At 38.8% G+C, this 64,665-nt stretch overlaps 2 long non-coding RNA genes and 2 pseudogenes across 6 annotated transcripts; 1 reads left to right on the top strand and 3 right to left on the bottom strand.

The window, feature by feature from the left end:
* Nucleotides 1-4,581: 4,581 nt before the first annotated feature.
* On the bottom strand, nucleotides 4,582-16,243 carry LOC107845134. Of its 3 annotated transcripts, XR_007045473.1 has the most exons (10): nucleotides 16,064-16,242; nucleotides 15,182-15,439; nucleotides 12,483-12,541; nucleotides 12,317-12,388; nucleotides 12,175-12,243; nucleotides 12,032-12,093; nucleotides 11,889-11,948; nucleotides 7,211-7,350; nucleotides 7,093-7,131; nucleotides 4,582-5,314 (listed from the first exon to the last, which is right to left on the bottom strand). It is a non-coding gene; the product is annotated as an uncharacterized LOC107845134 (long non-coding RNA). The 3 variants fall into 3 exon arrangements; XR_001666726.2 differs by having other exon boundaries at nucleotides 7,093-7,350; nucleotides 16,064-16,243; XR_001666725.2 differs by having other exon boundaries at nucleotides 7,093-7,350; nucleotides 15,182-15,471.
* A 5,777-nt stretch (nucleotides 16,244-22,020) lies between these two features.
* On the bottom strand, nucleotides 22,021-25,976 carry LOC107856259. 3 transcript variants are annotated; one of them, XR_007045472.1, is made up of 6 exons: nucleotides 25,739-25,976; nucleotides 25,362-25,487; nucleotides 25,162-25,262; nucleotides 24,836-25,018; nucleotides 22,598-22,674; nucleotides 22,021-22,227 (listed from the first exon to the last, which is right to left on the bottom strand). It is a non-coding gene; the product is annotated as an uncharacterized LOC107856259 (long non-coding RNA). The 3 variants fall into 3 exon arrangements; XR_007045471.1 differs by lacking the exon at nucleotides 25,739-25,976 and having other exon boundaries at nucleotides 25,362-25,718; XR_007045470.1 differs by lacking the exon at nucleotides 25,362-25,487 and having other exon boundaries at nucleotides 22,598-25,018.
* Nucleotides 25,977-29,205: 3,229 nt separating this feature from the next.
* LOC107844655 lies at nucleotides 29,206-35,446 on the top strand (annotated as a pseudogene).
* Nucleotides 35,447-36,863: 1,417 nt separating this feature from the next.
* On the bottom strand, nucleotides 36,864-38,310 carry LOC107844657 (annotated as a pseudogene).
* Nucleotides 38,311-64,665: the final 26,355 nt, after the last annotated feature.

Here is a 64,665-nt window from a genome sequence, read left to right as displayed (position 1 = left end):
ATATATATATATATATATATATATATATATATATATATATATTTATATGTATCCTATAAAACAATAACTTTATCAGTTGGTCTTGAGAATAAGGAGTGTCAATGTCAATAATACTAGTGCGAGAGAGTTAACAAATTCGCATATTGGACCAACGTATTTATTAAATAGGTCCCTATTTTAGCTCATCCAATATTATTTGGGTTAAACACGTAACTCAATGATTGAAGTGCGATAAGCAAAAAATGCATATTGAAACCTGTGTTGAGCAAAAGAATATTAGTAACAATTTGTATTTGATGTTTATAATCACAGTACGATAATTTTCTAAACTAAGTCTTGCCCATGAGGCAAGAGTTGCATATATGTTAATAATCTAATCAGTGCAATTAAAGAATAAACTTTTGCCTCTTGGGCAAAAGTTTTCAATTTAAACAGTATAGCATTTGTACAGTAATTTTTTAAACTAAGTCTTGCCCATGATGCAAGAGTTGCATCTATATTAATAATCTAATCAAATCAATTAAAGAATAAACTTTTGCCTCTCGGGCAAAGGTTTTCAATTTCAACAATTTTCTAAACTAAGTCTTGCCCATGAGGCAAGAGTTGCATATATGTTAATAATCTAATCAGTGTAATTAAAGAATAAAATTTTTCCTCTTGGCCAAAAGTTTTCAATTTCAATAATTTTCTAAACTAAGTCTTGCTCATGGGGCAATAGTTGCAAATATGATAATAATCTAATCAGTGCTATTAAAGAATAAATTGTTGCCTCTTGGACAAAAATTTTCAATTTCAATAATTTTCTAAACTAAGTTTTGCCGATAATGCTAGAGTTGCATTTATGTTAATAATCTAATCAGTGCAATTAAAGAATAAACCTTTGCCTCTTGGGCAAAAGTTTTCAACTTCAATAATTTTCTAAACTAACTCTTGCCTATGAGGCAATAGTTGCATATATGTTAATAATTTGATCAGTGCAATTAATGAATAAACAGTTTCCTCTTGGGCAAAAGTTTTTAATTTTAACAATTTTCTAAATTAAGTGTTGCCCATAAGGCAAGAGTTGCATATATGTTAATAATCTAATCAGTGCAATTAAAGAATAAAATTTTGCCTCTTGGAAAAAAAAATTCAATTTTAATAATTTTTTTAACTACGTCTTGCCCATGAGGCAAGAGTTTCATATATGTTAATAATCTAATCAGTGCAATTAAAAAATAAACTGTTGCCTGTTGGGCAAAAGTTTTCAATTTCAAATTTTTCTTAAGTCTTGCCCATAAGGCAAGAGTTGCAATATGTTAATAATCTAATCAGTGCAGTTAAAGAATAAACTGTTGCCTCTTGGGCAAAAGTTTTCAATTTCAACAATTTTCTAAAATCTTGCCTATGAGGCAAGAGTTGCATATATATTAATAATCTAATCAGTGCAATTAAAGAATAAACTTTTGCTTCTTGGACAAAAGCTTTCAATTTCAAGAAAAAAGAAAAGATCCTCATGATAGAATCTATGTCATAGAGAGGGATGTGATTGTTTTCATGTGGATTTGCAGGTATGAGAATATATTCAAGAATTGCCTGATCTAGCTGCAGACCAATGCGCCTCTCTAGATCAAACTTACAGGAAGTCGATGCTGATGCTGCTATTGTAGATTTTAACAAACTTGAAAGAAAAGCTATTGGCACTATGCTTTTCTTGGATTGTGTTGGTAGTAAGCCAACTATTGTTTCGATGATGATCCTTTGTCTTTTCTGCAAATACCAATCCAAGAAACTTCCTTTAACCAACCGAGGGTCCTTGATGAACAAGCCCTGAAGAGAATTTAAGGCATAATTTATCAAAATTCTGCTGATAATGTCTTGTTTAAGACCTTTTGTTTTTACTGCCGATAGAACTCTCTGAAAAAAATCCAGATTTAGCACCGTGAGTGATTTTCCCTACCAGTCTGATGGTGTCTCAGAATCAACGCACTGAATAGGTTTGGGTGGAAAATTATACTCTAGCTTTGATAAACCAGATGTTAGCTGCTCTTGACAGGCGTTGTTTGCAATCGTGTTAATTAACTGGCTAACAAGATTGACTTCTTCAGATACCGGTAGTAATATTTCATAGCGATAAAGAACAGATATCGAGTTGGATATGTTTGGAAATACCGCATCCTTAAGAATACCTCAGTAAAAATTTCCAGGTTTTTCTTGGAGATATCTTCTGTCATTTTCATGAACCTGGCTGCACATCTAAGTAACGCCACATTTGATATGGTAATCTCAACGTTCACTCCATAGCAGAAATTTGCAGCAAGTTCAAATGCATCAGATCTGCCAGGAAGACCAGTAAGATTGATTCTTGAAACCTTTGTATCCTTTGCCTCTAGCAGTAGCTTTCTAATTCTCCCACTTCATGAAATCAGAGGGAACTGCAAATAATGACAAATTAGCAATCACATTAGAAATGTATTCAAGATATTCTTCTTTCATTTTTCTTAATTTTAACACGAAGCACATAACTTAAGTTCTGTAGTTCTGTTTTTGGATCTGGCTATTGACTTTTCTTTTCTCCTCAACACAACTGTATTTATATCGGTAGCCTACTTATCGGTAAATATGTTACTACAATAATAGTATATCCCAAGTTCAGCTTACTTTCACCTCCCCAAAAATCAAATCAATATGTTAATTATATAATGAGCTAAAATTACTACAATGCATCAATAAGCTAAAATTACCACAATGACTTTTGATGATGAATTTCATACCTGAAGAACCCTTATAGCAAAAGTTGATTCTACGAATGTTTGAAAGTCGATTCTGGAATTTGGAAGAAAGAGAGGAAGAAAAAGATTTAACAGTTTGGACAACTTAGCCTCGGGCTTTAAAGAGCCATCACATGGGTTGATTCTGGAATTTGGAATAAAAAGACGAAGAAAGAGATTGAACAATGAATATTTTGGAGGAGGGTATTTTCGTCCAAAAAATATGACTTAACAAGTAAAGGCTATTTTAATAAAACCAGTTTATTTGGAGCTAAAATTTAAAAGCCACTCTAATTTGAGTCTATTTTTGAGAATAACCCAAAAACACTGCACATAAATATAATATCTATTGTGAGGCCCACTATGTACAAGTCAGTATTAAGTAACTCCAACAAATACTTCTTCTCTTTCTCCTTTAAGGGTATATTTGATAGGAAGGAGATTATTTCTCTTTTTGTAATGTATATAACTCCAATTTAAGAAAATCTGATTTTAGAATTACGTTTATAAAATAATAAAAGAAAGGAATGATAGTCCCCTTTTATTGAAAGTAGAGAGATGTTTTCCTTTTTCGTTATTAATTTCATGTTTTGATTTAAAAAAAAATAGAAAAGAAAACATATAAAGGAAAAACTATAAAACATACTATAATTAAAGTGAAAAAGAAGCTAGTGCTTTTACCCGTTAGCACTGCAAAGGTTTAGTATAGCTATATGAAAGAAAGTCTAATGTAAACAATCAAGAATTTCTTAAGTGAAAGTTTATTATTTAGCTTGTTGCTTATGGTCAAGTGGAATTTGAATGTTATTCTTGAGTAGGATTGTCAAAATGAGCTTATTTAAACTTAATTTTTTTTAGATTGGATACAGAGTAATTTAAACTTGGGTCAGTTTTGAGCCTATTTAAACTTAATCCGTTTAAAAAGTAATTTTCACTTCAATCCGCTTTAGCCCAATCAAAACATTTCTTGATAGCTAAATTAAACTTAAATTGCTTTTAAATCTGTGTGTCTTGTATCAATAGATTTTTCAGATATAATTCAAGGATTTGGTCTTCTTTCTCTCTTCATGTAGTATGAATTCAAGCCTTTCACTACAAATACTTTAATTCTTTTTCTTTTGAATTTCAACGTTTCATGATTTAATGAGTAATAGATTTTTAGCTGATTTTTTGTCACTTCTATGCTAATTAGAGATTTTTTAATGCTGGATTCTTATTATTTTTTGATAGGTATAAAGTTTGAAACTGAATTATTTCCAATTTAATACGAAAATGATTTGTGGCTTTGTGAGAAATAGGTTGTTTCTATTTTGTGTCTAAGTTGTGTCTTATCAATTTAGAGAAATCAATTTAATCAAAAGGTGTCTAGATTTAATTGATCTACTAAAAAATGCAACTTAATGATTCTACACAAACTAGATGGAGGAGCCCACGCCAGCGCCAGCCCAATAATTCAAGTGAAAAACACTTGTTTGTTCTGTTTTAAAATTTTAGATGTTCTTGCAATTTTGTTTGAAATAATTTGTATATTTTTTCAAATTCAATTTGAGGTAAAATTTGAAAAACATCACTCACCGGTATATGATTTTGAATGTACAGAGCTACGAGATTTTACCTAGGAACAAGAATTTTCCTTTGAGACAATACATTTTCCAAAATATGCATTCCTAGATTGTGTGTACAGCATAATATCTTCCATGAACGGCAATGCAAATGCAATTCAACAAATAACCACAAATTACTTAACAGTTTTGTCATGATTAACAAAACACAAAGAACAACAAATGTATCACCTAGCTAGATGTAGAAGCTTGTTCAACACAACCAAAATGAATAAAGATTTGAGTTTTTTTCCACAAAAACATAAAAGATTACATGTTTAACACTAAATTATCAAAAACCTCAAGCCTTTTGCCGTAACAGTGGCAGTTGATGAGGAAGAATTTCTCTGTTGGACCAGAAGTACAGCTTCAACTATCATGGACTTAAGATCATCGAGTTATTACATAAAAACAAATACTGAATATGGTTAATATGCAGAATACAAGAGAGTGGAGATGAAATTATTGTCATATAAAGTCAAGAATCCTTGAGGGGAAGTAGTACCTTAGCGGAGGTGACTGTGATAATGCATTGATCGAAATCAGCCTTGGCATCACAAACCATTTCCTCTTGTTTCTCTATCGCTAAATTTAAAATCTATACAAATTAAATCTTTCTTCCACAAAAGCTTACTTCCACACAATCAAAATCAATAAAGCTTGAATGTTTCTTCCACAAAAACGTAACCAAGATGACCAAAAACAAGAGAACTACCCCATTTCACGGGAAGTTGTTTGCACCTCTCTTGGAAGTTTATAGTTAACATAACACGAATTCATCGATGTCCAATATATTAAAAACCTCTCTTGGATCTTCCACGTATTTACACTTGTCATACATGTGAGTTAGTGCATCTCCGAGGAGCAAATCAGAGTGCTAACCGTATGTGATTGCATGTTGGTGAATGTTTTTTGCCTTAACAGTGTCAGCTGATGAAGAAGGACTTCTCTGTTGCAGCAGAACTGGGGATACAAAAACAGAAATTTGAATTAAATAAAAATATAATTTGTGTAATATTTTTTTACTGCATAATTAATTTAATGTAACTGCATGTTAATGATGTATTGCTGAAAAGTTTTTCTTAATTATTTAAGTTTCTTAGTACAGAAGTGTCATTAAATCTCTCTTCTAAAAAAAAAAGATAGCAAATATAGTCTTATCACAATTAGCAGAAAACTATAAGTACCAACTGCGTACGAATTTAGTTTTGAAGAGAGTAGTACTAACATTCAAATTGATATTGAAAAACTAGTTTCAGCATCCAATATACAATAATGCTGATAACAATCTAATTCCTCAAAGTTGAGATTCAAAAAACTAAGGGATCTATTATTTGAAGCTCAATCTTTAAAGTGAATGACTGCACCCATGAAGGGATAACTCTTTGCTTCACATAGCTTTAAGCTACAAGCGATGACACTTACTAACACTGACATAAATATATAAGACATTTTGTGCAGTCAACTTTAGCACATGTAGACAGGTCTAAAGTGAGAGTTGCTATTGAAGACATCCCATTCCCACTACAATCTTAAACTTATATAAGAAACTTTACCATAAACTGCCCTACACAAAGCTTGCCTTCACACTAAAAAGGTTTTAATCCATGAACGACATAGACGGTGCAGAATTTGTTACAATAATGGACCACACAAGGCATGTTGCAGAATACGAATATCTACTTTTATACATTGAACTCAAGAAAATAAGTCCCATTCCCTTGTCAATCCCAGCTCTATTTGGAATAGTATAAATAATCTGATTTCTATAATCCTACTCTGTGTCTATCAGAAACAACATCTCTACCCCACAAAGGTAGGATTAAGGTCTCCGTACATCTTACCCTTCCCAGACCCTACTTGCGGGATTACACTTGATATGTTGTTGTTGTATAATCCAACTCTATCCCAGTTGTACATTTTCATCATTTAAGCATAAGCATCCTCAGCTTTCTAACATTTTGAATAGTAGAAATGATCTAGATCTCTAACAAACTATCTCTAACCAATTTGTTAGTAGTTTTTTCAGAAAGTTCTAATACCAATGCCTCTAGTAATCCAAAAGTTCTACTTAATCATATGGAACATAGTTTCGGAAAAGTAAACTCAGCTCCAATTGAGTACAACAACATATTAAGTGTAGTTCCATACACAAACATATCACCTCGAAAATGGAATACAGAATTTGATAAAAGATGGTGGCTGTTGGGTTATAATGAAAAAATTTCTGTCAAAAATACTTGGAAATATGTGAGGCACAAGAAGAAGTAGCAGAGATACATAAGTTAATGAGTAGGAAACATTTGCCATTCAAATTTTCTTTCGTGGTATGGAGAGGATGGAAATGTAGATTAGTAGTGGATAGGGTCACAGGAAAAAGAAATGTAAGTATACCATCAAAATGCTGGCGTTTCTTATATCCACATCAACATAACAATATCACATTTATTTCAAACTTCTCCTACAGCCTAAAAACTGTGGAGAGTCTTTGCTAAGCTGACAAATGATTGCAAAGCCTTACTGAAACAAACTATTAATGTTATATCTGCAATATTGGTTTGGACTTTGTGGAAGAGGAGAAACACCATAAGATGACCGCTCAACTTAGCCGGCAAATATAGTATTATATGGTCACAACAGGGGTAACCGATGCAATAAACTTCCACAAAAGACGAACGACTTCTAAAAGCTGAAAATTTCAGCAACGTGGAAAGTAAAGAATTCTGGAGAGAAAGCAATACCTGTGGAAGAGATTGTGACAATGCACTCATCACAATCAGCTGTGGCATCACAAACCTTGATATGAGCACCTTTTAATCGAAGTTTCACTTTTCGCAATAATACAATGAATATTTTTACCATGACAGAGCAATCCAATAATGAAGTCCTCGGTTTTAGTGGCATCGCTATGACCAAGACCATGGGAAGGGCAGAAGAATAAATAGGGCATGTCTTTCCTGCATGCACATAACCTGGAAGCTCTAGAATGTCTGTGGTATCTAAATCACATAAATTTGAAATATTTTTGTTAGCAACTTTGAAAAGGAGAAAGTTGATGTAGCATATGTTCTGATGAGCTAATATAGCAACTCTTCAATTTTAATATCAAGTGGCAAAGAAGGTGTTATGTTGTGATAATTTTGTCCTATCGAAAGATCTTTGAGAATTAGGCATCAACTATTTTGATAATAATCTTTAGTTGGGAAAGTTGGGGGATATTTTAAGGTAACTCTTTTCAAAACGTAAAGATAATATCAATATATTTACAACAAAGCTTTTTGGATGATCTCATTGTAGACAACATTATAAGTTGATTGGTCATCATTATTATCTGCAGTAGGTGGCTGAATTAATATTTTTATACATTTGGAAGTTTTTTCTCTCGATAAAGCTACATATAATTAACCGTGGGAAAAAAACGGTTCTCATAAATATATACCAATATAATCTAATGTTTGTCCTTGTGCTTTATTTATTGTCATAGCAAAACACAATCGTATTGAAAATTGTGTTCTTTTAAACAGAATAGGTATTTTTTCATCTTCTGATGATAGTAATGGTATTCTCGAAATGAATACATGTTTATCTCTAAAATCACCACTTGCAATTTTACTAACATGTGTTTTGAAATCACAACATACTAATCGTGTGCTATTACATAAACCTTCAAAAGGATTTAGATTTCGTAATAATATAACAGGATAATTTTTCTTTAACATTAATTTGTGTGGAGGTAAGCCAGGAAGATTTATAATGTGTAAGAAATCCTCAAACTAAATTTGATCATTCGGTTCAATAGTTTCGTCAGTGGAGATGAATATCTTGGCATCTGTTTGAAATTGAGCTATGAGTTTATCATTTATCTCATCAACAAAGACATTTTTTGTAGTCAAGATAACTCTAGAGTCATAAAAGAAGAATCGCTAAAAAATACTTGTAAGTTTAGATATATTACCTTGAATAAGAGATCTCATGATTCTTTTTCAGTAGTGAAAGGAATAATGAATTGTTTTGGAATCTCTATTTTGTTGTCAATATTTGTTTTCTCTTTTCCATTTGCAATTCTCATTAGATATTCACAGAAATCAGGGTCATTTTTGGCACACATATTTTTGTAAGTCTCAATTTCTTAAGTTGGTTTCAAATTTTGGAGTTCAATATGCTTTGAGAGATAAAATCTTCTTTTTTTTTTTTCACTCCGAACGACAGGAAGCATTTGTCTAAAATCACCATCGAATACTATGACTTTTCCACCAAACAGTATATTTGTGTCTGTTAGATCTTTCATGATCAAATCAAAACCTTCAATCATATTTTTTTTTACATTGATACTTCATCCCATACGATTAGTTTTGCATCACGAATTAAAGATGTGAGAAAGTTTTGCTTACTAATATTACAAGAGAACTGCTCATCAATATTAATTGAAATTTTGAATCGTGAATGAGTTGTTCATCCTCCAGGAAGAATTGATGCCGCAACACCAGAAGTTGCTGTTGCCAAAGCTATAAATCCTTTGGATCATATGGTAGCTAATAAAGCACGATATAAAAAATTTTTACCACTCCCTCCAGGACCGTCAATAAAAAATGCTCCTGGTTTATTTGTGAAAACTCTTTGAAGAATTATATCGTATGCTCTTTTTTGTTCCACATTTAATTTCGTATGCAATAGTAGATCTTCTGTAGTGACAACAATGTTTCTTTCATAGCTAGTATCTTTTGCTTCTGATGCTATTCTTGAGTGCACGACATTTTCGGAAATAAGTTTATACTCATTAATATTGTGTCCCATACTTTGTAATATATCATTAATATGGTTCAGAACCAAGTATTGAATTTTTTTATATTTATATTAAGTAAATATTTAAATTCATCCGACATTGGATCTTCAAATTGTTCCCATAATTATTTTGCATTAGCAGGATTAGAATATACTAATATGATAGCAAATACACGACGTAAACTATAAGGCATCTAATAACATGTAGCCTCTAACATACATTCGACTAAGTTGTTATTATGATGTAACAATCCTTTTTTTTCAGCAGATTATTTAAAGGTTTCATAGTATTGTCCATTTACTTTTCGTAGATTCTCGTATAATTTTGGACATCTTACATTTATTAATAGAACTCTTAGGTAATATCTCTCTCCTTCTGTTGGATGACATGTGACAACACGATCAATATCTCTCTTAGGTAAGTCTTCGTGTCCACATTTTATACGTTGTCGAGCATACAAAATACTGGAGAAATTCTTTATATAATAAGTTGAGTTGTTTGGCATATTCATTTGTTTTATTCATTAGGAAAAATTTTGTTAACATTATTTTCTTAATCATAGGATTATTCATGATTTTTTCTAAGTTGTCAGCTGCTTTAAGAGAGATAAATTGTTGATGTGGAAGATGAAGTTGGAGATGGTAAACAAATGAATTCATTTCACTAATAGGAAAAGCAAATAAACGCCATGTGGCTTCTAGGGCTGATACCCATCTAGCAGATTGATATTCTTTTATTTCGTCTATTTCAACATTTATAGTATTTTGTACATTTTATCGTGTCCTTTGCATATATGCTTGTAAATATATTTGATGACTTTTATATCAGAACATATTTCAACATTGATATGACAATTAAATTTGCATAGCAGGTAAGGGTTATAAGGAACCACCCATGAGTTGTCAAGAAGTTGCTTTCTAATCTTAACATATTTATCAGTATTTTCTTTTGTTGTTTCCTCGACAAAGTTCTTTGGATATTTGAATTTGCAGAATTCTTTTTTCTTTATACATGAATTTGTAGGATTTAAATGGCCACAAGGACCATGCATCATATATTTTTTTAACAAGTATGATAAATAAGGATTTTCATCTGGACCAGGAAGTTCAGAAGAAACAATTTGGTCATACGATTCAGGAGTAAGTAACTTGAAATCATCACTAAGAATTAGAAGGAAATGAGCATGAGGAAGGCGCTTCTGAAACTCAATTGTGTACATAAATCCAACAACTTTATCAAATATGTTTCTTTTTAGTATACCCGTTTTTAGCTCTTCAACTTTTGTCTTGAATACTCGACTGATTAAGTTAGGTCTATTTTGAGCTTCATCACTTGTAAGAAGATGTTCTATTTCTACCCAAGAAGAATTACAAGTCATAGTTAAAAATATGTCAGGTTTTCCAAAATATTGAACTAATGCAATAGCGTCCATGTAACATTGACGCATATCTCTAGGACCGCCTGTAAAAATTGCTGGAAGGAACCTCTGTTTTCCTATCTTTGAAGCATCCTTGTCACCATGTCTTAGAAAATTAATAAGTCCTTGTAATGCATCACTTCTGAATAGATCTTGATTAGATGAGGAAAAATCTAATCGTTGAGTTTCAATTTTTATAAATTCATCAACACAATATTGTTGAAAAAGTCTTCCAGAATGTAATACTCCATTTGTCTCATTATCTCTCATTTGAAATTTATAACAATAGTATTCAGAAAAAGAAATATTATCTCTTTTTCGCTTTTCTTTTTGTAAAACTTTAGCTTCCATATCAAGTTATCTGTCAATAAGACACATATTTAATAAACTTGAAAGTTTTTTATTTTCACAGAGAGATTGGTTTCTTTTGTTACAAGTCTACACAACTCTTTTAATTCCACAATGCCAGCCATTTTGACCATAGAAAAATAATAATGGATATTGTAAAGGATCATAACAACCGTAGTAATAATTGACTAATTGACTTTTGTTGTTGGAAGGGTAGATTCGGATATGTGCTGCTGAAGTATTACTGTTAAGGTCTTGATCTAACCATATTGTGGCAACTTCTGAGACAGTTGGTAAATTATACACTTATTGATTTAACTTAGAGTCACACTTCAGTACTATATGAAAGTCCGGTAATCTAGGAACTTATATTAGAGATTTTAGGAAGATACAATATGGATTTATCTTCAGTATATTCATTAATTTTTGAATAAGTGATTGATTAGTATTTAGGAAGGAAGCCATACGATTTAACATTTCAGTGTCATCATCATAAATATAAAATTGTAGATTTTTTGGATTTTGATTTGAAGGTATTAAATCATCAATGAAATGGTACATTTGTCCTTGAACTCTGAAGGTGTAGATACCATGAAATCTATTTGCTAGCTCTTTGTCATATTTGACTCCAAGGGAAGTAAATGCAAACATGTTATTGTACATTCTAATGTAGGTACGAAAATGTGTAGATTCTTCAGTATCTTGTAGAAAGAGATTTAGTAATTCTATTGGCATTTCAATCGATGTCAATTTAACTGTACCATTACTGCAACAAAATCCTGGTGATTCATATTTAAATCTTTTTGCTTCACAATATTTACATGGAGGGACACTTTTTAAAATACTCACATTATTGGGACATTGTTTAATATTATAACAATGTATACTTCTTAACGTATTACCTGTGCAAATTGGTTGCAAGATACAAGATATAAGCTTGCAGAAGAATAAATCAATTAATGGAGTTTTAAATCTATAGCAAAGCTAACCTTTGTTTTTATTGAGTTTTCCTCGTGAAACACGCCGCTTATGGGGAGGCAGTAGTGCATCTAGTATAAATCGAACTTCAATTAATATAGAGAAAAAAATATACATAATTTTAGATTTTTGCATAGAAAATAAGCAGACGAACCTATGAAACCAGTAATTGTTGCCTCAGGTTATGTTGTTTAGTGGTTGTAGTTGACGTTGAGCCTGAAATAGGGAGAGTTCTAATTAACAAATAAATCATTTTTGGTAAAGAATAAAAATCAGTAGTATATACATATTGCATACCTACTTGGAAAGTTGAAAAGCAGCCAGCAAAATTGTTTGCTTTGATTGGCATAACTCGAGAGGTGTTGTCTGGTAGAATAAAAAACAAAGTGTCTTTAATATCATTAGACCAGGACTATGTGTATAGATTAATTCGACAAACCTGTTTCAGCCTGACGTGATATCTCAGTAATAGTAATTGTTGCCTCAAGGTCCTCGGGCTCAGTGCGTGTAGCTGATGTTGAGCGTAATATAAATAGAGCTAGAATTAGCACGGTATATCCTTTTTTGGAAAGAGTAAACATGAATAGTATGCACATGGTACATACCTATTTCAAAAGTCGAGAAGCAGCCAACTATTTACTTTCCTTTGCCTGGTACTTCGAAGCTGGTAGTTGTTACAACCAAAAACATAGGGTATTTAATATCAATACGTCAAGGCTACGTGTAACCAGCAACAAAGCAACACACATTTATTGTAACGACCTGATTTGTTGAACCGAAACGCTAAATGGTTCTCATAACCCCGAAGGACCACAAGCTAATCCATGACATAAGATAACATAATAATGCAAAAACATGAACTAAAAGGCCATAAGGTTCGATCATGAACATAACTGAATAACGTAACATCTATGTGGGGTAATAGAATACCCAAAACAAAACTGAAGTCTAAAACATGATAGTCCGTATCTAGTCTATATCTAGTCTGCATCTAGTCTGAAAGCCTCTACTGTCTGAAGAATCTAAATAAGGAGTTGATGGGACATATCCCCAACTAACTCCAACTAATAAGCTAATCAATGAGATATTAAAAATCATTATGTCCTCGAAGGATGAGGACTCACTTCTACTCTGACTGCTGAATCTAGAATCTACTACTGATCTGGAACTCGTGTCTCTGAACCTATGGTGTAACATAAAAAGAAAGAACCATAGCACAAATATGTCAGTAAAATGGAATGTACTGAGTATACATATGAGGTAGGCTATATGCAAGGGTTTGCATGCATGATCAATACCAACTGACTATCTAACATGAATATGAGAATGCACAGATAAATATGCAACTGTAACTAACAACGTGATAACATGATACCGATACCATGGTAGAATGACTACCGAGTTTGGATACTGATAACATGGTATAACTGATAACATGAATGACTGTATCTGAATATAACTGATAATATGGGTGACTGTAGCTGGCAGTTTTGAATCTGATGGAACTATCTGAGTTCTGTACTGTATCTGAGTTGACTGTATCTGACAGTCCTGAAATCTAAAGAACTATCTGAGTTCTATTACTGAGACTGATTGACTATATCTGACAGTCCTGATTCTGTAACATAAAACTGTGGGAAGTAGTATCTAACTGACATGCCCCAAAGGTGCTATGATAGCTGAGCTGAGGTCCAATCTATGCCCTAATTGGAAGGGTGTCAATACCGCTCCACTGGTAAGGAAATCATGTGAGTAACCCTCATATAATCGGTAACTCTAGCGAGAATGGTAGGAACCCTCACATAACAGGTTAAACCACCTCATCTACCCTTATATAGCAGGCTACAATGTCTCAACCTATGCTAGCTATATAGTTTTGGAACGCAAGGATTGCTTCTAGGAATCACACCCGCGTATAACAGGTGAGTCCCCATCCTTGGGTTCACTTGGTGCTAATTCCTACTCCCATCTGAATGGACATTGAACATGATTTATTGAACTGAACTAAGCATGGACTGAGTTACTGAATTTTTGTGGCTGACGGAATACTACTGATATCTGACAATTGATTGAGTCATGAGATCATGGAGATTTTTCCTGAGTCATAAGACTATCTGAAGTCTAAGAGTTCATAGCTTGACTGAAAGTATCGTCAAAACATGACATGGGTCTAGGAACACAGCTAATATTTCGGGTACAAGTACCCCAGGACTCGATGGAAGGAAACTAACATGACTTGATATTCTTGAATACATGATAATCACCACAATACGTTTATTAAAGCATTTCATCAAACGACTAATAGGCATAAGCTTGTACATTTATGGGGATTTTCATGATATCATGCTAGTTAGGAAAATTTCCTTCATCTAGGTATTTTATCAAACATATGGCAGGCATAGTACATGTAAACATCTTGGTATAACAATTAAACATCATGGTTCACTTCCAATTTCATCATACAAGGTTTTAGTCATGAGATTTCATAAATCTTTATCTATACTAATCAACCCACATGGAATTTATCATCAAATCATGGAATAGAAATCAATTCCTCATTTATCAACATGAAAGAGAACATACAAATCATGAACACATGAAGAAAATCCATAACTTGTAGTTGAAAAGGGATTCTTGGACTTCATGGACGAAAAGAGCCCATGAATAAACACTATGCATACCTTAGATCGTGATTTAGTGAAGATTGATGGTGAAAACTTCCTAAATTTGAATCCCCAATAGAAACCATAGTTTGTTCTTGAGATAAACTTTAGAGAAACTAATATGTTTTTGGTGAAAAGTGGCTGAATCACGAGTTAAAGGGATTATATAGGGGTAGAAAGTTGACCCTTTTAACCCTGGATACGTCATTAAATTTTTAGTAAAATTTCCCGAGTTGGGCCCTTGGCGCGACGCGGCGCTATACCGTTGTGTCACTGAAAATTGACAATTGAGAAACTGCATAGTGGCGCGACACGGAGCTATCGCGTTTCCACCTTGTATCATGGAGCAACACTGGAATTTGACAATTGTCATTTGAGCTATCTCCGCAAAGCGCTGAAGACTTAAGTCAAACACTGTCTCACTAAAAAGGCTCTAACTCTTCGTCTGGGTGTCGGATTTGGGCGAATTATATATCGATGGAAAGCTTATTCAATTTCCCACGTGATAGGAAGTGAAAATTATGGAAATACCATGCGTATAAGAATGAATTCTTATTTCAAAGAAAGTTCTAACATCCTTGAGATGATTTTCGAGCTAAGAAAAAGCACGAGTATTACATTTATACATTAAGTGAGAAAACCTGTTTCGCCGTGAGGAGATATCTCATTGATGGCCACACCTCTCTGTTCAGTTAATTGAGGTTGAGCATTAGGTAGTGGAATAGGAGAATCAGTCTGAAAATTCTGGTTGTTGGATTATAGGCGTCTTGTTCGTTGGTGCAACAGAAGAGCCTTTCTTTTTTCAGGTGGTAGTTGTCTGTATAGGTAACGCCGTCTTCTTTTTTATAGCGCAAGATTTCTCTGTTGAGTATTGTTGGCCTTTTTTCTGCGAAGAAAAGCTGTAGAGATGGTCTTTTAATGCGCAGGCATACTGCAAGACAATAAGAATTTCATATCGGATAATAAGCTAATGCTTATAGACAACATAACAGCAAGATACTAGATTAATATTAACTATCTGTAGCATCGCAGATAAATAAGACCAACAACTTGTGTAATTGGAGGGAATTACTATACTATATTTTTGGCGCTTTTCGGGAAGAGCTTACTCAGTTATATTTGTAACTGGGTATGTTAATGACCATCAAAATACTCCAATTAGCTGGAAAAAATGAGGAAACTACAACCTAAACTTGGAATCCAAACAACCAGCTTCAATGGAGAAATCTCACAAACAGATAGAGAGCAAAAGTTGCCTCAAATCAATAAACCAAAGAATAAAAGAATGAATCCAAAAAGATAACCTCACAATTTATTTCCCCCAAAGTATCTGGACATTCAAACAATAAAATCACAAATACAAGTAAAATAAAACCCATGATTTGAAAGACAAATAAAGAAAATAAAGAATGACCCACCAATTTTTCACCAACAATTCGCAAGAAAAACCAAGCATTCCATTGAATAAGCTCAAATTCAAATTAAAGGAATCATAATTAAGCACATAATGAGAAGAAACAAACCTGAACTGAAAAGTAATTCTTGAGAAAATGTCGATATGCTTGCTAAAGGAAAAGAACAACGGAGAGAATGAATGTTGAAGCAGCTGTTGATATACAGTGAAGACACGCATATTAGTACGAACAAGCCAGCAACAATAAGGCAATGAAATTACCCTAATGTCCCTCAGGTGAAGCATTGAAATGACCGAATAGCCTTATGAGGAAGCACAAATGACAAACGTCTCCTGTGTGCTTCACTCATTCTTATATATAGTAGGAATAAATGGTCATTATTCTACTGTTTTTCTTCTTTATTTTAATATTCCATAAATCTTGTATTTTCTTATTATTTTGTATCTTCTTTTGTAAATTTTTATCGCTTATTATAGATCATAAAGATAAAGCTTCTATTAGAGAGGCTCAAAGAGCTTTACAACCTCATCAAAGGAGACTCCATGTTCCTTTATCTCTTAATTCTGGTTATGCAATATTTGGACAGGTCTTTGAAGAATTTAATTAGGTATAGTTCAATTGATATGATTGATGTGTTGCAGAAGTAGCAAAATATGTATCTAATTAATGGTTAAGTTCTTATCATTTTTCACCAATATACAATCTATATATTTTGTACATGCATTCGCCGCCAATAATTTTTTGACATTGATGCGTAGAATATAGAATTTTCATACCTCAAAAGTTTTCTTTCTTTTTTTCCCCTCTCAATACCCCCAGGGAACTCCGTAACCACTACTCTCCAGGCGTGCATTGAATAAATCCTCCACATTAGACAAGTCCAATGTAACGAGTTTGACTGAAAGGCATTGACAAAGAATAAATTAATTCCTGACTTCTCTTGTGAGAATTCAAAAAATTTGAATTCAAAATGAGATTTTGAATTGTGACTTCAAATTATCAAATATCTAAAATTTGTAAAACTTATATTTAGGTTCCCCATTAACATTATCTCATTAGATTCACAAGCCATGTGCTTTCCTTTTTTCGTTCATTCATCTAATTATCACTCGACAGTTCAAAACTTATCAGTATAAAACTACGTTATTTGTCCTCATTTACGTATCTCGCTGACACTAACCTAATGTTCTGCTTACTTATCTTTAACAAACATATTTATATTCAACTACATGATAGAAGTTCCCTGCCAATCGTCACTCGACAACATAATTCTTGATTAAGTTGTTTCTACGTTTTTAGATGCTTAGTCTCGAAATGAGAGGTTTAAATGACACACATTGGCATACATTTGGTGTTCAAAAGGAACTAACTTGATTAAAATGAAATTTCACAATAAAAAATCATGTCTAGTTTAAAAATATGTCTGATATACTTCAGCTAACCTTTTTTCTTTAATTATACAACACTTAACTTGGATTGGTCTAAATTAATGCTTCACAAGTTAAAATCTGAAACATAGAGAAAATAGTGAAGAAATGATAGTAATAAATTTGTGTTAAATTTCGAAATTTATAATAACATATGTAGTGAAATATCATAAAATAAAGTTTGGAAAGAATAAAATACACGCAGATATTATTTCTATCTTTCATGTAAAGCAAATTAAAGCAATATTTAAAAAAGTATAGACAACATAAATCTCATTCTAAATGAAACTAATCACATAAGATTCCGAATTGATTTTCTCTCTCTCAGATTTGAGAAAATACATATACATGGCAATGTGCCTCATACGTAACTCCAATGTATGAGGAAACTGTTTCTCCTTAAATTATGGAAATAAAATCAGATTTAATTTTTCTCTTATCTTAATAACAGCGGTAATTAATATTCTGATTTTGTGGATGCTTAAAAATAGTAACTGTAATTCAAATTAAAAAAATATCCTGAAACATCTCTCTTCATCTCACTCAAAAAAATCAACATCTCCGCCGCTAGTTTACGGTTGTCACCATCGTTCGCCGCTACACTTCTCTTCCTCATGCCGTAGAACACACAAGGGTGACTAGACGCCAAGATTGACATTGTTTCTCGTTCCCCTTCCACTATCGCCACCACCGGTGCCATCATGAACAGTCAACGACACCTTCACCGCTCCACTACTCTTCCTCACACCGGTGAACACGCAAGGGCGACCAGCCGGCAAGATCAACGTTGTTTCTCATTCCTCTCCCACTAAAGCTGCCACCGGCGCCATCACGAATAGCCAATGGCGCCCCCGCCCCCTCTTAGTGTATTTATTTTTTAGTAAAAACTTGCACAGTATTGTATGAGAAATTATAATACATTACCCAGTTTGAATGATATTTTGACATTGTTTATGAAATTTACACATATGAGAATGTATTACACATTTTTTTTTCTATTTATGATGCTAGTGTTATATGTATGATTACACCCCCAACAACATGTCTATGTGTATGCGAATGTACTATATTTTACTTTCTATGAATGATTTATATTTAAATAAAAATATTTCACATTATATGTATGAGAACGTATTATACTTTACTTTATATATATGATGCCAGTGTTATATGAATAATTTACACTCCAACAACAGTATGTGTTACATGTATGAGAACGTATTATACTTTACTTTCTATGTATGATGCAAATGTATTCATTTTTATTATACTTTACTTTCTATGTATGACATTGCAAAAGCAGATAATTTGATAAAATCATACATCCAACCAAAAAGGAGAAATAATTTGGATATTATAGTTCAAATCAACTTTCAAGTTGTCGACTATAGAAATAATTGGATCTAATTTTACTTTCATAATAATTTGCAATGTATATTATAGTTCAAATTAAGGTATAGAAGAAATAGTGGATCTCTCTTCTATAATATAGAACAAATTTTAATGACTTAAAATAAAATGCATTATTTAATTTTATGAAAATTTATTATGAAATAAATTATTTTCATAATAATTTGAAATAATAGACCAACTAATTATTATGAAAATTTATTATGAAATAAATTATTTCCATAATAATTTGAAATAATAGACCTTATTTGAACAAATTTGAAACCCCCCAAATCACATAACTTGAAATTATGCGTAAAATAAGGAGTGCAATAATGGAGCAAACATCGGACTAAAAATAGCAAAAAAATCAGATATTTTGGGATATATGAGTTAGAAGAGAGAGAAAGTATAAAAGGAAGGGATTCTATGTAATTAATATGAGATTTTTGTAATTGCTTTTCAAATAAGGGATTTTATGTAATAAGTAATAGTTACCTTGTGTATATATGTAATTTTTTCTTTAAAAAACAAGAGTCACAGCCACACAAGTTAATAAATTTGTTTTATATACATAAATGTGTTCTTTAATTTGACTTCAACTTTCATCTATGTCCTTCAATTTTGGGTATGCACAACTGTATGAGTGGACGTTCGATACTTCACTTTGGGTTCAGTTTTTTATTTCATTTTTTTGGTTATCGGTTATAAAATTAGGAGTACCGAAAATCGAACCGAATTAGTTTAGTCACAACAAAAAATGGGTCAAATCACGGGGGTTAAATTTACGGTCCCCTCAAAATATAATTTCGGCAGTTCCTAAAACTCCCACAATATGAGCCGTCATAAACAGTTTGCGGCAGTTTTTTTTCGACCCCCATAATTAATTTGCGGCGGTTGCGACCCCCGTAATTAATTTACGCCGGTTATTGACCCTTGTTATTCTGAATTTATTTTTTTTATAATAAATTTTTATTTAAAAATTGCGGGGGTTAAAACCTCCGCAATTTTTTTTAAAATTTAGTAGGGCCCATCAATTTTGAATAACTAATTATAGATTCTACTTGAAAAAATTGCAGAATGTAGCATACTTAAGACTATAATTACAATAAATAACAACACTTTTGTAAAATTACAGTTTATAGCAAGAGTAGCATTATTTTACTCATTAACTAGGCAAGTGCATGTTTTACTCTTACTACTTTATATTTTTCTATTTTTACTCCACTATTTCACCTCCCCCAAATATAATCATATCTTTTACCTCTCTTTTTTCATCTTATTTTTCTTAATTATTTTATTTATTTTTATTTTTTTATTTTCACTTTGTTTTCTCTCTTCTATTTCTCTTCCTTTTTTTTCTTCTTTTTTTTCTTTTTCCATATTTGAAGATAAAATTATCTCCATGATCTTCAAGATTTCAAAATAAAACATCATTACTGTCTTTCACTCTTTTATATCTCTACCTTTTTTTTATTAATTTTTTTCATCTTATTTTTTTATTTTGATTTCTTTTTCTTTGTCATTTTTTCATTCCACTTTATTTTCTCTCTTCTATTCCTTTTTTTTCCTTTTATATTTTTTTTTCCTTTCTCATATCTTTTTTTTTTTTTTTTTATATTTTCTTTTTTTCTAAAAAAACATTTACACTTATATTTTTCTTTCTTCCATTTTTTTTCTTTTTCACTTCTTTTTTTTTGTTTTTTTTGTTTTTTTTCCCTTTGTTTACTCTTCTATCTCTAACTTTTATTTTGAAAAGATAAATATGTATATCACATACACATATTTAAAAAATATATAAAATATAAAGCCATACAGATCTAGATATGTATTTACAGTACAAAACATACATATGCATTTACGAAATACATATCATATTCATATTAAACAGTAACAGACATAACTATACTATATATCTTCATATGTATTTGTGGAATAAAATGGTGACTCATATAAAATAAGAATATACATATGGATCAGTTATGTATTCTGTAAATACATATGCAAAGCTAAATGTATTTTATACGGTGTTAAATTTGTCTTTGAACTGTACATTCTATGTCATTTTAGAGGGTAACATATGTACTTATTTATTTTATTTTACTGTTTAAGATATATATCACATATTTTTTTTTATTACCTATATGTATATGTATATAATTTTCATTTTTGTTATAGAGATTTTGTGTCCTATATGTTTATATATAAATGTGAGTCAGATATTTATTTTTATAAATACATATACAGATATATATGTATGTTTTTACCGTAAATACATATGCAGATCTATATGTCTATTTATTTTGTATATATTCTGAATATATATATATATATATATATATATATATATTTATATGTCTATTTATTTTGTATATATTCTGATATAGATATTTATCTTTTAAAAATAAAAGATAGAGATAGAAGAGTAAAAAAATAGAAAAAAATAAAAACAAAAAATAAAAATTAAAAAAAAAAGAAGTGAAAAAGGAAAAAAAGAAGAAAGAGAAATATAAACTAGAAATAGAAGTGTAAAAACAAAAGAGAAAAAAATTAAAAAAGAAGAAAAAAACAAAAAAAAAAAATGAGAAAAGGAAAAAAAAAAAAAAAATGAAAAAAGAAAAAAAAAAAAAAAATTAAAAAAAAAAAAAAGAAGAGAAGTAGAAGAGAGAAAATAAAGTGGAAAGAAAAAGAAATTAAAATAAAAAAAATGAAAAAACTAACAAGAAAAAATAGTTAGGGATATAAGAGAAAGATATTTTTGAAAATTTGAAGATCATGAAAATAATAATCTTTCATATTTGAGCTTGATTTGGAAAAGGAATCTGCTAATTTAAATAAAAGTAATTTATGAGAATTTAATTAGATGAGATAATTATTGCTTATTTAACTCAACTAATTTGAGTAAAACAAGGGCAATAAATCTTGTTGTATATGTATTTGTATAGCAACCGTTTACTTAAATACAAAATACAATTTGCAATTTTTCGTAATTATGAAACTGTTACTATAAAAGTTACAATTAAGGCTTTATAGTTGCTATTTTTGAAATTTTTTCATTTTAATTTTAGCTCAAATTTAATTGTTCTTTTAGGCATAATCTACAATCCAATATTTTTTCAATTCATATATCATTAATATAACATTAGTAATTAAACATTGTAATTGACAAGCTTATCAAAAATACATTGAACATTAAAATTTAACATATCAAAAAAATTTCGAATAAATTGAAAGTAATGAAGGCCAACATCAGTAAACGAAGCCGAGGAATCAAGATTGACTCATGGCATGATTAAAAAAAATCCTCACAAACCAAGTCGATTAATAGGTAAAAAGGAAAAATATTTAAATTAGTCTCAAAAATTGATGAGCTCCAATTAAGCAGTTGCAGCCTTGCCCTTTTTCTTCTATAGTTTCTTCATATAAAACTCAAGTTCTTTGCCTTCTAAGATATACCTGTAAATTGCAATCAAATATCATGATATACCTGCAATAATCATCAATTCAATTTATACAAATGCATATTATATTGTTAAATTATCTTAGTTAATCTAACAATTATTATATTGTTCTATTATTTTGCTAGACCAGAAGTTGTTAGTACTAAAATTTGCCTAGCATGTTCACTTATTTTCAATACCTCCTTTCCCTAGTCATCATAATTGTTTGTCACATAACATTCATTTGTGACATGCCTTTGACACGCTCTTCGAGTGAAATTCTTTTCTTCTGTTTTGTGATATGGCTATCCGACTGAAAGTCTCCCTCTTATCAAACAAATAGTCTGGACTCTTTACAAGAAGAAAGAAAGAATAAGAAGACATACCGTCAGAGGAGACTGAATGAGGTTTGGATGTTACTCGAAGTGAAGCCAACTTCTCAACTAAGGTGCGCTTTACATCACTGGCATAGAAGAATAGAACACACATTAATGAACATACACATATTAGTGAACTATTTTATATGAAAGCAACAAAGTAGTGAAGATGCTCAGTGAGAAACTATTTTATCCCTGCTCAAGAGAATTATCCAACTCGGACCTTACCCCTACCTTGTGTAACTAAGACTCAAAACTCTATGTTACTTCATAAAATAAGGTTGATCACATGAACCTGGTTCTCTAACTTTGCCCATAAAAAAAGAAGAACCTGGTTCTTTGATAGATTATCTTAATTACCACAATTCCCCTGTTCGACAAAAGTAACACTTGTATACAATAATCAGATTGTAGCGGGTATAGTTTAGTAGAATAAGTGTGATCCGTTCTATCATCCTTAAATGCTTAAAGTCAATTATATGCAGATTTTGTATCCTATCCAATTACTGTGTCACAAGTTAAGAGTAATTAAGCAAAACAGATGCACCAAATCTAAGAGTAGAGAGAAGTAACTTTGTCAGCCCCGACTATATAGTATATAAATGTTGAATTGAATGATTTTTGTTTTTCTTTTCAAGAAAATACAAGCAAGATATGAAGAGTTTTTCAGGTTGCTGGCCTATAAGAAATTTCAGATCACAAAGGGAAAAAATTATCACAACGACACAACCTAAGAACGTCCACATAATTCATAAGATGCTTGGGAAAGTGGCAACGCTTGACAGAAAATGAATTCATGATTTTGAAATAGGCAAGTCCATAAATTAGAACCTCTTTCATACCTTTTTGTTCAGATAAGATAGATCCTGATTGATAAGATTAAACAAATTTATTCAATGTAATCTCTACAGAAGAAGCTAAGGTATATATTTTGTCTCATATGCTGTGTACTTGGAAGCATCATATAATGTGCGAACTAAAGAGAACACTAAAGAGAACAAGATAGAGAAGGAAAACTAACTAGCGAGATGATCCTTTACCACAGATATGCAACAACCATATAATCAAGAAACCTAAACAATGAAGATCAATTGTAGTCATATGAAAGAAACAAAGGTTAATCAACATTACCACTCTAACATGGACAAAGTACAGTAACTATTGACGTCTCTCAAAGATTAGCGTAATTAGCAACACCACTCTTACTTCAAATCCTTTTGAGTAACTAGTTTGAACTCCTAACTTACCAAATATTCCCTTGATTAATCTATTCAGAGACATTCTCCTACGTTATTTCAAATCCCTCCAGGATCACCTAACGTGTTAGTATTGTTACATGCTTTCAGATCTTCCAACTTCCTATCACTTTGCTAAAGCTAATGAAAATCCCAACTTTTTAACCAAGCTACTGCAAAATATTCTGTGCTTATTCACTTTGACTAGGAAAAAAAAATAAAGATCCAGGAAAGGGATGATATGTGTTTACCTCCAAAATATAAGTGATCTCAAATCCAGTCAAATCATTGAGGAAAAAGAACATGTAATAGAATAGCCAAATAAACCATATTAAAGAAAAATAGGGTTGTTACTCTGTGAGCTGCAAACATAAATACGTACGGTGCCACCTTTTTGCCTTTCCATTACTGACACGACGTGTGAATACCATCAACATAAAAGTATGAAAGTTGTACGTATGAATTTATAAAATTGATGCAAACATTAGGTCAGGCAGAAAACAATTTAACAGAGAACTAGTTATCCTTCTTTTTCAAGTTAGATATCAGTATTTCTTCTTTTCTTTCTCTACCTTAAATTGTTATTCCACTCCCAATAAGAAAATGTCTATTTGATATATAAACATGTAAACAAGAACGAACCGACCTTTACACTCTCTAATACAAGATTTCTCTTAGTCTTATTTCTTAAAAGCTCAAAAGTAAACATCTTTGGTGAATACTTTAAATGCTACAATTAATTTTTGAAATGGACCAAACATTTTTTGTTGTTTGAAACTATGCAAACAATGCGATTTTGAAGCCAAAGTAATGAGAGAAAAAGAAATGCTACTAACAATCGAAACGCAACAAAAGTTGCCAGGACATTTAGCAAGAACATCTTTAGATAATCAACATAAAGGTCACTGTAAACCTGAAACAAGTAAATTTGATCAAAGCATACTACGATAATACACAATATAAATAATATAGCGTGTCCTCGTAGTGAAAATGGAAAAACTGTAGGACAAACCTTTCTACTACGGAGACTGTACCATGGACCCTCAACCACAATTTCACTGCCATCCATTGTTGGAGTCCCACATCGGTGGGTTAAAGGGTCTTTGGTCTCCGTATATGGTCTTGGGCAATCCTCCCTTCATGAGCTAGCTTTTGAGGTTGCGTTAGGCCCAAGATCCATTTCTTTATCATCCACCTAGAAATTAAGAGATACAAAGAAGAAAATTTTGACAATGTCATAAGAATGAGATATTTTAAAAAGAAAATGAATTAGAGAACAATGAGATATTTATATAGTAAACACTAATATAAGAATATGACTGAAAAATGAGCAAGCACCTTAAGTTTCAACTTAAGCTTGTCAAACTCTTCATCTGTCAAAATCGGATTCCCAGATACCTAAGCCATAAAAGCTTTCAAAAATATTTATTCATCGGCACCTACATTGAGAGGAACTTCTGTTATTTAAAGGTCCATATCGAAGACATAAAAGACCATACTGCAAAAGTTTAGACGATTAAATGAAATTGTTTCTATACTTAGCATGACAACGTTGCTCCCTTCCCACATAAGTTCTTCCTTGTGATTATTAAATTCCTCATTCGACATTATGACTTTTCCTTCATAATAGAATGACTGCGGTACACAGATAAGACAGACACATTCTGGAAGAAACAAAGGTTAATCAACAATGAAGATCAATCAAGACCCCCAACCAGTTCCTGTTCTACTCTCAATAAATATATCATAGTCTCTCAAATTGCTAGTCTCTCAATAAAACCAGATCTACTAGCAATTTTGTTAATTGAGTTTGAATTAATAAAATTGCTAGTAGATCTGATTTTATTGAGGAAATGACCGGTATTTCTTAAATTGGGGAAATTTCTTAAATTGAAAAAAAAGAAAGATAACTCACTCTAAACAATGGTCAAAGCGGGAAAGGAAATGGCTGGAGACCTCCCACTGCATATCTCCCAATGGCTGGAGCTGGATAATACTATGGCCGGCCGTACCTCCCACTGCGAGAAATGTTTTGTTCTATGAATATTAGAGAGACAAATGTTTTTTGGGGAAAAAAGGAAGAAATTTTGCGGTATTTTTTGGGATGTATAGTGGGGGTTAAAACCCCTGCAAATTATATAATTTGTAGCATTATTTTTGGGGATAGATAGCGGGGGTTAAAAGCCCCGCAAAGTATATAATTTTTTAGCGGTATTTTTTTTATGAATAGAGGAGGTTAAAACCCCCGCAAATTATATAATTTTTAGCGGCACTTTTTTAACCCCCATATTTAATATAATTTTGTAGGGGTTAAAATAACCTCCACAATTATACACGTTTTTTGTAGTGAGTTTGGTTCGATTTAGATAATTCAGTTCTATTTCGGTTTACTAATTGTGGGCCTGTTTAATAGGCTAAATTATATTTGTAAATCAAACTAGTTTAACTTTCTTACGTTAAAGAAAAACCAATATAAACTTAGAAAGTCTTCTAGGTGACAAATGGAAATAATCACCTCCAATGGAAAAATCAGATGGAGGACTATATATTAACTTTCGGTTGCAAAAATCAATGCAAAAAGTAACTCATGTAACTAAAGCCTAAATAACTAATGCGCCTAGATATTATAAATATTCAATAATAAATATATATTACATATATATATATATATATATATATATATATATATAATACTTAAAAAAAGAATATTAAAAATTTTGATTTTTTTCCATTTGAAGCGAAAATCGAATTACGTCAACCTAAAAATCAAAAACCAAATCGAAATACCAAATTTATAAAAAAATAAATCAAAATTGAACCGAAAAATCAAAAAATCGAAACCACAAAATCGAAAGAATTCGATTCGGCATTTTATTTTTTCACTATTTATGCCCACCCCTATGCACAAGTAGGCACTTAAACTTGTTTGAAGTTACAAGTAGACACATATGTCTTATGTGGCATCCTACGTAGCCAATTCATGTCCTACATGCGTCCTATATGTATTATGCAACATAAAATACATGTGTTTACTTGTTTAACTTTATAAAAGTTTAAGTGCCTACTTATACACATCCAAACTAGAAGGTCATAGATACAAATTAAGGCTACGAAAAAGAGCATGCTTATTCATTATTATATATATTATTGCCTTTCAGAAAAACTAGAAGAACTAATAACAAAGATCTCGAAATTAGAGGCTAAACTTATAAAAAAATCTGACAATAAAATATAAAATACATTCTAGAATCAGAAAATAATTTATGAAAATACATCCTTTTGCTAAAAGTATACAAGTGTTGGTACTTAAATAGAGAAATAAGAGAAAGAGGAGAATTACTAGTTACTAGAAATAGAAAAAGTCCGGAGTAATTATTTAGAAGTATTGAAAACAATAAAAAAACCTACAGAATCTAAGAGAATACATAAGTGTACTGAAGTGGGAATTATAAGGTGTCAAAAGTGATATAGAATAGTATAACAGACAAATAAAATACTACAGTGAACCCAATAAGATAACTATTTCGTTAGGATAAAATTACTTACAATAGATATGTTAAAAATTCTAGATTATTCAGATTTAAAGATACAAACAGAAAAGAAATAGACGTTTAAAAGATAATTCACTTATTAAGTGTAATTTAACAACGGAGAACATATATTATTTGGAGAAGATCCACAATTAAATACTATTATAGACTTTATAATAAATCTAGAAGAAGCTATTCATAAGGATAATACTAGAATATTAAAGATGTTAGAAATCCTTGAAGACCTGCAAAGTAAACAAAAGAAATTATAAGATAAAATAGAACAAATTTTGATTTCTTTAAAAACCAGCAATCAAAATTAGATAAGAAGATTCAAAATCTGACGAATAAAGATAAAAGTATGATAGACTATACAAATTTTGAAAAAGAGCTACAAGAAATAAGAAAAGATCTTAATCAAATAAATAATATAGCAATCTCATGAATGATCATCTAAATGATTAACTCCATAGAACAATCTTAAAAAGGACAGAATAAATTCAACCAAATCCCGAAGAATTATCAAGTCATCAACCGCAAGAAAAAACAGACTCTATCGTCATAAAACAAAATAATACCATAACACTATTACTATTGGAACTTAATAAAAAACTAGAAAAATTATCCCTACCATAAACATAATAGGCCGCCTGTTCGCACGACAGTTTCACCAAGTCATATTTTCTACAAGAACAAATTTTCTTCAAAAGATTGACCTTGGCAGTAACACCGCTACCGAACACGGCGAATTGGTCGAGATCCCCATTCGCATTAGTCATATACAAGGAATCATTTGCTCTCTTATTATCCCTTAAGATCTTTTCCGCATAAGGCACAAATTTGTTATTTGAACTACCGATAAATACATGCCTCTAAACTTTTCACCAAATTTTTTAGCAATCGAATTGAATAAATATGACATAGGGTACTCTCGTTCATCTGTCAACACAGGGTTGAGCGACTCGATGATGTTTGTGGTCATCATATCGTACCTATTATTCGGGAAGTGTGCTTTACTCTACTTCTCAATACCAAGCACATTTTCAAGGATATGTGCTGCCTCGGAGTATTTATCCTTGAATTCTACAAAATGCTCTCTAAAATCATTAAAACAAGAAGTCTTTGCCGCGGCATAGAATAGATAAAGATACTCTCCACCGTGTTGATTTACACGAAGATTTTCAGCAAAGTGCCTCATGCAAAGTCCATGATGTGCATGATTGTAAACATGGGAGAAGGCATTGATGATGCTGATGTACCCATCGGATATGTCACATAGATCATGATCATGATCTACTATAGACTTCAACTTCTCGAAGAAGAAGGTCCAAGAAGCATCGTTCTCTTCATCCACAATACAAAAGGCAATTAGATAAATATGATTTTTGGTGTCCAGTGCAACGGCGCTCAGCAACACCCCCCACCCTTACCCCCGTACTTGCTATATAAATGTGTGCCATCAACAACAACTATCTTTCTCATATGGGCATATCCTCGTATGCAAGCTCCGAAAGCTAAAAAATAGTACGCAAAGGATCCATCCATCTTGTTAACCATGATAGAATAAGAAGAACCGGGATTTAATGACTCGACCATGTAGGAAAAAACTGGCAAGCAAGAATATCCATACCATGAATAATATTCTTCGCAATTACAAAACACCTATCCCATTCAAAACGCCTAGACCAAAACACCTCTCATATTCAAAACGCGTAGACCAAAACGCCTATTATGATATTTCTGATTCATATTCATATTTGAACTAGTAAAGTTATTTTCATATGGTCTGGAGGTCACAGGTTTAAGCCGTAGAATCAACCTCTATATAGAGGGAGCTTTATCGGTCGTTAGAATGGGTGCTGAGCTTCTTGTGCGTAGCGGGAGATTTATGGGTGATTAGTTATAGGGTGAATAAGAATAGTGTTGAATAAGGTGTTAGCAATGTTGGCATTAGTAAAAATGCTATCATTTATGCTGACATTATTTTTATGTACTATTTGGTTTAAAGTATTAAAAATAACATGCTTGCAGAATTTCTAAAAAAAAACTATTTGTTTACAAAAATATTCTCTACAAAATCTCTACAAATACGGTGGAAAGGATATGAAAAAGATTTTGAGGGGCAAATGTATCTTTAATCATACGAATACATGCATTCAAAACCTCTTGTTTGCAGGATCTTCAGGGGTTGTTTGATAGGGCGTAATAGGGTGTATTAGTAATGTGCTTCTTGCGCATAGGGGAGCTTTAGGGATCGTTTGATAGGGTGTATTAAAAATGTCGATGTTAGTTATATTGAGATTAATTTTTATGTCGTATTTGCTTTGATGTATTAAAAATAACATGTATTTCATAATTTCTAAAAGAAACTATTGGTGTAAAAAAACCCTCTACAAATACAATGTAATGGATATGAAAAGAATTTGAGGGGCAATTTTATATTTAGCTACGCCTAATGCATGCATTAAAAATCCTTGCATTGCTAATACCATGGTTTGCTATGTATTAGCTACACATAGCATAATACCAAATAGAGTGTTAGTTATACATAATTTAGAAAAGAGTATCAAACAAGGTATTAGTAATGTACAATGGTAATGCATCCTACCAATCGACCCCTTATTGCACCGGGCTGCTTTGCTTTTACTTTTTTTGAGTTTACAAACAGCCTTACACAGGGCATAACGCTCGTCAAGGTGTGAACTTTAATATGTGACCCTCTTTGAATTTTCATTTCTTGTCAGTAGAATTTAGATTGCAACGCATAAGAGAATCTACAGCTGAGTGGAGCTGCAGTATATAGCTTGAAATCATATCCTCTAAAGTATTCAGTCGCAGATCTTCCCATTCGAGTTAATAGCTTTATACAATGGTGAACTCCAATGTAGAGGATTAGTAGAGACCTTTATTGTTCAGTGCCTAAAGGTGAACTTATACAAAGAAGTTCTACATGGATTTCTTGTTCACTCCAAGGAGAACTTATACAAAGAAGTTTCCTTTTTGCTGCAATATTGTGAAATCCATGCTGACTTAGTGAAAGATAGGACACAAATGGAAGAAAATAATCTATATAAGTAGAGACCTTTCTTGTTCAATGCCTAAAGCGCGCTATGCTCCACTTCAGAGAATGAGACTTTTCGGTGAAACCAGTGAACCACGAGCTGGTTAGATGTGTGGGGCAGATGGCTCGTAGTACTTGCTAGTGCAACTTCACAGTGGAAGGGAAGGAGTATAAACTATATATTATTGATTGACTCTATTGTGAACTCAAGCTTTGAATCTATTGAGCATCTCTTTTGCTTTGGTATTTTCGCTCAAGTGGTTTGGGAACATCAATTGTTGAATGCTGCCATTTAATTGGTGGTACGACAAGATCCTTAATCATGTGGCTTCATATATTAATAAGGTCATGTATCCTTTGGTTTTCTGGGAACTGTGGAGGTTCAGTGATACCAATTAGTTGGGTATAGGTTGTAGTTATAGTAGTATGTTACTTTAGATCGGATGCTATCTAGAAGTCTTCCAGCCTTTTAAAAAATTTATATGTTAGTAGAAGTATAGAGAACTTATTTGTATGATTTTGGCCGGAGATAAGTTTAAACAGAGAAACATAGTCATTGAGGATTTATATAGTAGATCCCAACTTGTTTGGACGACAGCGATAGTTGTTATTGTTGATTGTATGTATACATAGTTCCAACCAAAAGCAATAGGTTCACTTGAACCCACCGAAGTCGCATTTAGATCCCCTCTGGCTGTATACACATAACCGCTTTTCTTGCAAATGTGGAGCCTTCTTGGGGAGCGTCCATAGTGCTTTTATTCTTGTGCTGGAACATCCTTGAATACCTTGACTCTTTTCCAGTCCGATTCTGGTTAATGTTCTTTTCCTTCTAATACATGACTTTGCCTCCTCTTGTCCCACGCAGGCTAGGATACTACTGGCCCCCGGGTTTGTAGCTAGTGACAATCAACAGCCATACGTACAGAGCACCCCTTATCAGGCAACTGTGGCTGGTCCATCACATTTCAAACACATATCAGATGTGTCTTCTGAAGGAGGTCTATTTATTGAAGATCCAGTATCTCTGGTTCAAGCAGCACGTGTTGGAGAGTCAGATGAGCACAGGTTCAGGTCCTTGATGATACTGATAAAGATAGTAATATTCAAGATGGGGACACTTCTTGTCTAGCTACAGGAACCATGAGTAATGTTGAGGAAGACCTCTTACCGGGCACATATTCTTATGATGTTGACGATGGGGAGCATGATAATTTTCCTCCACTTACATCCTGTGTCGGAACTCGTTGGTACAGGGCGCCTGAGCTACTATATGGATCCACAAGTTATGGGCCAGAGATTGATTTGTGGTCACTAGGTTGTATTTTTGCAGAGCTTTACTTTTTCCTGGAAATGTTGACATTGATCAACAAGGCAGAATTTTAAGTGTTCTCAGGAACTATAACACCCCCGCAAAAAAAAACCGTCCATGCGTTAGCTCGTGGTAATATGCTCTTAGAGTTAAATGACTAGAATAGTGTCAAAGAGACTTAAGTCTCATTTTTGGCTGCCAAAATGAGTAAAGTTTAAACCATATATAATTTTCCTAGTTTCGACTTTTTATCATGTGAAAATTGAATGAGCTTTCCGTTGATATAAGATTCGCCCAAATCCGATATCCGGGCAAGAAGTTATGGCTAATTTAAGTCCTAATCATAAAACACCGTCATTTTGGTGCTTGGCGCGTCGCGGAGTGGGTCTATTTTGAAATTGTCAAATTCCAGTAGCCTAGCGCGATTGTGGTGCGTCGCGCTGAAGCTCCAACTAGTGGGACAATGCAATGGCTCCATGTCACGGTGACCCTAAGAATCCCATTTGTCAATTTCCAGTGAGCCACCACGTTTGTGGCGCGTCGCAGTGGCCCATAAAATCGGGCTCCCAGTTATATTTTATTCGGTCTTATTAAAGGAATATCAGGTAATTTTCCACCCCATTATCAGCTTAAACAAGGGATTATACTCTCAAGTGCGTACATTATTCATATTTTCTTCAGAAATTCACAAGAACACTCTCTAGGGTTTCAAACAAGAATCCCAAATAACTCAAGATTCAACCGCGGATTTTAGAAGATAATTAGAGAGTTGGAATCCCCACGCCGTAGTCTTCACGAATCATCTATTATTTTCTGAGATTGAGGTACGTGGGGTTTTCCTAAAGTCTCATGGGCATAGAAATCATGTTTTTAAGAAAAGGATTTCGGATTTATGAATATATTCATGTTTTAGAAGCGTTGATGATATTGTTTTGGCCTTTAGGCCTTCCCCCAAATTGATATGAAATTTTATATATATGTAAGCATGTGTTTTAAGGTTGATGATTGAATTGAGAGCATGATTCATGAAAAATCCCTCTCTTTTGATGATTTTCATTTAATTATGATACACTATGAAATCGTTTGAATGCATCTTGAAAAGCATGTTATGAAATGTCTTGAATAATGTTATATTTGGATTATAATTTTGATTCCAAAAGAGAGAGGTTGTTTATGTTGATGAATGTTGAACATAATCATATAATGAAAAGAGTTGCATGGTTTGTTCAAGATTTCATGACCACCACTTGCTTATTGAAAGGATGAGAACTTTGCATAGCTTTGACTTATGTTTTCGAAACATGAAATCTCTTATGCGAATTGCATGTTTGGGTGGTCTGAACTATGTGTTAATGAAAAGATCATGCTTATTGCATTATGGCTCAGAAAACATGACTTTCAAAGTCTTGGTATGATGATACCAAAATAGACAATGCCATAACAGACCCAGACAAACATAGAAACCAGATTTTCATGACTTAAGATTTCAGAATGATATATGTTTAGAAATGGATAAAATTGGGCATAAAGAGATGTTAGGTGGTCCCCAGAAGAAGGCACGATTACAGACAACTCATTGCCCAAAATCGTGATTTATCGATCTAGGTATATTATATTATGCTGGCTTAGTGCCCTGTGGCGTATTAGACTCAGACACTCCAACCCTTGAGGCACACTTGGGTTGGGGGCTCCCTCGCCGAGTCAATGGCAGACTCTATATAGCCTGTGGGATTTTAGACCGTAGGGGTGTACCACCTAACTCAGAAGTAACACGAAGATCAGAAATTGCACTGACAGAAAGATTTTTATGATTATCAAAATGCCCATCTTTTTTGGAATTTATATCGTAGGTGCTGTTTTATGACTAGCTCTCAACTATTTTATTTATATTAAAAGCTTTAGTTTGAATTGCTCTGTGTACCAGTACATTTGTATTGACTCCCCTTTACCTTCCAGGTGCTGAGGCACAGTCTAGGGGTCCTGATAAGCAGTAGATTTCTTCAGATAGAAGTGCAGGGTCTAGTCGATAAGCCTTCTATATTTCAGAAGGCCTAGTTATTTTCAAACATTTATTATGTTATAAAATGTCTTGAATAATGTTATAGTTGGATTATGATTTTGATTCCCAAAGAGAGAGGGTTGTTTATGTTGATGAATGTTGAACATAATCATATAATGAAAAAAGTTGCATGGTTTGTTAAAGATTTCATGACCACCACTTGTTTATTGAAACGATGAGAACTTTTGCATAGCTTTGACTTATGTTTTTGGAACATGAAATCTCTTATGCGAATTGCATATTTGGGTGGTCTAAACTATGTGTTAATGAAAAGATCATGCTTATTGAATTATGACTCAAAAAATATGACTTGCAAAGTCTTGGTACAACGATACCAAAATAGACAATGCCATAACAGACCCAGACAAACATAGAAACTAGATTTTTATGACTTAAGGTTTTAGAATGATACATGTTTAGAAATGGATAAATTGGGTATAAAGAGATGTTAGGTGGTCCCCCGAAGAAGGCACGAGTTCAGAAAACTCATTTCCCAAAATCGTGATTTGCCGATCCGAGTATATTATATTATGCTGGCTTAGTGCCCTGTGGCGTATTAGACTCAGACACTCCAACCCTTGCGGCACACTTGGGTTGGGGGCTCCCTCGCCGAGTTAATGACGGACTCCATATAGCCCATGGGGTTTTAGACCTGTAGGGGTGTACCACCTAACTCAGAAGTAATACGAAGATCAGAAATTACACTGACAAAAAAGTTTTTATGATTATCAAAATTCCCATGTTTTTTGGAATTTATATCATATGTGATGTTTTATGACTAGCTCTCAACTATTTTATTTATATTAAAAGCTTTATTTTTGGATTGCTCTGCTTACCGGTACATTTGTATTGATCCCCCTACCTTTCAGGTGCTGAGGCACAGTATAGGGTCCTCATAAGCAGTCGAGTTCTTCATACAGAAGTGCAGGGTCTAGTCGATAGGCCTTCTCTATTTCAGAAGGCCTAGTTATTTTCAGACATTTATTATCAGTTATGGTTTTGGTCTACGGGGGCCTTGTCCCAGCTTTTCAGACAGTTATCTTTAGATCATGCAGTAGAGATTTCGCAGACTGTTCCAGAAGTTGTTTAGTTGTTTTCGGATTTCATTCCGTATTGTTAAACTGAAATTCAGAGTATGACCATATTTCCGTATTAGATCATAATTCCACATTTTCTTTTATTATATGAATGTTGTGCATGATTTCCAGATCAGATAGAGTAGAACGTTCGAGCCTTCAAGGTTCGGGATGTCCATCACGGCCAGGCCCTAGTTCGGATCGTGACAGGAACTTAACAGAAGAAGTCTGACCTGGCTGCGCAGATCTTCCTGATTATAAGATAATCTCATTTGGCAAAGTAGATAAACTGAATGGCCTAGAAGCATGTCTACCCAACAGGTCAACTGACGAAATTCTTCTCATCAAAAAGTTGCTATGTTTTGACCCGGCTGGTAGAGCTACTGTAATGGACTTACTCCATGACAAGTATCTGAACGAAGATCCTTTGCCAGTCCCACCGTCTGAAGCAAGGATCCCCTCCATGAGGATTCACCTGATGAACTGAGTGGTCGTAGAGATCTATACTCCGACTCAGATGCTGATGATTTTGGCCCAAGGAAAGTTTCAACCACTGACCATGGTTTCTCAATTCAGTTTTCTTGAGCTGGGAAGTCCAGTATATTCATAATTTGTCCTCTTTTTATCCAAGGTTTTGTGATCTAAACTGTCACAGTTTAGAAACAATTCATTACTGAATGGTTGAGTTCCAGACTAGCGCACGATGATCAACCATCGCCTTTTGCTGCAGACGATTTAACTTTGCAGCACTTCCTGTATTTTGTTGGAGATATTCTCAAGGTTTTGCAAGTTGTAACAATTGTGGTTTCCAATATTGGAATACCAATGGAGAGACATATTTATACTTATGAATATACAAGTGAAATAAAACAAACAAACAAAAAAAAATCAAACAGTCAAACAAATGCTTTATTCGTTTAAAAAAGAATGACCTAATTTGACTTAGCACGGGCTTTAAGAAAATAATGAAGATTTTTTAATCTTGTGGTCCTAAATTAAAATTATGTAGATGTATTAAAATACTCTTTGATCTTGTGATCTTAAACATGTCATGTAGAAAGTTGAAATAAAAATATCGTCAAAAGAGGAAACGGATCTTTTTTTTTAAATAGGTTAAAGAAAACGTAGATCATTCTTTTTGAAATGAGAGAATAACATAAAATTCTAGAATTAGGAAAGTTCTCTTCATCTACTTCCTTGTTTCAGAGCCAAAGTGCTCTACTGTCGAATGAACTGCCGAAGAAGCTGGAGAAGGACCATAACTGTGTCATCACACCGAGTTTGTGTTTTATTTATATTTGAATACAAGTTAATTTTTGTGGTATTTGGTGCTATTTTATTTTTATTTTCGCTTTGACTATTATTATTGTTGTGTTTGAGAGTTGAGCCTACTATGGTTTGATCGGCTAGGTACAATCACTACTTTGAATTTTGGGTTTTGATAAAGTCGACCACTGCACGGTGCAAGGTGCAAGTCATTAAGCCTAAGATGTGATATCGGATTTCAAATCGCGAACTAAATTTTTATATAACTAAAACTTGCCCCATAAGTTTGTATACTAAAAGATATATCATTATAAATTAGGTAAATAAAAAAAAAGGCATGCTCAGCATGAAGGGACTATCTATATCATGTGAAAGAATTTTATTAAACAATAAATAGTTACTACTATTGTGGAAAGAATTATACTATTCTATTTGTTATGACAAATATTTATTTACAAAAGAAAATATGGAGATATGTGATTCATTAAATTTAGCATGTCTTGTTTATTAACTATGCTTTGATCAATTGGTAAGATTGTATAAGAATTAGTGAAATTTTAATAGTCTTCACAGTTTATGAGGTTTATTTTGTCATGAGAAAAGATAGAATTTAAGAAATTCAAATCTCATTTCAATTAAATCTTCAACTTCAAATCAATGTGACATGAAATTTTAAGTTTATATCATAATATCATATCTCGCATCCAAAAGGATCCTAAATAAAAGTGCAGACAAAACAACCACCAATAACCGAGTGGAACTGAAATGATATCAAAGATTTGCATCGCGTATAAATGTGAGAGCTTTGATGCCGTCGTCGCGTTCAAATAGCTGCATGTAACTTTCCTTCAAGTCCACTTGCTCCCCAACTTCAGAATCACAATCCATATCATGCAACCAAAACATTTGTGTATCCATCATACCAAAAAATAATAAGGCTGGTTTTCCCAAACCAAAATCAGTATCGTGCAAAGGGAACTTGCACATACTTGAGAATAAGACTGTCAACTTCATAATTACCTCCCCACTCGGGTGCTCGAACACTTTCATTATATATATTAACCAATGTTGATACTATTTCATCTGGTGAAGCTTTAGCACATGAAGCAACAACTCTACTCACAGTATCCCTGATTAATATTACGGAGTGGTGTAATTCCATGTTGGTCTTCTCTGGTATGAATTTTATTGGATCATCAATTCTGAAATTCCCCATAGATTTGTGCACTTTAGGTAAAGAGGTTTTAGAACGCAAATTCAGTGGAAAATCCATTAGACAAGGCCTGAGGTACCCATTTATAGCTGCTGAAGTCCGGATAAAAGCCATCCATAGGAGTGCGGCAATAATCTCGACCCTTGAAGATTGAAAACTCAAAAATCCTGAGTCGATGCATTTTTTTCTAAGCCTTGTGACATAGCAGTCTCACGGACAACAAATCTCTTGACAGCAATATCTTGCTCCCGCCTCCCTTATTAGATTGGGTGTTCACTTGAAAAGTCCCGATATATCTCTTGTCGGAAAAATATTACCCAAATCAAAACTTAGAAAATTAATCTTCTCGACAGGAGTCCCCAATTTACACACTTTTGCCCACTCAAAAAGAAAATTAAAATCTGTAAAACCATCCATTGCAGGGTGTGAACCACTCAATGATAAAGCTAGGCCACCACATTCAAACTTGGTTACTTGTGCAATGACAATTGGTGAAACCATCAAATTATTTTCATCAACATTCTTATTCTCGTGAGGCCAAAATAAAGCTGCAAGACTGAGGTCCTCCCATGTTTTCTCTAGGAAATAGTTCAGCTTGCAATTAACGTCGGCCTTAGTGTATGAAACACCTTGATCATGACAAAGAATCGAACATTCATCTTTGTCGTACCTTCCTGCTGCTGGATAAACATGAGTCAATACCTTTGAAAGGGATTGCTCAAGTCGCTCATCAATGGTGGTGGAGTTGTCGAAATTATTATTAGGATAGAAAAGAACAAACGGGACGTGTTCTCTCTCGGATAATTGATCAAAGAAAGAGAGCTTGTAACGCTGAAGGTGAGGGGGAGTAGGTAAAGATGGCTTTTTGAGTTTCGTCTATAAGATTTCAACTTTTATGCAATCCTTCTGGTTGACAAATCCTATTTTCATTATTTTGGTGAGACAACTCAAATAGAAAAGAAATCAAAGATAGAGAACCGAAGAAGGCTACAAGAGGTACAATTGTTCCTCTGTAAGCTCCAGACCATATATAGCAAAAGTAAGGTGTACGACAAAGCTGGTAAAGATTTCCTTAAAACAAACAAGGAAAAAAAAATTAATTATATTTTGACCATAAGTAAGAATTCATTCATCAGGAAAGGAAATATTTTGACTGTGAAGAGATTCTAATATTATCTTTGGAACAATATGATTTCAGTCAATAAAGTGATGATAAAAATATTTGACTGTGAAGAGATTCAAATAATATCTTTGGAACAATATGATTCGACACAATGAAGCCATAAAAATATTTTGACTGTGAAGAGATCCAAATAATATGAGATTCAAATAATATCTTTAGAACAATATGAGTGTGACAATGAAGTGATAAAAATATTGACTCTGAAGAGATTCAAATAAGATATTTAACATAATCTAGTTTGAGTCAATGAAATGACGAACATAGTTGAATGTGAATAGACCCGAATAATATCTTCCACATAATTTAGTTCGAGTCAATGAACTGGTAAAATATTTTGAATGTGAATGGAGAAAAATTTAATGAAGTGATAAAAATACATTATGTGAATGGATACCAATTTAACGAAGTGATAAAAATATTTTGAATGTGAATTGACAGAAATAATATCTTCAACACAATTTGGTTTGAATAAACAAAGTGACAAAATATTTTGAATGAAAATAGATATTAAATAATATCTCCAACCCAATTTAGTTTGAGTTAATGAAGGGATAAAAAACATTTTGAACGTGAATAGATCCACTAAAATTACGTCAAGTATTGATTTTTATTTTATTGATAAATTTAATTTTATTGTTAGGGTGGGTCGGGGTCCGGGCGTGGGGAGCGGGCTCACTTAAGGACAAAAATCAACCCGAGCGCTCCAGGAAGGCTGGGGAACGGCTTAGTGTGGGCCTTTGGGGGTAGGCGGGGCCATTTTGGTGGTCAAACGGACGAAACGGCATGAACGGGCAATTTTTGGACCAAATCAGTGTGCTATAATAACCCACGGTTCCGGGGTAGGCCCGAGGTTCGGGAGCGCTTTGGGCCGAAAATCGATCGGAAGGCCTCAGGCAAGCTGGGGAGCAGCCTAATGTGGGCCTTTGGGGTAGGCGAGGCCATTTGGGTGGTCAAACAGGCGAAACAATGCGAACGGGCCATTTTTGGGCCAAATTAGTGTGCTATAGCCACGGTTCCGGGGATGGGCCTGGGGTCTGGTGCACTTTGAGCCAAAAATCGAACAGGGCGCCCCAGGAAGGTTGGGGAGTGGCCTAGTGTGGACCATTGGTTTAGGTGTGGCCATTTGGGTGGTGAAACAGACGAAACGGCGTGAACGAGCTATTTTTAGGCTAAATCGGTATGCTATATCCCACGATTTTGGAGGTGGGCCCAGGGTCCGAGTGCGTTTTGGGCAAAAAATTGACTGGGGCACCCCAGGCAGGCTGGGGAGCGGCCTAGTGTGGGCCTTTGGGGTGGGCGGGGCTATTTGGGTGGTCAAACGGGCAAAATGACTCGAACGAGCCATTTTCGGGCTAAATTGGTATGTTATAGCTCACGGTGCAGGAGGTGGACCAAGGGTTCGAGCGCGCTTTGGGTCTAAAATCGACCAGGGCACTCTAGAAAGGCAAGAGAGTGGCCTAGTGTGGGCCTTTGCAGTAGGCGGGGCCATTTGGGTGGTCAAATGGTCGAAACGGCACAAACGGGCCACTTTTAGGCCAAATCGATATGCTATAGCCCACGGTTTCGGGGGTGGGACAGGAATTCGGGCGCGCTTAGGGTCTAAAATCAATCGGGGCACCCAAGAAGGCTAGGGAGTGGCCTAGTGTGGATCTTTGGGGTGGACGAGGCCATCTGGGTGGTCAACGGGCGAAACGGCTCGAACAGGCCGTTTTAGGGCTAAATTCGTGTGCTATAGCTCACAGTTCCGAGGGTAGGCTTGGATTTTGGGCACGCTTTAGGCTAAAAATCAATTGGCGCGCCCCAGGCAGGTTGGGAAGTGGCCTAGTATGGGACTTTGGGGTGGGCGGGACCATTTAGGTTGTCAAATGGGCGAAACAGTGTGAACGCGCCATTTTTTGGCCAAGTCAGTGTGTTATAGCCCATGGTTATGGGGGTGAACACGTCGTTCGGGCGCACTTTAGGCCGAAAATCAATCGGGACACCCCAGGAAGGCTGAAGAGCAACCTAGTGTAGGTCTTTAGGGTGGGCAGGGCCATTTGGGTGGTCAAACGAGTGAAACGGCAAGAGCGAGCCATTTTTAGGCTAAATTAATGTGTTATAGCCTATGATTTTGAGGGTGGGCTTGGGGTCCGGTGCACTTTAGCCAGAAAACTGATCGGGGCTGATACAAGATCAACAAGAAAGACACTAACACACACCAAAACAGTCCATGATTTGAAGAACCGATGACCCCTTTTGGTGACCCCTTTCGGATTCACTACACAATAACAATACAAGCACAATAACAACAAGATTCTAAGGCGTTCAACACCTATAATCAGCAAGCCACAAACTAAGATTACAACACAATAACAAGAACAAAAATGACACAACAAGGTCTCGGGTTTGGACACCCAAAACCGAGAATGAACACAACAACAATAATAAAATAGAATGATAGATAACTTGACACATAATGCACAAACAATATGAACCAAAGTGTATATTGAACACTAAAACCCAAGAATTCATACAAATAACATCAAGTTCTTACGGTGACCTCAAGGGAATGGAATCCCCAAGCAACAAACGTTTCAAAACAAGCAACCAACACAAGTGATTCCACACTTATCATAAGTGATATATACACTTGTATGAACACTCTCAAAGAGCTCTCAAAATATCATCTAAGTTATGAGAAAATGACCTAATATGTTCTACTTATAGCTTAGGTTACAACTTATTACAAAATGACTAAAATGCCTTTAATGAGCCAACACTCCAAAGCTTGTTCTATTAGTTGGCCAGTCACCCGAGCATGAGTTCTTTACGTATTAATCCACAATCACGATCGTACTCGTATTATCCTCCCCTTTTTGAAAAAGGATTCGACCTCAAATCTGAACTTTCAAAATAATAGAGGAGATAAAAGAACATATATTTCTCATGATATGAGGGTTAAAGTTAGCATAATCAACAACAAAATATCAAACCACGAGTGTACATTCTACACATGCCGTGGTAACTTATGGAATAAGATACCCTTATAAGCACCAAAAGAAATACTTATCTATCCACCAAGCGTGATAAGAAACAAAACAAAAAGAAAAGTGTAGTTCCTTGGAGCAAGGACCATAGTGTACTCTCGGGTTCTTCATCATCAAGATGTAAAAGTGGAATCAAGACCTCACCTTCTTCGGGCCAAGCATCATCATGAGGTGTTCTGCTCATCAATCCATAAGGTACATTAACTTTCCCTTCTTTCACCACCTTCTCGGGTTCACCATCATCTCCATCATCCTCTTGAGAGGTTCTTTCACTAACATTATTTTTGGTCACTTTATCCACAACAAAATAAGGATCACCCTCCACTAGTACAATGTTCCTTTGATTTGGGGACTCGCTAGCTTTTTGACCCCAACCTTGACATTTAAAACAAACGATAACCCTAATATTAGGAGTGAAAGAATTAGTACCTTCAAGCCGTGGATACCTTTGGATTGTTTTATCAAATGGCTTCTTCTCTAAGGGCTTGTAGGACTTGTCCCACCCGAAGGTCTTCTTAGCATGATTGTTCCTTTCAACTTCAATGGTCGCTTCTACAAGGTCCTCAATTTGGTCAAACTTATGGACAACTAATTGAGAAACAACTTCATAGCACAAACCACCCTTGAATCGAGCTAGGCAATGATTTGAAGGTCAGACTATGTCAAGATGTAGGATCAAGTTTTGAAACTCATCATAATACTCTTCCACACTTCTATCTCCTTGCCTCAAGTTGTAGAGCTTTGTTAGTTGCTCTTATTTGTACCTTTCAGTGACATATCTCTCCCTTATAAGAGCTTTCAATTCATCCCAATCTAGAAGGTCAAGATTTTCATTCCTTACCTGTTGCAACCGCTTTGTCTCCCACCAAGTAGATGCATAACCTTCAAATTGAGCAATGACATGTGCGGCTTTCTTTTGGGAAGTTAACTCGTTGAGTTGGAAAATCCGATTACATTGTAACTCCCAATCAAGATAGAGAGATAGATCATTAGTCCTTTTGAAAGAAGAAAGAGTGATCTTGATAGAATTTAGGCTTGTGTCTCTACCTACATTGCCTCCTTAGTCCACTAGACCTTCTTAAACATGAGGTCGGTGTCCCAAGTTGCCCCTACCATGAGGATCCGGTCCAACTCTTCCCTCTCGGCCTCTATGTCCCCCGCCATAAGCTCTTCTTATATTGTGCACAAAATCCACAAAGAGAGTTGCTTCATCTAACCCCTCACCTCCATAAAAACCCTTACCTTCCATATTATCAATTTGGATTAGTTGGTTTTGGTTTAGTGGTGCTCTAGGCATATCAAAGGGGTCTCGAATTTGGGAAGCTTATTGATTGACTTGACTTCATTTTTTTGGATAAGTAGGGACTTGGTGGATGGGCTCATGGGTTGGTCTAGGTGGATTGAGCAATTGGGGAAATGTATCCGGGGTGGTAGCATGTCCACTAGTCGAGGCATGGTAGTGTTTCGGACTTGAATGGTTGGAATCTAAATAAACTTCCAGTGTATCCATTCTCCTTGAAAAGGAACCCTCCATCCCGTTCATCTTTCCCTTCGACCACTAAGATCATGTTTCACGCTCATTATGGCTGCCAACAAAGCATTCATGGTTACCTCTCTCAAGGCTCTTGGACTACCTTCACTCAAAGTCATCGTACCTAATAAGAAATACTAAACAAAACACAAACAATAACAAGTTAAGGTTAGTAAAAATCACCCTCACTAACTCTCAAGCTCACATTTTTTCAAGTATCACTCAATTGGTCTCACAAGTGTTGGTACACCATTTTTACTCCAATGAAGTTACTTGGTCCCACTTGCGGCTTAAGGTTGGAATGGATTATTGTTTGCAATGACTCAAAATAAATTTGTATGTACTTGAATCAAAAGGCTACAATGAGTTTTTGAAAAGATAAAATCACACAAAGAAACGTAGACACGAATAAACGGACCCAAAACTAATTTACAACCTAGTAGACAATTACTAGTTTGTTAATTAGCAATAGAATCAACAAAATGAAACTAAGAAACAAATATTAGAAACTAAAAAATCAAAAAATTCAAGCTTACTTATGTTACGTGAACAGTAAAATGTTATGACGTGGCAGCCACGTAATTGGTCGCGGCCCCACATAATTTTTTTTAATCACCAATTTGAAGCTTTTGTCTTGATACAATTTGGAATGGATGAGTTTGTCTTTTGATGGAAAAATTCAAGTCTTAGAAACTTTTTCAAATTCCAACTCAAAAAATGATACTTGATTTACTATTCCCACAAAACAAGGTCCTTGAAATATGGAAAAGTGGATGATAAGTCTTTGAAGTGATGTGTTCAAGTCTCTTCACCAACAACTTTTTAACTTTATCTTACACCTTTTTTGGATCTATGCTATACTTTATATTGACTAAGAGATATCAAGATGTGAAGAATAATGAGATCTCAACAACAATTTCTCAAGAAGACCACCAACATTCACCTCTAAGTCCGCAACAATTGCAACACACGGCCAAGATCAACAATATCAACACACGACTAACTTCCAATTTACATCAACAAAGTCAAAAACATAAGCTCAAACCTTTAGATTTAGAGTTGGTGAGAAAGAAACCAAAACTAGAAACAATCTAAACAAACAAAAGATTACAAGATCTATCCACAAAGAAACATGTCTCGGCCAAGAACAAGAACAACTTCTATACTTTTCTTTTTTTTTTTTGTATTTTTAAGCTAGCTAGCCCAAGATTGATCTTGTGAAAAAAAATCAAGCCATCCTGTTATACCAAATGATACAAGATTCACAAGAAATACACTAACACACACTAAAATAGTCTATGATTTGAAGAATCGAGGACCCCTTTTGGTGACCCCTCTCGAATTCACTACACAATAACAATACAAGCTCGATAACAACAAGATTATAAGGTGTTCAACACCTATAATTAGTGATCCACAAACTAAGATTACAACACAATAACAAGAACAAAAATGACACAACAAGGTCTCGAGTTTGGACACCCAAAACTGAGAATGAACACAACAACAATAATAAGATAGAATGATAGATAACTTGACACACAATGCACAAACACTTTGAACCAAAGTGTATATTGAACACTAAGACCCAAGAATTCATACAAATAACATCAAGTTCTTACGGTGACCTCAAGGGAATGGAATCCCCAAGCAACCAACGTTTCAAAACAAGCAACCAACACAAGTGATTCCACACTTGTCACAAGTGATATCCACACTTGTATGAACACTCTCGAAGAGCTCTCAAAATATCATCTAAGTTATGAGAAGATGACCTAATATGTTCTATTTATAGCCTAGGTTACAACTTATTACAAAATGACTAAAATTACCTTAATGATCCACACTCCAAAGCTTGTTCCATTAGTTGTCCAGTCACCTGAGCATGAGTTCTTTATGTATTTATCCATAATCATGCTCGTACACATATTAGGGGCGCCCAGGCAGGCTGGGAAGCGGCCTAGTATTGTCCTTTGGGGTGGGAGAGGTCATGTGGGTGGTCAAACGAGCAAAATGACGTGAACGGGCCATTTTTGGGCCAAATTGGTGTGCTATAGCCCATGGTATTGGGAATGGGATCAAAATTTGGGTTCTATTAAGGTCAAAAATCAACCAGGGAGCAGCCTAATATTGGACTTTGAGTGGGCAGGGCCATTTGGTAGGCTAAACGGGGGAAACGACATAAACGGGGCCATTGACAGGACAACTTGGTGTGTTATAGCCCCCGGTTCTAGGGTTGGGATCGGGGTTAATTGTCGGGCCAAATTGGTGTGCTATTGCTATTTTCTTAGTCAAATGGTCAAAACGAGGATAATGGGCCATTTTTAGGCCAAATCGGTGTGCTATATAGCCCATAGTTTTAGAGATGGGCTCGGGGTCTGGTGCACTTTGGGCCAAAATTGATCAGGGCACCCCTGTCAAGATGAAGAACGGCCTAGTATGGTATTTTGGAGTGGGCAGGGCTATTTTAGTGGTTAAATAGGTGAAACAGTGTGAATGGGCTATTTTTGGACCAAATAGGTGTCCGTTATCCCTCAGTTTTGGGAGTGGGCTGAGGGTCCAGGTGATCTTTGGGACAAAAATTGATCGGGGTACCCCAGGCAGGATGAAGAGCAACTTAGTATGGGCCTTTGGGGTGGGCAAGGCTATTTTGGAGGCAAACGGGTGAAACAGACCATTTTTGGGCCAAATTGGTGTGTTATAGCCCAAAATTTTAGGTGTGAGTTGGGGTTCGGGAGCCTTTTGGGCTGAAAATTTACTGGGCCCATCCAAGCAGGCTGGGGATCAGCCTAGTGTTAGCCTTTGGGGTGGGCGGGTCCATTTGGGTGGTTAAACGGGTAAAATGATGCAAACTGGCCAATTTTAGGCCAAAATCGGTGTTCTATAGCCTACGATTTTAAAGGGGGGCTTGGGGTTTGGGTGCGTTTTGGGTCGAAAATCGATTGGGGAACCCCAGGAAGATGAACAATGGTCTAGTACAGGCCTTTAGGGTGGGTGGGGCCATTTAGGTGGTAAAACGGGCGAAATGAAATGAATGGTCCATTCTTTGGGGAAATTAATATGTAATAGACCACGGTTCCAGGGGTGGACCGGGAGTCCGGCGCGCTTTAGCTAAAACTCGAATGGGGAGACCTAGAAGGCTAGGGAGTGGCCTGGTGTAGGCCTTTGGGGTGGGCAGGGCCATTTGGGTTGTCAAATGGGCAAAACAGTGCGAATAAACCATTTATGAGTCAAATCGGTTTATGCTATAGCCCACAGTTTTGGTGATAGGTTCGGGGTCCAAGCGCGCTTAGGGTCAAAAATTAATTAGGGCACCCCAGGAAGGCTTAGAAGCGGCCTAGTGTAGGCCTTTGGGGTAGTGAGGCCATTCAGGGGGTAAAATAGGTGAAACAACATGAATGGGCCATTTTCGGGCCAAATTGGTGTGCAATAGCACACGGTTCTAAGGTCCAGGTACATTTTGGTTCTAAAATCGATTGAGGATCCCTAGGTAGGCTAGGGAGCAGCCTAGGGCAGGCCTTTGGGGTGGGCGGGGCCATTTGGGTTGTCAAACGGATGAAACGGCGTGAATGGACCTCTTTTGGGCAAAATCGAAGTATTATAGCCCACGGTTCTGGGAAATGGCTTTGGGTTTCAAGCGCGCTTTGGGACAAAAATCCACTGGGATTCCCCAAATAGTTTGGGAAGCATCCTAGTGTAGCCCTTTAGGGTAGGCAGGTCCATTTGAGTGTCTAAACGGGAAAAATAGCATGAATGAGCCATTTTTGGGCCTCATCAGTATGCTATGGCCCACGATTCTGAGGGTAGGCTCGGGGTTCGGATGCGCATTGGGCTGAAAATTGATCGAGCCACCCCAAGAAGGCTTTGGAGCGGCCTAGTATGGGACTTTGGGGTGGGCAGAACAATTTAGGTTGTTAAATAGGCGAAATAACGCGAACCAGCCATTTTCGGGCTAAATCGAAGTGCTATAGCCAACGGTACCTTGGTGGGCCCGGGGTCCAGGCGTAATTTGGGCAAAAAATAGATCGTTGCACCCTAGGAAAGCTAGAGAGAGACCTAGTAAGGACCTTTGGGGTGGATGGGGCCATTTTAGTGTTAAACGGGTGAAACAAAGCGTAAGGACCATTTTCAAGACAAATTGGTGTGCCATTTCCCACGCTTTTTAGGGTGGGACCGTATTCCAAGCATACTTTGGTCCTAAAATTAATTGGGGCACCCCAGGAAGATTGGGGTCGATGAGGCCATTTGTATGGTCAAATGGGCAAAATAGTGCGAACTGGCTATTTCTAGGCCAAATCGGTGTTCTATAGCCTGCAATTTTGGGAGTGGACCCAGGGTTCGGGCGTGCTTAAGGTTGAAAATCAATCGAGGTACCACAGTAAAGTTGGGGAGTGGCCTAGTATTGGCCTTTGGGGTGGGCAGGGCCATTTGGGTTGCCAAACGGGTAAAACGGTGTGAACGAGCCTTTTTGGGGCTAAATTGGTGTGATATATACCACAGTTTAGGGAGTGAACCCGGGGTCCAAGTGCGCTTTGGGCCAAAAATCGACCAGGGCATCCCAGGCAGGCTTAGGAGTGACCTAGTATGGGCCTTTGGAGTGGGTAGGGCTATTTGGGTGGTCAAATGGGCAAAACAGAATGAATGGCCTATTTTCAGGCTAAATCAATGTGTTATAGCCCACAGTTTTGGGGTTGTGCCAGGTGTCTGAGCGATGTTGTGCCAAAAATTAACCGAGTCACCTCAGGAAGGCTGGATAGCGGCCTAGTGTGAGCCTTTGGGCTGAGCGGGGACATTTGGGTGGTCAAACGGGCAAAACGGCACGAACGAGCCATTTTCTGGAAAAATCGGTATGCTATAGCCTACGGTTCCTATGGTGGTTCTGGGGTGTGGGCGCGCTTTGGGCTGAAAATTGACTCGAGCACCCCAGGCAGGCTGGAGAGCAACCAAGTGTAAGCCTTTGGGGTGCGTGGGGCCATTTCAGGGACAAATAGGAAAAACGATGCGAATAGGCCATTTACGGGCCAAATTGGCGTATGGTTCCGAGAGTGGGCTCGGGGATCTCACGCGCTTAGGGCCAAAAATCTATCGGGGTGCTCAGGAAGTCTGGAGAGTGGCATAGTGTGGGCCTTTGGGGTAGGATGTGCCATTTGGATGGTCAAACGGGTGAAACGATGAGAACAGACCTTTTTAAGGCCAAATCAGTGTGCGATATAGCCCACGAATTTGGGTTGGGCCCTGGGTCCGGTGCACTTTTAGTTGAAAATTGACCAGGCACCCCAGGCAGGATGAAGAACGGACTAGTATGGGCCTTTAGGTTGGGTGAGGCTATTTTGGTGATTAAACGAGTGAAACGGTGTGAATGGGCTATTTTTGGGCCAAATGGATATACTTTAGCCCTCGGTTCTAGGGATGGGCCAAGGGTTAGGGCACTCTATGGGCCAAAACTCGATTGAGGCACCCTAAGCACGTTGGGGAACAACCTACTATAGGCCTTTGGGGTGGGCGAGGCCATCTAAGAGACAAATGGGCAAAACAGCGCATACGAGCCATTTTTGGGCCAAATTAGTGTGTCATAGCCCACGATTTCAAGGGTAAGCTAAGGGTTTAGGCGCTATTTGGGTCGAAAATAGACCAGGGCGCTCTAGGAAGGATGGGGAGCAGCTAGTATTGGCCTTTTGGGTGGGTGAGTCCGTTTGGGTGGTCAAATAGGCAAAATGGTGCAAACTGGCCATTTTCTGGCTAAATTGGTATTCTATTGCATACAGTTCCGGGGGTGGGCTCAGGATCTGGTCATGTTTTGGGCTAAAAATCAATTGGGGCACCCTAGGAAGGATGGAGAGTAGTCTAGTATGGGCCTTTATGGTGGGTGAGTCCATTTTAGTGGTCAAACGGGCAAAATGGAATGAACAGGACATTTTTTAGGGAAATTGGTATGCAATAGACGACGTTTCAGGGTGCACTTTTCGCCAAAAATTGACTGGGGTACCCCAGAAGGCTAGGAAGTAGACTGGTGTAGGCCTTTGGGGTAGGCAGAGCCATTTGGGTTGTCAAACAAGCAAAACAGCGTGAACGGGCCATTTTCAAGCCAAATCGGTTTATGCTATAGCCCATGGTTTTGGGGGTAAGCTTGGGTTCCGAGTGCGCTTAGGTTCAAAAATTTATCAATGCGCCCCAGGAAGGTTGAAGAGTGGCCTAGTGTAGGCCTTTAGGGTGGGTGGGGCCATTCGGGTGGTCAAACAGGCAAAACGACGTGAATGGGCTATTTTCGAGCCAAATCGGTGTGCTATAGCCCATGGTTTTGGGGTCCATATGTATTTTAGGCTAAAAATTGATTGAGGCACCCTAGACAGGCTAGGGAGCAGCCTAGTGCAGACCTTTAGGGTGTGCTGGGGCCATTTCGGAGGTCAAACGGATGAAACAACGTGAACGGGCTGCTTTAAGGCAAAATCGAAGTGTTTTAGCCCATGGTTCTAGGGGTGGACTCGGGGTTTGGGTGCGTTGTTGGAATAAAAATCTACCGAGGTACCCCAGATAGGCTGAGGAGCGGCCTAGTATAGGACTTTAGGGTGGGCAGGGTTATTTGGGTGGTCAAACGAGCGAAACAACACGAACGGGCCATTTTCAGGCCTCATCGGTGTGCTATGGCCCACGGTTCCGGGGGTAGGACCAGGTTTCGAGTGCGCTTTGGGTTAAAAATTGATAGGGGCACCCCAAGAAGGCTGTAGAGCAGCCTAGTGTAAGCCTTTGGTGTTGGCAAGGCTATTTAGGTGGTTAAATAGGAGAAACAGTGCGAACCAACAAATTTTTGGTCTAAATCAAAGTGCTATAGCCAACAGTACCATGGTAGGCCCAAGGTTCGGGTGCACTTTGGAGAAAAAATTGATCAGGGCACCCCAAGCAAGCTGGGGAGTGTCCTAGTATGGGCCTTTTGGATGAGCGGGGCTATTTCAGTGTTAAACAAACAAAACGAAGTGAAAGGGCCAGTTTTAGGCCAAATTGGTGTGCTATTGCCCACGATTTTAGGGGTGGGATCAGAGTTTGGGTACACTTTGGGCTAAAAATCAACCAGGGCACCCTGGAAAGGCTGGAAAGTGACCTAGTATGGGACTTTAAGGTGGGCGAGGCCATTTAGGTGGTCAAACAAGCAAAACGACGTGAACGAGCCATTTTTTGGCTAAATAAGTGTGCTGTAGGCCACGGTTCAGTGAGTGGGCCCAGGTTTGGGAATGCTTTGGGCCAACAATCAATTGGGGCACCCTAGAAGGGCAGGGAAGTCACCTAGTGTGGCCTTTTCGGAGGTCAAACAGGCGAAATAGCACGATCGATCCATTTACAGGCTAATTTAGTGTGCTATAGCCCACGATTTTGGGGATGAGCCTGGGTCCAGGCGTGCTTTTAGCCAAAAATCAATTGAGGCACCCCAGGCAGGCTAGGGATTCGCCTAATGTGGGCCTTTGGGGTGGGTGATTCCATTTAGGTGGTTAAACGGGCAAAACGACACGAACAGGCCATTTTTGGGCCAAATCGATGTGCTATAGCCTATGTTTCAGGGGGTGGGCTCGGGGTTCGGACGTGCTTTAGGTTAAAAATCTACAAAGGCACCCTAGGAAGGCTTGGGAGTGGCCTAGTGTGGGCCTTTATGGTGGGAGGGGCCATTTGGGTTGTCAAACATGCAAAAAGGCATGAACGAGCCATTTTTGGGCCAAATCGGTATGCTATATAGCCCGCAATTTCGGGGGTGGGCCTAGGGTCCAAGCGCCCTTTGGGCTGAAATCGATTGAGGCGCCCTCGGAAGGTTGGGGAGTAGCCTAGTGTAGGCCTTTGGGGTGGGCGGGCAATTTGGGTGACAAACTGGCAAAGCGGTACAAATGGACCATTTTTGAGCTAAATTGGTGTGTTATAGCCCACGGTTTCGGGGGTAGGCTCGGAGTCTGGGCACTTTTGGGGCCAAAAATCAACTGGGCACCTCAAAAAGGCTGGGGAGAAACCTAGTGTGGGCCTTTGGGGTTGTCGGGGCTATTCGGGTGGTCAAATGGGCGAAACGGTGCAAACAGACCATTTTCAGGCCAAATCTGTGTTTTATGGGCCACAGTTTCGGGGATGGTACCAAGGTACAGGTGCTCTTAGGGCTAAAAATTGATTGAGGTACCCTAGGAAGGCTGGGGAATGGCATAGTATGGGACTTTAGGGTGGGTGAGGCCATTTGGGTTGTCAAATGGGTGAAACAATGCGTACGGGCCATTTTCAAGCTAAATTGGTGCTCTATAGCCCTCAGTTCCAGGGGTGGTCCCGGGGTTCGAGCGCACTTTGGGCTGAAAATCGATTAGGGCTCCCCAGAAATGTTAGAGAGCAGCCTAGTGTGGGCCTTTAAAGGTGGGTGAGGCCATTTGGGTTGTCAAATTGGCGAAACGACGTGAATGGGTCATTTTTGGGCAAATTTGTATGCTATATCCCATAGTTCCGAGGGTGAGTCCAGGGTACGAGCATGCTTTGGGCTTAAAATCAACCGTGGTGCCCAATGAAGGGTTGGGTGTGGCCTAGTGTGGGCCTTCGAGGTAGGCGGGGCCATTTGGGTGGTCAATCGGGCAAACTGGCGCAAACGGGCCTTTTTTGGGCTAAATCGGTGTGCTATAGCCCATTTTATCTGGGGTGGGCCTGAGTTTCAGGTGTATTTTGGGCCAAAAATTAATTGGGGTGCCCCTAGTAGGCTGGATAGCGGTGAGGCCATTTGGGTAGTCAAATAGGTGAAACGGAAAAGGAGATAAAAAAGAGAAAAACACAGATGAGGCAATAACACACGGATTCAAGACAAAAACAAACAGAGAACATAAAATAAAAGATAGATAGTGAGATAACCATCATAATACAATAGGAACCAAGGTTTGTATTAAACACCAAAACCCACTAAAGCTTACAATGGAAACACCACACTCTTATGTTGACATAAAAGGGACTCAAACCTTCCCAAAGCACCAATGTTTCTAAGATTATTTGTACCACAAGTGATTTCACACTCAAGGTTGCCCTAGTTTCAATGAATTTTCCAAGTCCTACACTATAAACACTTCTCAAAAGAGAGTTCACTCAATATTCATCAAAAGCTAATGAAAATAGGAGCCTAAAAGTCTATTTATATCTATTACATATAAAGACCAAGTTGACTTTAATGAAAGGAGCTCCTATGGAGTGTAAAATAAAGGCATCAAAAGACAATAATGCCCTTAATGAGCTTGAAGTAAAGGCACCCTTTGAGTGTATATTCGGAGTGTTTAAATTCCTCCTTGCCCTTAATGAAGGGTGGCCATAGAGTGCAAGACTCCCACTCATCTCCTCAACTTGTGCCAAAGTTTTGAAGTGGTTCAAAAAGATCTTCATATGCTTTGAAAACCCAAACTTGACTTCTTGAGAAAGGCTTGTACTCTTTGCACTCGTACCACCTTTAGGGTGGGAGGGGCTATTTGGATGGTCAAACGGGTAAAACAGCATGAACGAGCTATTTTTTAGTCAAATCGATGTACTATAGCCTACAATTTTAGGGGTAGGCTTGAGGTCTGGGTGCCCTTTGGGACAAAAATCTATCGGGGTACCCCAAGAAGGCTGGGGAGCATCCTAGTGTAGGTCTTTAGGGTGGGAGAGGCCATTTGGGTAGACAAATGGGTAAAATAGCATGAACGGGCTATTTTTAGGCCAAATCAATGTGCTATAGCCCACATTTCTCGGGGTGGGCCTCGGTCTAAGCTCACTTGGGAAAAAAATTGATTGAAATGCCCATGAAGGCTAGGGAGAGGTCTAATATGAGCCTTTGGGGTTGGAGGGGCCATTTGGGTGGTTAAACGGGTAAACTGGTGCGGACAGGCTATTTTTAGGCCAAATTGGTATGCTATAGCCCACGGTTCTGGGGTTGGACTCGGGTTTCGAGTACTCTTTGGGCTGAAAATCAATTGGGGTACCCCAGGCAGGATTGAGAGCGGCCTAGTATGGGCCTTTAGGGTAGGCATGGCCATTTGGGTGGTCAAATGGGTGAAACAGCGTGAACAGGCCATATTTGGGCCAAATTGGTGTGCTATACCCTACATTTCTAGGGGTGGGCTCAGGGTTCGGGTATACTTTAGGCTAAAAATCTATTGGGGTCCCCTAGGAAGGATGGGAAGTAGCCTAGTATGGGCCTTTGGGGAAAGCGGGGCTATTTGGGTGGTCAATTGATCAAAATGGCATGAACAGGCTATTTTTGGGCTAAATCGGTGTGCTATAGCCCACGGTTCCAGAGTTGAGCCCGAGGCCCAAGGGCGTTTTAGGCCAAAAATTGATCAAGGTACCACAAGAAGGCTGGGGAGGGACCTAGTATGGTCCTATGGGGTGGGCAGGGCCATTTGGATGACAAACGGGTGAAAAGACATAAATAGGCCATTTTCGAGGGGGTAAGCCCTAGGTCGGGCACGGTTTGGGCCAAAAAATTATAGGGGTGCTGTAGGAAGGCTGGGGAGCGGCCTAGTGTGGTCCTTTATGGTGGACGGGGCCATTTGGGTGGTCAAACAGGCGAAAAGGCACGAACGGTCTATTTTCAATCCAAATCGGTGTGGTATAGGTCATGGTTCCAGGGGTAGGCCTGGGGCTTGGGCGCACTTAGGGCCAAAATAGACAGGGGTGTCCCAGCCAGACAAGAGTGGCCTAGTGTGGGCCTTTGGGGTGGACAAGGTCATTTGGGTGGTCTAACGGGCAAAACAACTGGAATGGGCAGCTTTAAGTCTATATTAGAGTGCTATAGTCCACGATTCTAGGGGTGGGCTGGGGGTTCGGGTGTTAGTTAGGCCAAAAATCTACTGGGTACCCCAGAGAGGCTGGGGAGTGGCCTAGTGTGGGCCTTTACAGTAGGCGAGGCCATTTGGGTGGTCAAACGGGCAAAATAGTGTGAACGGGCAATTTTCGAGACAAATCAGTGTGCTATAGCCCATGGATTTGGGGGTGGGCTCGGGGTCTAGGCGTTTTTTGGTCTGAAAATTGATTAGGACACCCCAAAAAGGTTGGAGAGTGGCCTAATATGGGCCTTTGGGGTGAGCGGGGACATGTGGGTGTCAAATGCACGAAACAGAGCGAAAGGGTTGTTTTCAGGCCAAATTAGTGTGTTATAGCCCAAAGTTCCTAGGGTGGGATCGGGGTCTAGACGCGCTTTGGGCTAAAAATCAACTGGGCACCCAGAAAGGCTGGGGAGAGATCTAGTGTGGACCATTGGGGTGGACGGGGCAATTTGGGTGGTCAAAGGGGCGAAACGGCGGGAACGGGCCATTTTATGCCAAATAAGTGTGCTATAGCCCACAGTTCCGGGGGTGAGCTCGGGGTTGAGGCACAATTTGGGCCACAAATTGACCGAGGCTTTCCAAGAATTCTCGGGAGCGTCCTTGTGTTGAAATTTGGGGTAGGAGGGGCTATTCGGGTGATTAACAGGTAAAACGGCATGAAAGGGTTGTTTTCAAGCCAAATTAGTGAGCTATAGCCCAAGGTTCTGGGGGTGGGATCGGGGTCCGGATGCATTTTGGGCTAAAAATCAACTGGGCACCCAGGAAGGTTGGGGAGGAGCCTAGTGTGGACCATTGGGGTGGGCAGGGCAATTTGGGTGGTCAAAGGGCCAAAAACGAGAACGAGCCATTTTTAGGCCAAATAAGTGTGCTATAGCCCATGGTTCTAGGGGTGGGCTTAGGGTCGAGGTACGTTTTGGGCCAAAAATTGACTGAGGCTTCCCAAGAATTCTAGGGAGCATCCTTATATGGGCCTTTGGGGTGGGAGGGTCCATTCAGGTGACAAACAAGAATAACGGCACGAACAGTCTATTTTTGGGCTAAATGGGTGTGTTATAGCCCACGTTCCCGGGATGGTCCTGAGGTTTGGGCACACTTTGGGTCGAAAATTAGTTGGCGCCCCAGAAAGGCTGGTGAGTGGCCTAGTGTGGGACTTTAAGGTGGACGATGCCATTTAGGAGGTCAAACGGGCGAAATGGTGCAAATGGGCCATTTTTTATCCCAATCGGTGTCCTATAGCCCATGGTTTGGGGGTGGGTTTAGGTTTTGGGCATGCTTAGAGCTGAAAATTGATTAGGGTGCCTAGGAAGGATGGCGAGCGGCCTTGTGTAGGACTTTGAAGTGGGCGGGGCCATTTCAATGGTAAACGAGCAAAACGATGCGAACTACCCATTTTTGGGCCAAATTAGTGTGCTATAACCCACGATTCTGGGGATGAGCTCAGGATTTGGGCACGCTTAGGGCCAAAATTTGATTCGAGACACCCCAGGAAGGTTGGAGAGAAACTTGTATGGTACTTTGGGGTGGTCGGGGCCATTTAGGTGGTCAATCAGGCAAAACAAAATAAACGGGCCATTTTTGGGCCAAATCAGTGTGCTATAGCCTACGATTTTAAGGGTGGGATGAGGGTTCCAGTGCACTTTGGGCTGAAAATCAATTGGGGCACTCGAGGAAGGCTAGGTAGAGGCCTAATATGGGCCTTTGGGGTGTGCGGGGATATTTGGGAGGTAAAACGGGTGAAGCAGCGTGAATGAGCCACTTTTGAGCAAAATTAATGTGTTTAGCCCACAAATTTAGGGGTGGGCTTAGGGTTTGGGTGTGTTTAGGGTCCAAAATTGGTTGAGGCACCCCAAGAAGGCTGTAGAGCGACCTAGTATTGGCCTTTATGGTGGGTGGGGCCATTTGGGAGGTCAAACAGTCAAAACGGCATGAATAGGTCATTTTCAAGCCAAATTGGTGTGCTATAGCCCACGCTTCCAGTATCCGAGCGCGTTTTAGGTCAAAAATTGATTGGGGCACCCTAGGTAGGCTGGGGAGTAGCATAGTATGGGCTTTTGGGATGGGCGGGGCCATTTGGATGTTCAAACGAATGAAATGATGTGAACGGACTACTTTTAGGAAAAATTAGAGTGCTATTGTCCACAGTTTCGGGGGTGGGCCAGGGTCCGAGAGCGCTTTGGGCCAAATATCCACTAGGGCTCCCCAGGTAGGCTAGAAAATAGCCTAGTATAGGCCATAAGTGTGGGCAGGGCCATTTGGGTGGTCAAACAGGTGAAACGGCATGAATGGTCCATGTTCGATCCACATTAGTGTGCTATCATGGTTCCGGGGTAGGCCCGGGGTTTGAGCGCGCTTTGGGTAAAAAATTGACTGGGGCACCCCAGGAAGCCTAGGGAGCAGCCTAGAGTGGGCCTGTGTGATGGGAGGGGTCATTTGGGTGGTCAAATGGGAGAATCAATGCAAATGGGCTATTTTTAATCGATGTGCTATAGCCTACGGTTCCAGGGGTAGGCCTGGGGTTCGAGCGCACTTTGGGTTGAAAATTTGCCGAGGAGCCTTAGGCAAGCTGAGGAGCTACCTAGTATTGGTTTTTAGGGTGGGCGAGGCCATTTGGGTGTCAAACAGGTGAAACAAAGCCAAAGGGCAATTTTTAGGCTAAATTGGTGTGTTATAGCCCACGGTTCAGGTGGTGGGATCGGGGTCTGGGTGCGCTTTGGGCTAAAAATCAATCGAAGCCCCCCAGGAAGGCTGGGGACCGACTTAGTGTGAGCCTTTAAGATAGGCGGGGCCATTTGGGTGATAAAATAGTCGAAACAAAATGAATGACCTATTTTTGGTTAAATTGGTGTGCTGTAGCCCAAGTTTTTGTGGGTGGGCTCGGGGAGGCCCAAAAAGGTAGAATAGTGTCCTAGTGTGGGCCTTTGGGTGGTCAAATGAGTGAAACAACATGAATAAGCCATTTTCAGTCAAAATCGGTATACAATAGCCTACGATTCTGGGGTGGGCCTGGGTCCGAGCACGCTTTGGGTCAAAAATCGATCGAGGTGTCCCAAGAAGGCTGGAGAGTGTCCTATTATGGGCCATTAGGGTGGGCGGGGGGAATATTTTGGTGGTCAAATGGGCGATACGGCATCAATGATATTTTTCAAGCCAAATTGATGTATGCTCACAGTTCAAGGGGTGGGCCCGGGATCTAGGTGCTCTTTAGGTCGAAAATCTACCAGGGCACCCCAAGAAGGCTTGGGAGCTGCCAGTGTCGGCCTTTGGGATGGGCGGAGCCATTTGGGTGGTAAAATGGGTGAAGCTGCGCAAATGGGCTATTTTTGGGTCGTATCGATGTGCTATATCCGGGGGCTCCGGGGTCCGGGCACACTTTGGGCCAAAAATCAACTAAAGCATCCTTGGCAGGTTGGGGAGTGGCCTAGTGTGGGACTTTGGGGTAGGTAGGGACATTTGGGTGGTCAAATGAGCGAAACAACATGAACGAGCCATTTTCAGGTAAAATCGATGTGCTATAGCCCACATTCATGGGTGGGCCTCGGTTTCAGATACTATTTAGGCCAAAAATCTACTAGAGCACCTCAGGAAGGCTTAGGAGCGGCCCAATGTAGTCCTTTAGAGTGGGCAGGGCCATTAGGGTGGTCAAACAGGCAAAATGGAACAAACTGGCCATTTTCGAGCCAAATTGATGTGTTATAGCCTACGGTTCTGGGGGTTGGCTCAGGGTACGAGCTCCTTTGGGCCAAAAATTGATCGGGGTACCCTAGAAAGGCTATGGAGCGGTCTAGTATGGACCTTTAGGGTGTGCAGGGCCATTCGGGTGACAAACTGGTGAAATAGCACAAACAGGTCATTTTCAAGCTTAATTGGTGTGTTATAGCCCATGGTTCTGGGGATGGGCTCGGATTCCATGCACATTTTTGGCTAGAAATCAATTGGGGCACCCCATGAAGGCTGGAAAACGGCATAGTTTGGGCCTTGGAGTGGTCAAGCGGGTGAAACGACGCAAACGGGCCATTTTTAGGCTAAATCGCTGTGCCTATAGTCCACTGTTCCGTGGGTGGGCTGGGGTCAAAGCGCATTTTGGGCCAAATATCGACTGGAGTGCCCCAAAAAGGTAGGGCAGCGGCCTCGTGTAGGCCTTTCGGTGGTCAAATATTTGAAACGGCACGAACGGGCCATTTTTGGGCTAAATTGGTTTGCTATAGCACACAGTTCTGGGGGTGGGCCTAGGGTCTGGGCTCGCTATGGGTTGAAAATCGATCGAGCCACCCCGGCCAGGTTAGGGAATGACCTAGTGTGGGCCTTTGGGGTGGACGGGGCTATTTGGGTGGTCAAACAGGCAAAATGGCACAAACGGTCCATTTTCGGGCTAAATTGATATGCTATAGCCCACGGTTCAGAGGGTGGACTCGGGGTCCGGGCATGCTTTAGGGAAAAAATATACTAGGGCACTACAGAAAAGCTTGAGAAAGTCCCAGTGTAGGCCTTAGATGTGGGCGGGGCTATTTGGGTGGTCAAACGAGTGAAACAAAAAAAGGGGGCCATTTTTAGGCTAAATCGGTATGTTATAGCCTACGGTTCAGGGGGTGGGCTCAAGGTCCGGGAGAAATTTGTTCCAAAAATTGATTGGGGCACCCTGGGAAGGCTTAGGACTGGTATAGTAAGGTCTTTTGGGGTGGGTGGGACCATTAGGGTGACAAAGTAGCAAGACAGAGTGAACGGGCCATTTTCGAGCTAAATTGGTGTGTTATAGGCCACAGTTTTGGGGGTAGGCCTGGAGTCCGGAGGCGCTTTAGGCGAAAAATCAACTGGGGTGCCCTAGGAAGGTTGGGGAATAGCCAAGTGTGGTTCTTTGGGGTGGACGGGGTCATTTGGATAGTCAAACGAGTGAAATGGTACAAACGGGGTATTTTCGAACCAAATCTATTTGCTATAACCCATGGTTTTAGGGGTGGTCTTGGGGGCGTTCTTAGGTCCAAAAATTGATAGGGGTGGCTTAAGAAGGTTGGGGAGCAACCTAGTTTAGGAATTTAGGGTGGGCGGGGCTATTTGAGTGGTCAAACAGCCAAAACAGTGAGAAAGGGCTTATTTTCAGCCAAATCGGTATGCTATAGCCCACAATTTCGGGGGTGACCGGGGGTTGCTGTGCACTTTGGTTTGAAAATCGATCGGGGCACCCTAGGCAAGCTGGGGAGTGGCATAGTGTGGGCCTTAGGGGTGGGCGGTGCTATTTGGATGATCAAACGGGAAAATGGCATGTACGGGCTATGTTCGAGCAAAATCGATGTGCTATATCCCACAGTTTGGGGGTTGGGCCTGAGGTTTAGGAATGCTTTAGGATAAAAATTGACTGTGGTTCCCCAAGATGACTGGGGTACGGCCGAGTATAGGCCTTTGGGGTGGGCGGTGCCATTTCACTGGTCAAAGGGGAAAAATGATGCGAACGGGCCATTTTCGGGCCAAATTGGTGTTCTATAGCCCATAATTCTAGGGGCGGGCCAAGGATTCGGGCACGCTTTGGGTCAAAAATTTATTATGGCACCCTAAGAAGGCTGGAGAATAGTTTAACATGTGCTTTTGGAGTGGGCGGGACCATTTCGGTGGTAAACTATGTGAAACAACGCGAACATGCCATTTTTGGGGTCCAGGCGCTCTTTGGGATGAAAATCGATTGAGTCACCCCAGGTAGGTTGGGAAGTGGTCTAGTATAGGCCTTTGGGGTGGGCAGGGCCATTTGGGTAGTCAAACGGATGAAAAAGCTCGAACGAGCCATTTTTGGTCTAAATCAGTGTGCTATTGCCCATGGTTCTCGAGGTAGGCCCGGGGTCTGGGGGCGTTTTAGACCAAAAATTAACCAGGGCTCTCTAGGATGGCTGAGGAGCGGCCTAGTGAGGGCCTTTTGGGTGGGCGGGCCAATTTGGGTGGTTAAACGGTCAAAACAACGCAAACGGGCCATTTTCAGGCCAAATCAATGTGCTATAGCCCATAGTTCCAGGGTGGACCCAGGTTCAGGTCATTCTTTGGGCTAAAAATTTACTACAGACCCCCTGGAAGGTTGGGGAGTAGCCTAGTGTGGGGATTTAGGGTAGGCGGGGTCATTTGGGTGGTCAAATGGTTAAAATGACGTGAACAAGCTATTTTCTGGCCAAATGGGGTGTGCTATAGCCCACGATTCTTGGGGTGGGCACGGGGTCTCGGAGCACTTTGGGCCAAAAATTAACCGGCGCACCCCAGGTAGGTTGAAGAGTAGCTTATAGTGGGCCTTTGGGGTGGGCATGGCTATTTGGGTGGTCAAACGGGAGAGAGCGAGCTATTTTTATGGCCAAATCGATGTGATATAGCCCATGGTTCTAGGGTTGGAATCGGGGTCCGGGCTTTCTTTGGGTCAAAAATCGATCGGGGTGCTTTAGGAAGGTTGGAGAGCATCCTAGTATAGTCCTTTGGGGTAGGCAAGGCCATTTGCATGGTCAAACAGACTAAACATCGTGAATGGGCCATTTTTAGCCTAAATTAGTATGCTATAGCGGACGACTCCGGGGGTGGGCTTGGGGTCCGAGCGCGCTTTTGACAAAAATCAACTAGGGTGCCCTAGGAAGGCTGAGGAAAGGCCTAGTGTGGTCCTTTGGGGTGGGCGAGGACATTTGGGTGGTCAAATGGGCAAAATGGCATGAACGGCCCATTTTTGGGCCAAATAGATGTGCTATAGCCTATGGTTTAGAGGGTGGACCCGGGTCCGGGCATGCTTTAGGCCAAAAATCTACCAGGGCACCTCAGGAAAGATTGGGAACGTCCTAGTGTGGGTCTTAGGAGTGGGAGGGGCCATTTAGGTGGTCAAACGGGCAAAACAGAACAAATGGGTCAATTTTGGGCTAAATTGGTGTGTTATAGCCCACGGTTCAAGGGGTCGGCTTACGGTCCAGGCGCAATCTATGCCAAAAATCTACCAAGGCTCCCCAGGAAGGCTTGGGAGTGGCCTAGTGTGGGCTTTTAGAGTGGGTGGGTCCAATTAGGTGACAAAGTGGCAAGACGGAGTGAACAAGCCATTTTTGAGCTAAATTGGTGTGTTGTAGGCCACGGTTTTAGGGGTGGGCCTGGTGCCCGGAGGCGCTTAGGGCCAAAAATTGACCGAGGTTCCCTAGGAAGGTTGGGGAGCGGCCAAGTATAGGCCTTTGGGGTGGGCTGGGTCATTTGGGTGGTCAAACGAGCGAAATAGCATAAATGGGGTATTTTAAAACCAAATCTGTTTTCTATAACCCACAGTTTCGGGGGTGGTCATAGGGTACGGGCACTTTTAGGTCCAAAAATTGACAGAGGTGGCTTAAGAAGGTTGGGGAGCAACCTAGTTTGTGCATTCGGGGTAGGAAAGGCCATTTGGATAGTCAAACAAGCAAAACAACACGAACGGGATATTTGCGAGCCAAATCGGTGTACTATAGCCCACGGTTTCGGGGGTGATCGGGGGTACGGGTGCACTTTGGTTTGAAAATCGATCAAGCCACCTAGGCAAGCTGGGTAATGGCATAGTATGGGCCTTAGGGGTGGGCGGGGCTATTTGGGTGTTCAAATGGGAAAACGACGTGTACGGGCCATTTTTGAGCCAAATCGATATGCTATATCCCATAGTTTGGGGGTTAGGTCCGAGGTTTGGGAATACTTTGAGATGAAAATTAACCATGGTGCCTCAAGAAGGCTAAAGTGTGGCCTAGTATGGGCCTTTTGGGTAGGCGGTGCTATTTTATTGGTCAAATGGGCAAAACGATGTGAACGAGCCATTTTTGGGCCAAATCAGTGTTCTATAGCCTACGATTCTAGGGGCGGGCCCATGATTTGGGTGCGCTTTGTGTCAAAAATCGATTGAGGCACTCCAGGAAGGCTGGAAAATGGTCTAATGTGGGCTTTTGGGGTAGGAGGGGCCATTTCGGTGGTCAACTATGAAAAACAATGCGAACATGCCATTTTTGGGCAAAATTGGTGTGTTATAGCCTACTGTTCTAAGGGTCTGCCAGGGGTCCAGGCACTCTTTGGGACAAAAATTTATTGAGTCACCCCAGGTAGGTTGGGGAACGAGCTAATATGGGCCTTTGGGGTGGGCGGCGCCATTTGGTAGTTAAACGGATAAAACAGCTCGAACGAGCCATTTTTAGTCCAAATCAATGTGCTATTACCCATGGTTCCTGAGGTGGGCCTGGGGTCTGGGGGCGCTTTAGATGAAAAATTGACCTGGGCTCCCTAGGATGGCTGAGAAGCGGCCTAGTGAGGGTATTTTGGGTGGGCGGGCCAATTTGGGTGGTCAAAGGGTTAAAACAACGCAAACGGGCCATTTTCAGGCCAAATCAATGTGCTATAGCCCACGGTTCTAGGGTGGACCCAGGTTTCGGTTGTTGTTTGGGCTAAAAATTTACTACGGCCCCCTTGGAAGGTTGGGGAGCAGCCTAGTGTGGGGATTTAGGGTGGTCGGGTTCATTTGGGTCGTCAAACGGGTAAAATGATGCGAACAAGCCATATTCAGGTTAAATCGGTGGGCTATATCGCATGGTTCTTGGGTTGGGCACGATGTTCGGGCGTACATTAGGCCAAAAATTGACCAGGGCACCCCAGGCAGGTTGAAGAGCAGCCTAGAGTGGGACTTTGGGGTGGGCGTGGCCATTTGGGTGGTCAAACGGGCGAGAACGGGCTATTTTTATGGCCAAATCGGTGTAATATTGCCCATGGTTCTAGGGGTGGGATCGGGGTCCGGGCGTGCTTTGGGTCAAAAATCGATAGGTGCCTCAGGCAGGTTGAAGAGTAGCCTAGTGTGGTCCTTTAGGGTAGGCGAGGCCATTTGCATGGTCAAACAGGCAAAGTGTCGCGAATAGGCCATTTTTAGCCTAAATTAGTGTGCTATAGAAGACGGTTTTGGTGCTGGGCCCGCGCGTACTTTTGACCAAAAATCAACTAGGGTGCCCTAGGAAGGCTGGGGAGCGGCCCAGTCAGGGACTTTAGGGTGGGCGAGGCCATTTAGGTGATCAAACGGTCAAAACGGCATGAACGGGCCATTTTCAAGAAAAATCGATGTGCTATAGCCAACGGTTCAGAGGGTGGACCTAGGTCCAGGCGTGTTTTAGGCCAAAAATCTACCAGGGCATCCCAGGAAAGCTTGGGAACGTCCCAGTGTGGGCCTTGGGAGTGGGCGGGGCTACTTAGGTGGTCAAATGGGCAAAACAGAACAAACGGGACATTTTTGGGCTAATTCGGTGTGCTATATCCCACGGTTCAGGGGGTGCGCAATTTGTGCCAAAAATTGATTGGGGATCCCCAGGAAGACTTGGGAGTGACTTAGTGTAGGCCTTTGGGGTGGGCGGGGCCATTTGGGTGACAAAGTGAACGGGCTATTTTCGAGCTAAATTGGCGTGTTATAGGCCACGGTTTCCGGGGTAGGCCTGGTGTCCGGAGGCACTTTAGGGCGAAAATCGACTGGGGTGCCCTAGGAATGTTGAGGAGTGTCAAAGTGTGGGTCTTTGGGGTGAGAGGGGTCATTTGGGTGGTCAAACGAGCGAAATGGCACAAACGGGGTATTTTTTAACCAAATCTGTTTGCTATAACCCACGGTTATGGGGGTGGTCTTGGGTTACGGGTGCTATTAGGTCTAAAAATCGATAGAGGTGGCTTAAGAAGGTTATGGAGCAATATAGTTTAAGCATTTGGTGTAGGCGGGAACATTTGGGTCATCAAACAGGCAAAACAGCGCGAATGGGCTATTTTTGAGCAATTTGGTGTGCTATAGCCCACGGTTTTGAGGGTGATCGGGGATTCGGGTGAAATTTGGTTTGAAAATCGATCGAGGCACCCCAGGCAAGGTGAGGAGTGGCATAGTGTGGGCCTTAGGGTTTGGCGGGGCTATTTGGGTGCTCCAACGAGAAAACGACGTGTACGGGCCATGTTCGAGCCAAATTGATGTGCTATATTCTAATATTTGGGGGTTAGGCCGAGGTTTAGGTATGCTTTGGGATAAACATTGACCGTGGTACCCCGAAATGATAGGGTGCATCGTAGTATGGGCCTTTGGGTGGGCAGTGCCATTTCACTGGTCAACAAGAAAACGATGCAAACGGGCCATTTTTGAGCCAAATCGATGTTCTATAGCCCACGATTCTTGGGGAAGGCCCAGGATTCGGGTGCTCTTTGGGTCAAAAATTGAATGGGACACCCCAGAAAGGCTGGAGAACGGTCTAATACGGGCTTTTAGGGTAGGTGGGGCCATTTCGGTGGTCAACCGTATGAAACAATGAGAACATGCCATTTTTGGGCAAAATAGGTGTGTTATAGCCTACGGTTCTAAGGGTGTGCTAGGGGTCCACGTGCTCTTTGGGATGAAAATCGATTGAGTCACCCCAGGCAGGTTGGGGAGCGGCTTAGTATGGGCTTTTGGGGTGGGCGGGGCCATTTGGGTAGTCAAACAGATGAAACAGCGTGAACTAGCCATTTTTGGTCCAAATCATTGTGCTATTGCCCACGGTTCCTGGGGTGGGTCCGGGGTCTGGGGGTACTTTAGACAAAAAATTGACCTGGGCTCCCTAGGATGGCTGAGGAGCGGTCTAGTGAGGGCCTTTTGGGTGGGCGGGCCAATTTGGTTGGTCAAACGGTCAAAACAACACGAACGGACCAATTTCAGGCAAAATCCATGTGCTATAACCCACGGTTCCATGGTAGACCCAAGTTCTGATGGTTCTTTGAGCTAAAAAAATTTACTACAGCCCTCCTGAAAGGTTGAGAGTATGCTAGTGTGGGGATTTAGGGTGGGCGAGGTCAT

This window comes from Capsicum annuum, chromosome 10 (genome assembly GCF_002878395.1).
Source record: "Capsicum annuum cultivar UCD-10X-F1 chromosome 10, UCD10Xv1.1, whole genome shotgun sequence".
Lineage (NCBI taxonomy): Eukaryota > Viridiplantae > Streptophyta > Magnoliopsida > Solanales > Solanaceae > Capsicum > Capsicum annuum.
This window is presented reverse-complemented; position numbering and strand designations above follow the sequence as displayed.